This window comes from Pseudophryne corroboree, chromosome 4 (genome assembly GCF_028390025.1).
Source record: "Pseudophryne corroboree isolate aPseCor3 chromosome 4, aPseCor3.hap2, whole genome shotgun sequence".
Lineage (NCBI taxonomy): Eukaryota > Metazoa > Chordata > Amphibia > Anura > Myobatrachidae > Pseudophryne > Pseudophryne corroboree.
The window spans coordinates 192,391,870-192,463,958 of NC_086447.1; the positions used below are offsets into that span (position 1 = coordinate 192,391,870).

At 48.3% G+C, this 72,089-nt stretch overlaps 1 protein-coding gene across 1 annotated transcript; it reads right to left on the reverse strand.

The window, feature by feature from the left end:
- Positions 1–27,694: 27,694 nt before the first annotated feature.
- Positions 27,695–53,004, reverse strand: COPS9 (COP9 signalosome subunit 9). Its single transcript, XM_063919548.1, has 3 exons — positions 52,807–53,004; positions 46,582–46,654; positions 27,695–27,862 (listed from the first exon to the last, which is right to left on the reverse strand). The coding sequence occupies exons 1-3, from the start codon at positions 52,867–52,869 to the stop codon at positions 27,825–27,827; spliced, it is 174 nt and encodes a 57-aa protein (XP_063775618.1). The 5' UTR covers positions 52,870–53,004; the 3' UTR covers positions 27,695–27,824.
- Positions 53,005–72,089: the final 19,085 nt, after the last annotated feature.

Sequence of the window (72,089 nt, forward strand, 5' to 3'; positions counted from 1 at the left end):
AAGTCTGGATAGACGAACGGGCCTTGCTGAAGATTGTCTTGGAGCGGCAGAGGCCAGGGATCCTCCAGAGACATGGTCAGGAGGTCCGAGTACCACGCCCGTCGAGGCCAATTCGTGGCAACTAGAATTGCCTGAAAGATTTCCCTTCTTAGCCTTTTTAGCACCCTTGGGATCAGCAGCAGAGGATGGAACAGGGGAGGCGCGGCTGCAGGCTGATGGTGGAACAGCAAAGTGCAATAAACGAAAATGCAATAAACCGCATTGAAACGTTGTCTGCACTTAGGACTTGACTGCCAGTTTGTTGTAGCCGCTTGGAGTGCCGCACCACCCGCTGTTTGTATGCTATTTCTGTGAGGGCACCCAGCGCATTGATCCCGATTAATGGGAGAGCCGGACCCATCTGCTGTTTTTTTTATATATATATATATATATATATATATATATATATAAAACACAGTGCGGTTCTAGACCGGAGGTATATATCAGAATACTCGTTCAATATATCCTGTAATAGGTACACTTTTTCTTAACTAAAGCAGTATGTATAAAGTAGAGATGAGTGGGTTCGGATCCTCGGGATCCGAACCCCCCCGAACTTCAGCTTTTTTACACGGGTCCGAGGCAGGTTCGAACCTTCCTGCCTTGCTCGGTTAACCCGAGCGCGCCCGAACGTCATCATCCCGCGGTCGGATTCTCGCGAGATTTGTATTCTATATAAGGAGCCGCGCGTCGCCGCCATTTAAACTCGTGCATTGGAAATGTTAGTGAGAGGACGTGGCTGGCGTCCTCTCTGTTTTATTCATGTGGCTGCATATATCTGTGCTTACTGCTTTATTGTGCGGACTGGAGAGCAGCAGTATTATATAGGAGGAGTACAGTGCAGAGTTTTGCTGATCAGTGACCACCAGTATTATACGTTCTCTGCCTGAAAAACGCTCCATATCTGTGCTCAGTGTGCTGCATATATCTGTGCTCACACTGCTTAATTGTGGGGACTGGGGAGCAGCTGTATTATATAGCAGGAGTACAGTGCAGAGTTTTGCTGACAGTGACCACCAGTATACGTTGTCTGCCTGAAAAACACTCCATATCTGTGCTCAGTGTGCTGCTTTATTGTGGGTACTGGGGACCACCAGTATAATATTATATAGGAGGAGTACAGTGCAGAGTTTTGCTGACCAGTGACCACCAGTATATAATATATAGCATTATGGTACAGTAGGCCACTGCTGTACCTACCTCTGTGTCGTCATTAAGTATACTATCCATCTACATTCTATACCTGTGCTGCATTTTAGTTTAGCAGTTTGCTGACACAGTGACCACCAGTATACTATATATAGCAGTACGGAAGGCCACTGCTGTACCTACCTCTGTGTCGTCATTAAGTATACTATCCATCTACATTCTATACCTGTGGTGCATTTTAGTTTTGCAGTTTGCTGACACAGTGACCACCAGTATATATAGCAGTACGGTACGGAAGGCCACTGCTCTACCTACCTCTGTGTCGTCAAGTATACTATCCATCCATACCTGTGGTGCATTTCAGTTGTGCGCAGTATATATAGTAGTAGGCCATTGCTATTGATACTGGCAAATAATTCCACACATTAAAAAATGGAGAACAAAAATGTGGAGGTTAAAATAGGGAAAGATCAAGATCCACTTCCACCTCGTGCTGAAGCTGCTGCCACTAGTCATGGTCGAGACGATGAAATGCCATCAACGTCGTCTGCCAAGGCCGATGCCCAATGTCATAGTAGAGAGCATGTAAAATCCAAAAAACAAAAGTTCAGTAAAATGACCCAAAAATCCAAATTAAAAGCGTCTGAGGAGAAGCGTAAACTTGCCAATATGCCATTTACGACACGGAGTGGCAAGGAACGGCTGAGGCCCTGGCCTATGTTCATGGCTAGTGGTTCAGATTCACATGAGGATGGAAGCACTCATCCTCTCGCTAGAAAAATGAAAAGACTTAAGCTGGCAAAAGCACAGCAAAGAACTGTGCGTTCTTCTAAATCACAAATACCCAAGGAGAGTCCAATTGTGTCGGTTGCGATGCCTGACCTTCCCAACACTGGACGGGAAGAGCTTGCGCCTTCCACCATTTGCACGCCCCCTGCAAGTGCTGGAAGGAGCACCCACAGTCCAGTTCCTGATAGTCAAATTGAAGATGTCACTGTTGAAGTACACCAGGATGAGGATATGGGTGTTGCTGGCGCTGGGGAGGAAATTGACAAGGAGGATTCTGATGGTGAGGTGGTTTGTTTAAGTCAGGCACCCGGGGAGACACCTGTTGTCCGTGGGACGAATATGGCCATTGACATGCCTGGTCAAAATACAAAAAAAAATCAGCTCTTCGGTGTGGAATTATTTCAACACAAATGCGGACAACAGGTGTCAAGCCGTGTGTTGCCTTTGTCAAGCTGTAATAAGTAGGGGTAAGGACGTTAACCACCTCAGAACATCCTCCCTTATACGTCACCTGCAGCGCATTCATCATAAGTCAGTGACAAGTTCAAAAACTTTGGGTGACAGCGGAAGCAGTCCACTGACCACTAAATCCCTTCCTCTTGTAACCAAGCTCCTGCAAACCACACCACCAACTCCCTCAGTGTCAATTTCCTCCTTACCCAGGAAAGCCAATAGTCCTGCAGGCCATGTCACTGGCAAGTCTGACGAGTCCTCTCCTGCCTGGGATTCCTCCGATGCATCCTTGAGTGTAACGCCTACTGTTGCTGGTGCTGCTGTTGTAGCTGCTGGGAGTCGATCGTCATCCCAGAGGGGAAGTCGGAAGACCACTTGTACTACTTCCAGTAAGCAATTGACTGTCCAACAGTCCTTTGCGAGGAAGATGAAATATCACAGCAGTCATACTGCTGCAAAGCAGATAACTCAGGCCTTGGCAGCCTGGGCGGTGAGAAACGTGGTTCCGGTATCCACCGTTAATTCAGAGCCAACTAGAGACTTGATTGAGGTACTGTGTCCCCGGTACCAAATACCATCTAGGTTCCATTTCTCTAGGCAGGCGATACCGAAAATGTACACAGACGTCAGAAAAAGAGTCACCAGTGTCCTAAAAAATGCAGTTGTACCCAATGTCCACTTAACCACGGACATGTGGACAAGTGGAGCAGGGCAGACTCAGGACTATATGACTGTGACAGCCCACTGGGTAGATGTATTGCCTCCCGCAGCAAGAACAGCAGCGGCGGCACCAGTAGCAGCATCTCGCAAACGCCAACTCGTTCCTAGGCAGGCTACGCTTTGTATCACCGCTTTCCATAAGAGGCACACAGCTGACAACCTCTTATGGGAACTGAGGAAGATCATCGCAGAATGGCTTACCCCAATTGGACTCTCCTGGGGATTTGTGACATCGGACAACGCCAGCAATATTGTGCGTGCATTACATCTGGGCAAATTCCAGCACGTCCCATGTTTTGCACATACATTGAATTTGGTGGTGCAGAATTATTTAAAAAACGACAGGGGCGTGCAAGAGATGCTGTCGGTGGCCCGAAGAATTGCGGGCCACTTTCGGCATTCAGCCACCGCGTATAGAAGACTGGAGCACCACCAAACATTCCTGAACCTGCCCTGCCATCATCTGAAGCAAGATGTGGTAACGAGGTGGAATTCAACCCTCTATATGCTTCAGAGGATGGAGGAGCAGCAAAAGGCCATTCAAGCCTATACATCTGCTCACGATATAGGCAAAGGAGGGGGAATGCACCTGACTCAAGCGCAGTGGAGAATGATTTCAACGTTGTGCAAGGTTCTGCAACCCTTTGAACTTGCCACACGTGAAGTCAGTTCAGACACTGCCAGCCTGAGTCAGGTCATTCCCCTCATCAGGCTTTTGCAGAAGAAGCTGGAGAGATTGAAGGAGGAGCTAAAACAGAGCGATTCCGCTAGGCATGTGGGACTTGTGGATGGAGCCCTTAATTCTCTTAACCAGGATTCACGGGTGGTCAATCTGTTGAAATCAGAGCACTACATTTTGGCCACCGTGCTCGATCCTAGATTTAAAACCTACGTTGGATCTCTCTTTCCGGCAGACACAAGTCTGCAAAGGTTCAAAGACCTGCTGGTGAGAAAATTGTCAAGTCAAGCGGAACGTGACCCGTCAACATCTCCTCCTTCACATTCTCCCGCAACTGGGGGTGCGAGGAAAAGGCTAAGAATTCCGAGCCCACCCGCTGGTGGTGATGCAGAGCAGTCTGGAGCGAGTGCTGACATCTGGTCCGGACTGAAGGACCTGCCAACGATTACTGACATGTCGTCTACTGTCACTGCATATGATTCTCTCACCATTGAAAGAATGGTGGAGGATTATATTAGTGACCACATCCAAGTAGGCACGTCAGACAGTCCGTACGTATACTGGCAGGAAAAATAGGCAATTTGGAGGCCCTTGCACAAACTGGCTTTATTCTACCTAAGTTGCCCTCCCTCCAGTGTGTACTCCGAAAGAGTGTTTAGTGCAGCCGCTCACCTTGTCAGCAATCGGCGTATGAGGTTACTTCCAGAAAATGTGGAGAAGATGATGTTCATCAAAATGAATTATAATCAATTCCTCCGTGGAGACATTCACCAGTAGCAATTGCCTCCACAAAGTACACAGGGACCTGAGATGGTGGATTCCAGTGGGGACGAATTAATAATCTGTGAGGAGGGTGATGTACACAGTGAAAGGGGTGAGGAATCGGAGGATGATGATGAGGTGGACATCTTGCCTCTGTAGAGCCAGTTTGTGCAAGGAGAGATTGATTGCTTCTTTTTTTGGTGGGGGCCCAAACCAACCAGTCATTTCAGTCACAGTCGTGTGGCAGACCCTGTCGCTGAAATGATGGGTTCGTTAAAGTGTGCATGTCCTGTTTATATACAACATAAGGGTGGGTGGGAGGGCCCAAGGACAATTCCATCTTGCACCTCTTTTTTCTTTCATTTTTCTTTGCATCATGTGCTGTTTGGGGACAATTTTTTTGAAGTGCCATCCTGCCTGACACTGCAGTGCCACTCCTAGATGGGCCAGGTGTTTGTGTCGGCCACTTGTGTCGCTTAGCTTAGTCACACAGCGACCTTGGTGCGCCTCTTTTTTTATTTGCATCATGTGCTGTTTGGGGACTATTTTTTTGAAGTGCCATCCTGCCTGACACTGCAGTGCCACTCCTAGATGGGCCAGGTGTTTGTGTCGGCCCCTTGTGTCGCTTAGCTTAGTCACACAGCGACCTTGGTGCGCCTCTTTTTTTCTTTGCATCATGTGCTGTTTGGGGACTATTTTTTTGAAGTGCCATCCTGCCTGACAATGCAGTGCCACTCCTAGATGGGCCAGGTGTTTGTGTCGACCACTTGTGTCGCTTAGCTTAGCCATCCAGCGACCTCGGTGCAACTTTTATGACTAAAATAATATTGTGAGGTGTTCAGAATAGACTGGAAATGAGTGGAAATTATGGTTATTGAGGTTAATAAAACTATGGGATCAAAATGACCCCCAAATTCTATGATTTAAGCTGTTTTTTAGGGTTTTTTGTAAAAAAACACCCGAATCCAAAACACACCCGAATCCGACAAAAAAATTTCGGTGAGGTTTTGCCAAAACGCGTCCGAATCCAAAACACGGCCGCGGAACCGAATCCAAAACCAAAACACAAAACCCGAAAAATGTCCGGTGCACATCTCTAATTAGTACATATATAGGTTACATTCATATTTTTCATATTTTTATTATTTTCTATAGTTTGTATGCTGGCCGTAACTGCTTTCACATCTACATATGGCGGTGTACTTGCATTCTCTTTTTTCTTCCTACTTGTTTATTGTTGCTACAAGTTCAAACAGTTCTTATATTTCCATTCTTGTCTTATATGACTTTTGGTTAGACATACCACCTGCAATACCTTAGGATCAAACTCACCAACCCCTCTTGCTGCCACAGGTTTAAACAATTTGTATGTCTGACCCTTTGTTTTCTGGATTTTAATCAGACAAATTCTAATCTTTACGTTCTGCAGTACCTCTGGCTCAAAGCTACCCATCTTTGGGAATGGGGCCCTATCTTCCGCAGTCATACGTACCCATTCAGAACAAAAGGTCTCCGCGTGTGGACCATATTTCCCACACATAATAAACCTCGCTGACCCCTTGGGCCGCGGCTCTTCAGCCTGAACCCTGGCTACCATACGTCCACTTCTTGTGCAATTGGATCCCATTGCGGACTTTTTCCTTTTTACGCAATCCCCAATGCACAACACGAATAGATGGTGAAAGTTCTTAGAGCGCTTTCACCCACTCCCACTAACGTTGGGCAGTACTACGATACACTGTTGATAGCGGATTGCAATGTACCCAACTTAGGGCCCCTAATTGACCTATATTTACTGGAAGTTTTTAGGAGTGACTTACCTTTTCCAGTAAATATCTGTCGTTGGAGATTTTCCCGAGCGAGACCAGCGGAAACTCCCTTTATGCACTTGTACACAAATTACGCTTGCGTATGCTCTATACAGCGATAATGATACCTTGATTTTACGCAAAAGCTCGTAAAGGGGTATCAAGATGCGCTATGTATCGCACCCACAAACGCGCGGTCCAATCGCACAGCGTATAGGTACTTATTACTTATCCGCCCTACGACCACTGGAATCGAATCACAAGCTGCGAAACCTCAGCCGGAGCATATAAAAAAAAAAATATGGGTCCCAATCACAATTCACAATTCCCTACCATGCTCCTGTGTAAGTCTCCTCACGACTTACGTATTCCAAATCCTATACTAACGTGAGTCAGCCGCCTCACGCCGCCAATCCTCCACTCACTTGGTGTACCAAACAACGGGATCCCGAATTCCGGGGTTCAATACGTTCACTCCTACTTTCATTCACTCAAATATGCTTTGTTTTTCTGTACAGAAAATTTCCACTCGTTCTGATCGGCAGCTTTTCCCCCAGAGGCAATACAGTTTAAACAAAAGTTTTCTACTAATCTGCTGTTGAAACCGGATAGTTATGTGCTATTGTAGCATGGCTACTATCCCACCTTTTAATTGAACGAAACTATTGTGTAATTTGTACTTAGCGTCCGCACTCTTACGCACTTTGCATAAACACTCGACCGTGCGTGTCTTTTACGCTGCGTGCGTGGTCCTGTACTTTGTCCGAGCCACGTGTACAAAACCGTGCGTCCGCAATAAAACAAATCCCACAACCTCTATAAATGTGAGCAATGCTAACTTTAATCACTCACAAGCACAACTCACGCTTGTTCTGTGTAACCCTTTGTGACTGGGCCAGACTTGCATGTTGTGCTTTTACACTTACTTCCTTAAATACTGTTATTTCAAATTTAACTATATAGCAACAAATGTATCCTATTTCACACAGATCTATAATGACTGCAATAATCTATAATTTAAATGATATGATTCAGATTGGATAGCTATCTCGCAGAACATACACTGATATAAATATACACATAATTATAATAATATTATATATATGTACCATTCACTGGCCTCCTATGAGACACCTTACCTCTAATTTGCATATCAAAGATATTTGCTTTTCACTGCTAAAAAAAAGTAGTTACACAGGTTAATTTGCATTTCAATGGCTATCCTCCCTAGTAAGCAAGTCTTAGAAGAAAAAGAAAAAAAAAAAAAACCAAACCAAAACTCTTTCTTTCCTTTTTCTATCTGTGTGCAACCCCCCACTTGATGTAAAGTAATTATGCACAGACAAGAAGGAAAACAAAACAAAACACTTATCTCACCATTTACTCTCACTAGGCCCAATTGAAACTATTTGTAATTGACTATGGCATGGGTTAAATAAATGCATTGGTAACTCATAAATGGTGCTATAAATGTGACAAAGGAAACTGATTGTTCTGAGCAGACTGAAAATCAGCAATTTAGAAAGTGACATTCTTAAAATGGCCACTGCTCCTCCCCTTTCCACATCCATGAGGTTTACACAAGATGGTGGACAGGCCATGTGGTTAGGCCAAAATGGAGGACAGACCATGCGGTTTCCTTTGTCACAAAGAAATCACAAATTATACAAGCACCAGAAGTTACTTTAGGCCTGAGTTTAAAAAAAAAAAAAAACTATATCAAGGCTATGCAGCAACTTTTAAATGTACTTTTAAATCTACTTAACAGATAAACAATCCAATCTGAATCAAACACAATATGACTTATTTGAACTTTGTTTTGCAACAATAAAAATATGCTTTAGCATCTTAAATATTATGAGAAACACATTGTCCCTTGAATTTGCATATAATCGGCTTACTGATAACACAACAGAACACACGGATATGATTTCTCAGCATCACAATGCGTCCACCATAAGCTGATCGACCACAGCGTCGCGTTTGTAATGTACAGTGCATAATTAAGACCGTGATATTGCGGATGAGCCCTCATCAGTAAATACCAAATTGCTTTCTAATAAATATTTAAAATGCCCGCTCTAATATATACTGCAGACGCCAGGCGCATCTTATTACCTTATACGATAAAAGTGTGCTGTACATCTCAAAACACTACATCCCTTACACTACATCCCTTAAGAAAAAAGAATACACCCACACATTATCTGAGTTCCAAAGCTCATTGATGTATATATTTGTTATTAAAAGGATATGTATTTAATATATCACAGTGTACAGTATTCATATAGTTACATGGTTACAATTTATACAGTAATTAGTTAATACAAAATACATACAGTTACAGGCCAGCATACCATACTATTCCCTCAATGCATCCTCCCCTTAATATCTCTCTCTCTCTCAGCAAATAAATACAGGAACTGGTCTGGCAACATCTCCACCATCGTCTGGGACAAAACAGCAACTAACTCCTGTGTGTGTCTGATCAGCAATGTGTTATCTAGTTTGGGGGAGTGCACACATCTAGTCTAAGGGAGGGAACTTTCTCATTCATGATGAGTCACTGGTCTATTCGTATGCTAATAAAGTTCAGCCTTGAAGACATCAAAAGGGCTGGCTGAGTTTCCTGTCCACCAACTGCTTGGAAATGTCTATTGTCCTAATAAGAGTGATTTTAGCTTTCATACATTTAATCATAACTACTTGTTGCAATGTCCTACAACTTAATACCAAGTATCACCTTGATATACACATTAATCTGGTTGCTTTAATACCAAATACGACATGTCTATCTTGCTCTGCTCCAATAATACGCATACATGATGTTACTCCATTATATAATTTTAAATCATTATGATGTCTGGCGCTTGATATGTTCTAATTATGTGCTGTATGAAATATGTGTTGAATCTATCTCTGTGGCATGTCCGTGTAAATGCGTATGTTACCATATATTGCTGTGCTCGCTGCACGTATTTGCAAGCATAGCGACTCATAATGTGTGTAGTCTGTATTTTCTCTCTATGTAATATTTTTGACTTCGACACCTGTCTTGACCATATCCCCTGGAACTGGACCCCTTGGGTCACAGCCCCCCAACCACGGGGGGCTGGCATCCATTGTCAGTAGAATCCATGAGTGGATAGTGAAAGTCCTGCCCTCTACCAGGATAGAGAAATTTGGGCTTTTGGAGATAAGGTCACTTCCTGATGCATGTGAAGGTGAGAACCCGACCATTTTTCCAGCAGATCCAGTTGTAATGGTCGGCCATGAAATCTGCCGTATTGGATTGCCTCGTAAACAGCCACCATCTTGCCCAGTAAGCGGATGCAAAGATGTATGGATACCTTGCGAGGACTGAGGACCGGGCGGACCATAGCCTGGATAGCCAAGGCCTTGTCGATTGGAAGAAACACCTTTTGAGAAACTATATCCAGTATCATTCACAGGAACTGAAGATGTTGGGTCGGTTCCAGGTGAGATTTCTGAATGTTCAGCATCCACCCATGAACTGTAAGTAGACGAGTTGTCAGATCGATGCAGTGCAGCAGACGCTCCCTGGACACAGCCTTTCTTAGGAGACTGTCCAAGTAGGGGACTATGTTGACTCCCATCATGTGCAGTTGCAGCATCATCTCCGCCATGACCTTGTGAAGACCCTAGGAGCTGTGGATAATCCAAAGGGTAAGGCATGAAACTGGAAATGGTCGTCCAATATGGCGAACCTGAGGGAAGCTTGATGAGGCCACATGGGAATGTGTAGGTAAGCATCCTTGACATCCAGAGACACCAGCAACTCCCCCTCCTCCATAGCAGACACCACCACCTGCAGAGATTCCATCTTGAACTTGAACACCCACAGATACGGGTTTAGAGACTACAGGTTCAAGATGGGGTGCACCGAACCGTCTGGTTTGAGAACGACAAAAAGACTGGAGTAAAAACCCCTGTTGCATAACGGAGGAGGTACAGGAACCACCACCCCTGTCTGCAAAAGTTTTTGAATAGCCTCTTGCAAGGTAACTTTTGCTGCGGATAAAGCTGGTAAGCCCAAAAATCTGTGAGGAGGGAGTGCTTGAAATTCTAGCTGGTATCCTTGGGAAAAGAGGTCCCTCACCCAAGGATCCTGGCAGGACTCCGCCCACACATTGGTGAAGTGTTGAAGGCAAGCACCTACCTGAAAGTCGCCTTGCTGCTGGGGCCAACAGTCATGCGGAAGACATAGTGGCAGGAGATCCGGTAGTCTGGTCCAGGGAGACAGCAGGAGCAGGTTTACAGGACTTACCACGAGATCTCTGAACCTTGCCACACGAAAGGACTGCAAGGAGGGTCCGGTGTAAGAACATCTGGCAGGTGGAGCAGCCAACAGCAGATAGGTAGACTTACCCGCCGTTGCTTGGGAGATCCATTTGTTTAATTTGTCTCCAAACAAGGCATCACCTGTAATGGGAAGATTTTCTACACCCTTTTTGGAATCAGCATCAGCCGACCACTGATGTAACCACAGACCTCTGCCCCAAAACAGCCATAGCAGTAGTGCGGGCATTTATCTTACACAACTCTGTAATAGCCTCGCTCATAAAATCTGCAGCATCCTGTATGTGTAGTATCAGAGTAATGACCTCATCCCGGGGGCAGAGAGTCTAAACCACCAATAACATTATCAGACCACTTGACTACCACCCTGGAGATCTACCTGCAAACTATTGTGGGGCTTTGTGCTGCACCTACTGCCATATAAATTGCCTTGAGCTTGGTCTCAATTTTACGGTCAGCCGGCTCTTTCAGGGATATAGCCCCTGGTACTGGCAGTACCAATTTCTCAGACAGTCTGGATACAGACGTATCAACTGACGTGGGGTTTTCCCATACCTTCTTGTCCTCAGCTGGGAGGGGAAAAGTAGTTAAAAACCTCTGAGGAATTAAAAAAAATTTCATCAGGGTTTAACCAATCCTCCCTGTCCAGGGAGTTTAATTCTTTAGACACCGGAAAAGTTGCTGAGCTCTTTGGTTTAACATTAAAGTATAACTCCTCATCTGGTTCCGCCTCCTGATCCAGTATGTGGAGAACATCTCTTACAGCAACAATGAGAGCCTCCACCCCAGGGGACAGAGAGCTGTTCTCATCAATATCATCATCATCATCATCATCATCCCCATCAGGCTGATCAGAATCAGACTGGAGCACCTGTGCCAGTGAGCATTTATGTGACACCACTAGAGGGGGCTGAGCAGCCTTATTGGTATCTGCTGCTTTAGTCACACAATCAACAGAGTATTTTAATACCTGTCTCTCTCTTTTAGCTGCAGCTAATTCTGAATTTACATTTTGAATCATGCTTTTAAAGCTATCTAACCAGTCAGGTTCCTGTGAGCTGGGTCCCTGTGGAGATAAGGAACATTGCTCACACATGGATGACCCCGCTGAAAAGGGGGTAAAATTATAAGCAGCACACACAACCATGTCAACAGACATCATACACAGAAGTAATACACCACAGCCCACTGACCAAAACCCCACACAGACCCTAGAGAGCCCCTGGAGTGACACTGAGGAACAGACAACAGCACTCAGAACACAGCAGCACAATGTATTGAATTATGTGAATGACCTGATACTAGTGCAGTGGCGCTACCAGTGGCGTGCTCCCCCCTTTCTATGGCCCCCTGGTACCAGTTTACAATCTGTAGCAGCGTGAGTCCTGGAGGAGCAGCGTGCATGCAGCTTTTAAGATCTGTAGCAGCAGGAAAGGGTGCCTTCCTACCGCTGGTCCCGCTCCGGGAAGCCCTGGCCCTTGCAATGGCGCGCGGTCCCTAATACAGATTATACTGGCCACTTACACAAAACAGTAAACCATGTGTTGTTACAGTACACACAAAGCCTTTAAGACAGTGAGCACTGCGGGGCAACAGCCCTGAACCAGTTTGTCCACGGTGGGCATCGCAGATCCGGGCTCGTGACTGCCGCATGACTTGCCGCCAAAACTGCATCGGGGACCCGCTAACCGGGACCCCGGTGTAACGCTCACCGCACCTTGTAACTTTGGCATCTGTTAAAGGGTGGTGGCAAGCTGCTGACGTGGGCACCCATACTAACGATGTGTGATCAGCGCCTCAGGAGCTCAGAGTCCTGTCAGCTGGGATTACGAACCATTAACCCTCAGGAGGTTGGTCTGGTTGCCAACCAGGGCTACCTGAAAATAATAAACAAAAATAACAATAAAGGAAAAATATCTGGAGCTCCAGAGAAGTGCACCCGGCTCCTTGGGCACATTTATCTAAACTGAGTCTGGTAGGAGGGACATAGAGAGGAGGAGCCAGCACACACATACACACACTAAGAGTTTTTAAAGTGCCAGGCTCCAGTGGACCCGATCTATACCCCCATGGTACTAAAGTACAAGACCCCAGTATCCACAAGGGCGTAAAAGAAATGTAAATACTCTCCTGCTCATGACTTGTATGATACAACACACAATTCGTGTCCGTGTACAGTGATCCGTCCAACTCAGCATCAGCACCTATCTATTGCCATGGAATACATAATATTTAATGGTGGATGGGATGCCGGCTGTCAATATCCCGACAGCATCACCCTGTCAATCAGAAAGCCAGCAGCAGGACGAGCGCTAAGAGTTCCCTTGCAGGCTCGGTGGCTCCTCACAGGATCTATTCCCACTCTATGGGTTGCACCGGGATTCCAGTGTTGGTATCCTCATACCTCCCAACTGTCCCGATTTTCACGGGAAAGTCACGTTTTTTGGGGACTGTCCCGCTGTCCCACCTGCGGGCCGCAGTGTCCCGCGGTGGGGGGGGGGGTCAGTTGGGAGGCTCTATCTCTCGCTGCCCTGCTTAGCAAAGCAGCGGTGAATAGACGCTGTGTGCATGCGCACAGCGTCTATTCACTGGAGTCAGAGGGAGAGGGGGCATGCCAGCGGCTCACAGAGCACTGGGCATGCCCCCTCAGTGCCGAAAACGGGGGCGTGTCCCGCAATCACGGGTCCTCCGCTAAGCCACGCCCCTTTCTTAGGCCACACCCCTTTTTCGGGAGCGCGCTCGCGGCTTCGCCGCGCGTGTGTCCCGCTTCTAACAAGGAAAAAGTTGGGAGGTATGTATCCTGAACACCGAGATCCTGATAGCCAGCATTTTAACTGCAACCCAATGCCATAAGCAATGGATAGTAAATATACTGTAGTTACCATTTTCCATAAAAATGCATATACACAGTAAAACAAGAATGTACAGAATATCTTTGTCTTTAACCTAATACCCCTTTCACACTAGCACCTAAATCCAGAGGTTTTTCTCGTGAACACACATCAACTAGTGATTTTGGTAGGTCTGAACGCAAATTCTCGGCACTAAGTCTGAAAGGGGTATTACTGTATATAACCATGCTACACAGTGCAATGTACACATCATCTCCTGAGTGCAGTGTAAGGAGAACCAACTGGTGACATTCTGGTGTAGCACACAGTGGCAATATTCAATTGTTATATAACACCGATCTTCCTTCTAAAGAGATGAAATCGTGGGGTGATATTGAATTGATCCTTGTTATCACCCGGAAGGGTAACTTTTTGCGCATTTCAGTTCGCCTGCTGAAATTATGTTATTTTGCCCGCCAGCAGAAACAATTGAAAAGCTGCCGGTGGGCACAAAAAGGAGCAGGAGGGGGAAAACCATTTGAAATCCACTGAAAGAGCTTAAAAGCTGCTCTGGAAAGAATCTTTTTGCCAATATTTCGTAACAGAAAGACCATCGAGTAGAAACATACTTTATTTATTCTAATATGCAACCAAAAAACATCTGTCCTCTAAAACAAAACTGTTTATTCTGTTTAATCTGGACAAGAACGGACAAAAAAATAGGATTTTGGTTACCTACCGGTAAATCCTTTTCTCGTAGTCTGTAGAGGATGCTGGGGTCCACATTAGTACCATGGGGTATAGACGGGTCCACCAGGAGCCATTGGCACTTTAAGAGTTTGAGAGTGTGGGCTGGCTCCTTCCTCTATGCCCCTCCTACCAGACTCAGTCTAGAAACTGTGCCCGAGGAGACGGACATCTTCAAGAGAAGGATTTTACACAGATAGTGGCGAGATTCACACCAGCTCACACATACAAGGCACATCAAGCTAACTAGCTTGAAACTCAGCAACCGCTGAAACATTACTTACCAAGTAACAATGCAGTACTCAACTAAAACAAAGTTGTACTGAACCAGATAACGATGGCAGGATAACGAAGCGCTGGGCGAGCGCCCAGCATCCTCTACGGACTACGAGAAAAGGATTTAACGGTAGGTAACCAAAATCCTATTTTCTCTTACGTCCTAGAGGATTCTGGGGTCCACATTAGTACCATGGGGATGTACAAAAGATCCCAGAACGGGAGGGAGAGCACGGAGGCTCCTGCAGAACAGATAGACCAAATTTCAGGTCCTCAGAGGCCAAAGTATCGAACTTGTAGAACTTTGCAAACGTGTTCGACCCAGACCAAGTTGCTGCTTGGCAAAGTTGTAACGCCGAAACACCCCGGGCACCCGCCCAGGTAGAACCCACCTTGCGAGTAGAGTGGTTCTTAACAGACGTAGGACACGGCAATCCCGCCGTAGAATATGCATGCTGGATAGTGAACCTGATCCAGCGAGAGATCGTCTGCTTAGAAGCAGGACACCCCATTTTCTTGGGATCATACAGTACAAACGGCGAGTCCGATTTCCTGTGAGGAGCAGTCTTCCTCACAAAGATTTTTAGAGCCCTTACAACATCTAAGGACTTTGATGAAATTGAGGAGTCAGTCGCAACTGGCACCACAATAGGTTGGTTGATATGAAATGCTGACACAACCTTCGGAAGAAACTGCTGACGTGTCCGAAGCTCATCCCTATCTTCATGGAAGATCAAGTATGGGCTTCCACATGACAAAGCTCCCAACTCCGACACATGTCTTGCAGCAGCTAAGGCCAACAAAGTAATAGCCTTCCACGTGAGAAACTTGACCTCAACCTCCTGTAGAGGCTCAAACCAGTCCGTCTGGAGGAACTGCAACACCACGTTAAGATCCCAGGGCGCTGTAGGCAGCACAAAGGGAGGTTGGATGTGCAGAGCTCCCTTCAAAAAAGTCTGAACCTCAGGGAGGGCAGCCAACTGTTTCTGGAAGAAAATGGATAGGGTCGACATTTGGACCTTTATCGATCCCAACCTCAGGCCCATAGCCACACCTGCTTGCAGGAAGAGGAGAAAATGTCCCAGTTGAAACTCCACCGTAGGAAACTTCTTGGACTCACACCAAGATACATATTTTTTTCCAAATACGATGGTAATGTTTAGACGTAACTCCTTTCCTAGCCTGTATCAGGGTAGGAATAACCTTGTTCGGAATGCCCTTCCGAGCTAGTATCTGGCGTTCAACCTCCATGCCGTCAAACGCAGCCACGGTAAGTCTTGATAGGCGAACGGCCGCCGCTGCAGCAGATCCTCCCGAAGAGGAAGAGGCCTCGGCTCTTCTAGCAGTAGATCCAGAAGATCCGCGTACCAAGACCTTCTTTGCCAGTCTGGAGCAATGAGGATCGCTTGAACCCTTGTTCTCCATATGAGCTTTAGCACTCTTGGAATGAGTGGGAGTGGTGGAAACATGTACACCAACTGGAAAACCCACGGAGTCACTAGGGCGTCCACTGCCACTGCTTGCGGGTCCCTCGACCTGGAACAATATCGCCGAAGCTTCTTGTTGAGATGAGAGGCCATCATGTCGATTTGAGGTACACCCCAAAGATCTGTTCCCTCCGTGAACACCTCCAGATGGAGTCCTCACTCTCCTGGATGGAGATCGTTTCTGCTGAGAAAGTCCGCTTCCCAGTTGTCTACTCCCAGAACGAAGATTGCTGACAGCGCCAACACGTGTTTTTCTGCCCACAGGATGATTCTTGTTACCTCTGACATTGCAGCTCTGCTCTTCGTTCTGCCCCCTGGTTTATGTAAGCCACTGTCGTTACATTGTTCGACTGCACTTGAATGGCCCGATATTTCAGAAGATGGGCCGCTTGGAGAAGACCGTTAGTTCTAGAATGTTTATCGGCAGGCCGGCTTCCAGACTTGACCACCTTCCTTGGAAGGTCTCCTCTTGAGTGACTGCGCCCCAGCCCTGGAGACTTGCATCCGTGGTTAGAAGGATCCAGTCCTGAATCCTGAACCTGCGGTCCTCCAGAAGGTGAGGCAGTTGCAACCTCCAGAGGAGTGAAATCCTGGCATTTGGTGACAGACGTATCCTCTGGTGCATATGTAGATGGGATCCAGTTGGAAGGACCGAGCATGAAACCTCCCATACTGTAGAGCCTCGTAAGAGGCCACCATCGTTCCCAGAAGGCGAGTGCACTGATGAACCAACACCTGGGTTGGCTTCAGGACCTCCCGGACCATTGTTTGTATCACCAACGCTTTTAACTCTGGAGGAAACACCCTTTGCACTTCCATGTCGAGGATCATTCCCAGAAAGGACAACCTCCTGGTTGGTTTGGAAGATTCAGGATCCAACCATGTTCCCTGAGCAGGTGGGTCGTGAGAAGAATGAACTGTAACAACTTCTCCTTGGATGATGCCTTTATCAGCAGATCGTCCAGATATGGAATTATGTTCACCCCCTGTCTGCGGAGGAGAACCATCATTTCCGCCATCACCTTGGTGAACACCCTCGGTTCTGTGGAGAGGCCAAATGTCAGAGCCTGGAACTGATAGTGACAGTTCAACAGTGCGAATCGGAGATAAGCCTGATGCGGCAGCCAAATCGTAATGTGGAGGTACGCATCCTTGATATCCAGGGATACCAAGAATTCCCCCTCTTCCAGACCTGATATCACCGCCCTTAGAGACTCCCTTTTGAACTTGAACTCCTTCAGAAAGGGATTTAGCGATTTTAGGTTCAGAATAGGCCTGACTGAACCATCCGGTTTTGGTACCACGAAAAGGTTCAAATAGTAACCTTTGTTTTGCATATTAGGAGGGACCGATACAATAACCTGTGCCTCCACCAACTTCCGGACGGCAGCCTGCAGGACAGCCCTGTCTGCCAGCAAAGCTGGCAAGCCTGATTTGAAGAATCGGTGAGGAGGGAGATCTTGAAATTTTAGCCTGTACCCCTGGGACAAAATATATTGCACCCAGGTATCCAGGCCGGACGACACCCAGATGTAACAGAAATGTCTGAGTCTCGCTCCCACCGGCCCCACCACCAGGGTATGCAGTCCACCGTCATGCGGAGGACTTCGGCGTACCTGAAGCAGGTTTCTGTTCCTGGGAACCCGCAGCAGCAGGTTTCTTAGTTTTCGGCCGACCTCCCCTAAAGAAGGTGTTGGACGGTCTGGCAGCCCGAAAGGGCTGTGATGCAGTTGAAGAAAAAGGTTTCTTCGTAGCAGGTGCAGCTGAGGGAAGAAAAGGTGACTTACCCGCTTTAGCCGTGGAGATCCTCGCATCCAATGCTTCCCCAAAGAGAGCCTGACCTGTGTAGGGTAGGGTCTCCACACTTCTCCTGGATTCCGCGATGGCAGACCACTGTCGCAGCCACAGTCCTCGAGGAGCTGAGACAGACTGGCTGCAGGAAGAAATTCCTGCAGCCATAGAACCCAGGTCTTTCATGGATTCTACCAGAAATCCTGCCCAATCCCGAATGTTACGCAAAAACAATTCAACATCAGATTTATCCATAGTATCCAAATCTTCAAGTAATGTGTCTGACCACTTTACTATAGCTTTGGCAATCCAAGCACTGGAAATAGTGGGACGTAATATAGCCCCTGAAGCCGTGTACATGGATTTGAGCGTATTATCAATTTTACGATCAGCCGGCTCTTTCAAGGCGGTGGATCCTGGAACAGGTAAAACCACCTTTTTTGAGAGTCTGGCTACAAACGCGTCAACAATGGGCGGGTTTTCCCATTTTTTTTTCTATTCTCCACAGGGAAAAGAAACACCACCAGGACCCTTTTAGGGATCTGGCATTTTTTCTCAGGGTTTTCCCAAACTTTAAAAAAATTATTTTGACGCAGGGAAGGTTAGTGAGGCTTTCTTATTTTCAGTGAAGCCTCCTCAACCTGCACAGGTGTTGTATCAGTAAAATTCAACACATCCCTAATAGCCCCTATCATCAACTGCACCCCTTTTGCAAGAGATGCTGCCCCCTTCAACACATCCCCATCACCGCCCTTAGTGTCAGAATCGGTATCCGTGTCATCTTGCATAATCTGTGCAAGAGCACGTTTTTGGGAATATACAGCGGGGGGCCCTGAGGTAACAGAACTGGGCCAGACTGCTGTAGAGTTCTGTAAAGCCTGAGTTGCAGTCTCATTCTGTGCAACCCTAGTAGAAATCTGAGAAATCATAGATTTGATAGAGGATAACCACTCAGGCTCCCTTGCTGGTATCTGTGCTAAAACAGTGCAATTCTGATTACATGGAATGGGATCATCCTGAGGACATATCCTCTGCAGCATATTACACAGAGTCCCTGGACATAGCTTAATGGAGACTGGAGACCACAGACCACACACACACACACACACACACACACACACACACACACACACACACACACACACACACACACACACACACACACACACACACACACACACACACACACACACAGTTTCACCCCCAAGAATGGCAAGAGAGACACAGAGATTGGAGCCAACTCACACACAGTGCTTTTTAGGTAAAGGGAGACCCCCAACCAGCGCTGACTGTGCACCTTAATAGGTTACACAGCCTGTATACAGCGTCCTCCCCCCCCCCCCCCCCCTTCTACAACCCCCTGGTACCATGAGAGATAGCTGGAGCTGTTCTGGAGGGACTTTCCCTTCACTGACAGCGTTGTGCGGGCAGGAAAATGGCACTGAACGCTGCTGGGTCCGCTTTGAGGAGAAACTCCGCCCCCAAAATGGCGCTGTCTTTCCACTCTTCATAGGATTATACTGGCCTGAGGAATTATGCTGGCAGAGATCCCAGGACCGCGACAGACTGTGTGACCAGTGTAGGGTGTAGGCGCTGGCTCAGGGCACCCCTCACAGCGCCGCACTATGTACCGCTGAGCCCCAGAGTGCAGTTAGTACTGCGCTCCATACCCTGTTGCTGCCAACTTCACACCGGCCCCCCGCTTGCTAGGGGTGTCGCTGACTCACTCACCACCAATCTTCTGGCTCTGTAAGGGGGTAGCGGCATGCTGCTGGGGTGAGCGATCCCCTGTGGCGGGGAACGCTCGATCCCCTCAGGAGCTCAGTTTCCTGTCAGCGGAGATAGTGGCTCAGACCCCGCAGGGCGGACACTACTCCCCCCTTAGTCCCACGAAGCAGGGAGGCTGTTGCCAGCAGGCTCCCTGTAAAATAATAAACTCTAAAAAAACTTTTTCTAAAGAAGCTCTGTAGAGCTCCCCTAGCTGTGACCGGCTCCTCCAGGCACATTTTCTAAACTGAGTCTGGTAGGAGGGGCATAGAGGGAGGAGCCAGCCCACACTCTCAAACTCTTAAAGTGCCAATGGTTCCTGGTGATCCCGTCTATACCCCATGGTACTAATGTGGAGCCCAGCATCCTCTAGGACGTAAGAGAAAATGTTGAATTACACATTGACATTGTCACTAACTTGTTATTAGTATATAGAAGAGCTGGATTTTAAATAATGTTTGCTTGGTTGATGTGTTATTCATTATGTTCATGGAGTCAGAGGAACAAAAAAAGTGCTGGTGCAGAGCTGGATGCGAGTCATCTTTACGGATGGATCCTGCGTGTTATGGTACTGCGCATGCTCAGGCGCCAAGTGTGCGCAGCTCAGTGGCATCTTCCTTTGTGGCTGAGGGGGCATAACGGGGGCAATGGAGCATTCACATATACTGTATGCCAAGTTTAGCAAGGGAGCGTGGACATGTATGTGTAAATACAACTGTTTTCAGACAGATCTCTAGCACCACGGCTGATGCAAGAGTGCACTGATACCAGGGACGGCCATGAAACCATGCATATGTACATTGGTAGTGGGGTCACATCATTGCTTACAATGCAGCATATGACCAATATCCACATTGATCTGTGCATGCAAAGCAGGTGTAATCACTGATGACATGCATTCAACTCTGCAAACGCCACAAAGTATTTACAGTTACAAAAGCCAACTTTTTGAGACTAGAAATATCACATCCCATTCTTCCGAAGAGCCAATATAGTGAGCATAGCTGGAGCAGAAGCTACCACACCTGTTTATAGTCACTAGGTGACCACTACAACTGCTGGACCAACTGATACTCCTTTTTACACCAAAGTCCCAGGTCTGACTTGGAATTTGGGAAACGGTTCCAAACTGGGTCACACCACGGCGTCCTATTCCAGGTTGGCACCATTCACACTGTACCCGTGGGAGCCTGGGCATCCACAGTGCACATAATCATGGACATGTACATGCATACTTGATCTTCTGTGGTGAAGTTGACAAACAGCTATAGTGGGCAAACATTTGAGTAAGTGCTGTCCTACATGGGTTTATGTGAATATTGTGCATTTTGCTATTAGTGTCAGTGGGTGTGGGAAGTATTTTCTCCAAGTATGTTTTGTTGTCCAATCTCTTCATTATCCTGTTCATTGATCTGAAGCTCGATATCTGCTATACACGTTGTTGGGGAGTACCTGACGTGGTATGCCCTAGGGTGTGCTTCCCAGATAGTCTCCACGCTGCTGCTGAACACGTTCTGAGCTCAGTCTGTGCTGCTGCAATCAGCATGCCTGCCGCTGCCCTTCCTTCTCAGGATGGCAATCTGTGGGAACATATTTGACGAAGTCTCCTCACCTCCTCCATACTGCGGGCTGCCAGCTCATATGGCGCCAGTGTTCCTGCCATGGAGGTCACTATCTTGCAGTGACTGAATGGCTACTTGAAGCTCCATTCTAGGCCATCAGTTAGAATACTCATTAATGGCAGTGGGGGTTCTCACAGGACGCACGCGCCACCATCCAACTCCCACAGCGCATGTCAGGGACACACACTTTAGCAGTATATGTAGGAGGTGTTTCCATGTTTCAGCTTTCTCTTCTTATGGCCCGTACACACTGGTCGATGTATCGGCCATTCTCTTGAACGGCCGATACATCGCGGGACCGTCGGCCAGTGTGTACGGGCAATACGTCTGTGAACTCCGTCGTTCACAGACGTATCGCGTCGGCCGCGCAGCACAGCACATAACGATATATTGGCGCGTCGCTGTGTGTGTACGGGGCGGTCGTCCGACCGCCCGTACACATGCTGCGGCGGCCGGCGGTGATTGACAGGTGAACTGGGCAGGCGCCATGACGTCAGTCCCCCGACGGATCGGGCTGTGTGTATGCACAGCACACTGCCCGATCCGTACATAGATATATCTGTAGATCAATTGATCTGCAGATATATCTAATAGTGTGTACCCACCTTTACACTACAGCAGATGTAGTACACTGCAAAAGCTCAAGTAGTATCGATTCTACAGTGATCACGTTAGGAGTAACACAGAACATTCTGATGTATTAGAATTGCAGTAAATAAATCACATGTAACTTATTCATAGAGTACCAGAGTCAGAGTCTGGTGGACAGATCTCTCACACACAACTTTGTACAACTATGAGTGATTCAGAGTTTTCTTCTCAGCTACATCTCCACTCTGGGCTGGGTGTAACTGGGATATATGTTTGTAAGTATGTATATACAATTGTAGGATATTAAGAGATTTTCAGATCTGATTTCACACGGCTCTCCTGTACCAAGTGTAAGGCTGGGACAAATGCGGGCTGACAGCTACAGTCACAATTGGACGTACAAGGGAGGTGGGACCATATACAGTTTATGCAGACAACCCTGAATAGAAACAGAGGGGGTAATTCCAAGTTGATCGCAGCAGGAAATTATTTAGCAATTGGGCAATACCATGTGCACTGCAGGGGAGGCAGATATAACATGTGCAGAGAGAGTTAGATTTGGGTGGGTTATTTTGTTTCTGTGCAGGGTAAATACTGGCTGCTTTATTTTTACACTGCAAATTAGATTGCAGATTGAACACACCACACCCAAATCTAACTCTCTCTGCACATGTTAAATCTGCCTCCCCTGCAGTGCACATGGGCCCTCATTCCGAGTTGATCGGTCGCAAGGCGAATTTAGCAGAGTTACACACGCTAAGCCGCCGCCTACTGGGAGTGAATCTTAGCTTCTTAAAATTGCGACCGATGTATTCGCAATATTGCGATTACTAACTACTTAGCAGTTTCTGAGTAGCTCCAGACTTACTCTGCCTGTGCGATCAGTTCAGTGCTTGTCGTTCCTGGTTGACGTCACAAACACACCCAGCGTTCGCCCAGGCACTCCCACCGTTTCTCCGGCCACTCCTGCGTTTTTTCCGGAAACGGTAGCGTTTTCAGCCACACGCCCCTGAAACGCCGTGTTTCCGCCCAGTAACACCCATTTCCTGTCAATCACATTACGATCGCCGGAGCGAAGAAAAAGCCGTGAGTAAAAATACTTTCTTCATAGTAAAGTTACTTGGCGCAGTCGCAGTGCGAACTTTGCGCATGCGTACTAAGCGGATTTTCACTGCGATGCGATGAAAAAGAACGAGCGAACAACTCGGAATGAGGGCCATGGTTTTGCCCAACTGCTAACAAAATTCCTGCTGCAATCAAATTGGAATTACCCCCTTAGTGTCCCCTCATTGGAGAGGAACACCTGACAGGTGCCCAGGTGGAGCAGCGCAAGCTGCTGCCAAGAATCTCCTATAAAATAGCCTTGTGACTCTGTGCCTGGCCCTCTAACGCTGGGCTGAGTCACAGATCTGGCCAATTATATAGGAGAAGGATCACTTTCTCTGCTGTCCCAGAATGGCTGCAGCCAAGGGACACAGAGGCACAGCGCTCTTCCTGTCCGGTGGTCTGCCTCGGGGCACAGCTTCTAGGCGCAGCCCCTCTCTGCACCATGATGCCAGGGGGACTGCTCAGCTGTGTGCCCCATGGGATCAAGGCCGGCGGTGGCGGGGAGCAGAGCAGGCTGCAACTATATGACCCGGGGATCAAGGCCAGCGGTGGCGGGGGAGCAGAGCACGCTGCGGCTGTGTGCCCCGGGGATCAGGGTCGGCGGTGGAGCAGAGCACGCTGCGGCTGGCAGGGGATGGCGGTCCACTGTCCACCTGACGGAGACGCCGGGCAGCGGAGAAGGCAGGGTCGGCGGCGGAGCTGAACGTGCTGCTGCTGTGGGAGATATACTGCAGCTGTGTGGGGGAAGGGCCGGGCCATGGGAATGCCAGAGCCCAGCACAGACACAGGTGGTGAGTGCGGACAAGAGTGCAGTCGCTGTGTCTGTACAGACCAGTATGTGTGTGCATATGTGCAATATCCCACCCCTCACCAGAGGCAACTGCCCCTCCACCACCCATGGCACCTCCTGACCCCCTCCCCCATCCGCCACACCACCGTTCCTGACCCTCTCCCACCCGCACCACCCATGCTCCTTCCCCCCACACGGCACTTCCCTACCCCACCTGCAGCACCCCTACCCTGGGCATCCACGCACCCCCACACCTGCCCCTCCACCACCCCCACACCCCCCTTCCTATCAACCCCCCTCCACCCAAAGCATTTACAAACACCCTCCCCCATCCTGCCCCTCTCCCCCCCACACACGGCACCTCCCTACCCCCCCCCCCCCCCGCAGCGCCCCCCCTCCCCAACCCGTGGAATGCGCGCACCCCTGCACCTTCCCCACCCGCAGAACCTCCAGGCCCCCTTCCCCATCCACCCCCGCAACCAGCCCCTTCTCTACTCGCGTCTTCGAAACCCCTTCAACAGCCCTGCACCTGCCCCTCCCCTCCACTATTTGCACTGCCTCCGGAACCCCTCCCCCAGCACCTCCCGAGCCCCTCCCCCATCCGCGCTCCCCCTCCCCCTGTATCATCTAGAGACCCTCCCCCACTCCGCAGCAACCCCCACACCCGTACCTTCCCCACCCGCACCACCCACCCCTCCCCCACAACCGCCCCTCCCCTACTGCCCTTGGACCCCGTCCCCCACCCGCGGCAACCAAGCAACTGCCCCTCCAGCACAAGCGGCACCTCCTTTCCCATCCGGCACACCACCGCACCTGCCCCTCTCCCACCCGCACCACCCATGCATCTCCCCCCACACGGCACCTCCCAACCCCATACCCCACCTGCAGCATCCCCCTCCCCCACCCGTGGCATGTACGCACCCCTGCCCCTCCACCACCCGCAGCACCTCCGGGCCCCATCTACCGCAACCAGCCCCATCTCCACCCGCAGCACCTACAAAGCCCCTCCCCATCCCCAACAGCCCTGCACCTGCCCCTCCCCCACCCGCCACACCCCCTCCCCTCCACTGTTCGCACCGCCTCCAGACCCACTCCCCCATTCACGGCCACCCCCAGCACCCCTCCCAAATAAACTTCCCTCCACCCGTAGCATCTACAGGCACCCTCTCCCACACCGCAACCCCTGCACCTGTCCCTTCCCCACCCGCGCCACCCAACCCTTCGGCACCCTCCCAACCACCCCTCCCCTACCGCCCTCGGCAACCCCCGCAACCACCCCTCCACCACCTGCGGCGCCTACGGACCCCATCCGCAACTGCCCCTCTCCCACCCATGGCACCCATTCTCCTCCCCCACACACGGTACCGTCCAACTCTCTCCACCACCCACAGCACCTCCGGGTCCCCTCACCCATCCACCCCTCACAACCAGGCCCTTCCCTACCCGAAGCCTTCGGAACCCCTCCCCCCATTCCCAATAGCCATGCTCCTGTCCCACCCCCACCACCTCTGGACCCCCTCCCCCATCCACTGCCCCCACGCCCCCTCACCCATCCGTGCCCCCCCATCCACACCCTCCACCAGTAGCATCTACAGACACCCTTCCCCATCTGCAGCAACCCCGCAACTCCCCAACCGCACCCCCTCCACCCGCAGCTTCTACACACACCCTCCCCCAATCCAGGGGGCCCCCCCGCACCCGCCCCTCCCCCACCCGTGGCACCCCCACAGGAAACCACACCTGCCCTTCCCCCACCCACAGTACCTCTGCACCCCACTCCCCCACCCACGCCACCACCGCCCTCCACCCACCCATAGTACCTCGGCACCCCACTCCCCCGCCCATCCCCACCCACAGCACCTCCCAACCCCCTCCCCCATCAGCCCCTCCACCTGCAGCATTTACAGACACCCTCCCCCATCCACGGTCCTTCCCACACACCCGCTACATTCTCTACATCGTGCCCTGCAGCCGCTGTTCACGCCGTAGCAAGAGGCGACGCCCCCTTCACCATCGGCTGCCCTTACATTGCGCAATATTTTACCACTAACAACAGTAGGAATGCAGGTAATTCTCCATATAATACATATATTTAACCACACAAAGGCGTGCAGGGCTTAAGAGGGCGTATCCCCTTACGACGGTGTGAAGAGCGCCCGTAGGGCACGATGAAGCACCTAGTGCATATATACTCTCACAACACTACCTCCCCCCACTTCCACTAACTGTTGGTGTTCCCCAAGGTTCTGTTCTTGGTCCTCTCCTTTTCTCTCTCTGTACATCCTCTTTAGGAAAAATCATTAGTTCTTTTAACTTCCAATATCACCTCTATGCTGATGACACTCAAATCTACCTTTCCTCTCCCCACTCGTATCTCCAACTGTCTCTCTGCTATCTCTTCCTGGATGTCCCAGCACTTTCTAAAACTCAACATGTCCAAGACTGAGCTGATCATTTTTCCCACCCTCCCGCACCTCACACAATCTGGGTGTAGTAGGGTATGCCGGCGGCCGGGCTCCCGGCAACCAGCACACCGGTGCCGGAATCCCGACCGCCAGCATAGCGACAGCTGGGTGAGCGCAAATGAGCCCCTTGCGGGCTCGCCACACTGCGGGCATGGTGACTATTCCCCCTCCAGGGGAGTCGTGGACCGCCAAGAGGGAGAAAAAAATTTCAGTATGCCGGCGGTCGGGAGCCCGGCCGCCGGCAAACAGAAGACCACCCCCACAATCTCATTATCCATTGATAGCGTGACTATCTCCTCTAGCTCCCAAGTACGCTGTCTTTGCGTACTCCATGACTCCTCCCTCTCCTTCAAACCACACATTCAGCACCTCTCACAAACTTGTCATTTTCATCTCAAAAACATTTCTAGGATCAGACCCTTTCTCACCTAGGATGCCACCAGGACCATTATCCACTCACTGATTATTTCCAGACTGGATTACTATAATCTCCTCCTAACTGGCCTCCCTGACAATTACCTCTCTCCACTCTAATCTTTCCTCAATGCTGCAACCCGGTTCATCTTCCTCACCAAACTCGGCCACCTTGATACTTATCTACTGATGTAGTTATGCTTAGTTACCCTATACTTGTCCAATATTGTCTTCAACTGTAAGTCAGTTTTCCTGTTTTGATTATGTGCATATGTACTCTGCAATTGGGCGCTGCAGAACCCTTGTGGCGCCATATAAATAAAGGATAATAATTTATCCACATAAAATTTTGGTGTTCATCATCATTAAATGTATTTCATGTATCTGGGAACACTGATGACCTTGCAGTGTAAAGGGCACTATGACTGAAGTAGGCACTTCTCTACACACCACTGCTGCGGTATCCTCCCACCCTACAGCCTCCACCATCTTAGCCTCATTTTATAACTAAAGCTAGCCATAAAGCTTATCTGTTCAACCATTCAACGAGTTAGATGGTTGGAACAAAATTCAGGTAACGGATGGGAGCAAATAACAATCAACCACATGCTCCCAAACTGCCAGTTAATGAAAAAAAAAAAACAGTTGTTCAGATAAATCGGTTAAATCAAAACAGATTTAACCAATTTGTCTGAATGACTAACAACAGGGGGGGGGGCAGACCTGGTCACCTTACAGTGAATGATGCCTTGGAGGTCCGCTGTCCTGTTTGGTTACCTCTGTCCACTGAGAGCCTGGAGAACTGGGGATTGGAGTGGTGGAAAGAACACTCATGGGTCCCCCAACCCTCCCACAATAATATACTTTTTTAAATGTAAGAAAACTAAAAAGGAAGAGGAGAAAAGCAAGAAAAAACGCGCCATACTCCATGGGCACTTAGAAAAAAAAAAGTGTAGAGACATCAGGAAACAAGTGAGATATCGGAAGTGCCTACTCCAGTCACTGCACCTTCTACACCTCAAAGTTACCAGTGTCACCCAAATAGGATGCTAGAGAAAATGGAGTTCCCAACATATTCACACATACATTGGGTAGGGTACTTTTATTTAACAAATATATATAAATAAATCACAAGGTCTTCTGTCCAGGAAATAAAATGAGGATATATGTTCTCCATCTGGCACCAATTATACATGTTGAGAATACTAAGTGGAAAATTACAGGATGTCATCATCATCAAACAGGTCTCCAAAATCTGCAACAGAGGATATCAGAGTTAGTGCAAAGATAACGTGAGTCAGAAAATCCTGGCCGCTGAGGTCACAGCCTATGCCCTTGGTAAGCAACTTGTGGTACACCAGTAATTACAAAACTACCAAGCTGTTAGCCAGAGGCTGAGAAGGAATGCTGGGGCCTAAAGTACCACATCAGATATAAAGCCACAGGCTGCTTAAGCTATTGCTATGCGTATATATTTTTTAGGTACATAATTTACCATGAATTGCCCTAAACAGTATGTGAATTTTGTGGAATATTAAATTGTCTGTTCTGAATTTTTCAACAGTCTCTTACGGATTTGTCCTGGTCCATGTATATTTACACTTTTATGGTATAAAAGAACACTTCTAAGTGCAGACCAAACTATTGTTTTTAGTTCACAATTTTTTTATTTATTTTTTTGGAGGGATGGGGCATCATTTCCCTCTTTTTGGACTAGATGCTGTAAACACCACATCAATAATATTATCTTCATTGTAAAAGCCTTTCGAGAGAGAGAGAGATCGAGAGAGAGAGAGAGATCGAGAGAGAGAGAGAGAGAGAGAGAGAGATCGAGAGAGAGAGAGAGAGATCGAGAGAGAGATCGAGAGAGAGAGAGAGAGATCGAGAGAGAGAGAGAGAGATCGAGAGAGAGAGATCGAGAGATCGAGAGATCGAGAGAGAGAGATCGAGAGAGAGAGAGAGAGAGAGATCGAGAGAGAGAGAGAGAGAGATCGAGAGAGAGAGAGATCGAGAGAGAGAGAGATCGAGAGAGAGAGAGATCGAGAGAGAGAGAGAGATCGAGAGAGAGAGAGAGAGATCGAGAGAGAGAGAGAGAGAGAGAGAGATCGAGAGAGAGATCGAGAGAGAGAGAGAGAGAGAGAGATAGAGAGAGAGAGAGAGATCGAGAGAGAGTATTTTTAGCACCTGCATCAAAATTAAGTGCCCTTTAAAAAAATAGGATTTTAATACCTACCGGTAAATCCTTTTCTCTTAGTCCGTACAGGAAGCTGGGGATGCTTCAAGAACCATGGAGTATAGACGGGATCCGCAGGAGACATGGGCACTTTAAGACTTTCAAAGGGTTGTGAACTGGCTCCTCCCTCTATGTCCCCCCCTCCAGACTCCAGTTATAGGAACTGTGCCCAGGGAGACGGACATTTTGAGGAAAAGGATTTATTGTTAAACTAAGGTGAGATACATACCAGCTCACACCTCAAGCACGCCGTACAACATGGCATTTAACAGAACGCAAAGTGACGGCATGAACAACGTCAGCAACAGGCTGACTAAACGTAACGCAACTTGTGTTAAAAACGTAACAAAAAACTGCAGATACAGTACGCACTGGGACGGGCGCCCAGCATCCTCTATAGACTAAGAGAAAAGGATTTACCGGTAGGTATTAAAATCCTATTTTCTCATACGTCCTAGAGGATGCTGGGGTCACATCAAGAACCATGGGGTTTATACCAAAGCTCTAAAACAGATGGGAGAGTGCGGATGACTCTGCAGCACCGACTGACCAAACATGAGGTCCTCATCAGCCAGGGTATCAAACTTTTAGAACTCCGCAAACTTGTAGAACTCGGCAAAGTTGTAACGCCGAGACCCCCAGGGCAGCCGCCCAGGACTAGCCCACCTTTCTGGTAGAATGGGCCTTCACCGATTTTGGTAACGGCAATCCAGCCGTAGAATGAGCATGCTGAATCGTATTACAGATCCAGCGCACAATAGCCTGCTTGGAAGCAGGCGCCCCAATTTTGTTGTGAGCATACAGGACAAACAGAGCCTCCATTTTCCTAAACTGAGCCGTTATGGCGACAAATCTTTAAAGCTCTGACTACATCGAGAAACTTCGATTCCAGCAAGGTGTCAGTAGCCACTGTCACCACAATAGGTTGGTTCAAGTGGAACGATGAAACCACTTTCGGCGGAAACTGCTGACGAGTCCTCTACTCTGCTCTACTTTCAAGGAATATCAAATAAGGGCTCTTGTGAGACAAGGCCGCCAATTCAGACACCCGCCTTGCGGATGCCAAGGCCAACAGCATGACCACTTTCCAGGTGAGGAACTTCAACTCTACCTTCTGTAAAGGTTCAAACCAATGAGATTGAAGGAATTGCAACACCACGTTAAAATCCCACGGTGCCACAGGGGGCACAAAGGGAGGTTGGATGTGCAACACGCCTTTCACAAAAGTCTGAACTTCTGGAAGGGAGGCCAATTGTTTTCGGAAGAAAACCGATAAAGCTGAAATTTGCACTTTAATTGAGCCCAACTTTAGGCCCGCATCCACACCGGCTTGTAGAAAATGGAGAAAACGTCCTAACTGAAATTCTTCCGTAGGAGCCTTCTTGGATTCACACCAAGACACGTAATTCCTCCAAATACGGTGGTAATGTTTAGACGTTACCCCTTTTCTGGCCTGAATAAGAGTGGGGATGACTTCCTTGGGAACACCCTTTCGGGCTAGGATCCGGCATTCAACCTCCAAGCCGTTAAACGAAGTCGCGGTAAGTCTTGGAACACGTACGGCCCCTGCTGTAACAGATCCCGCCTCAAGAAGAGGCCAGGGATCTCCTATGAGTAATTCCTGAAGATCTGGATACCAAGCTCTCCTTGGCCAGTCTGGAACAGTGAGGATTGCTTGAACCTTTGTTCTTCTTATGATCTTTATCACTTTTGGAATGAGTGGAAGCGGAGGAAAGACGTACACCGACTGAAACAACCACTGTGTCACTAGGGCGTCCACTGCTATTGCTTGAGAGTCTCTGGACCTGGAACAATATCTCTGAAGTTTCTTATTGAGGTGAGACACCATCATGTCTATTTGAGGAATTCCCCAAAGACTCGTCACTTCTGCAAAGACCTCTTGATGAAGACACCACTCTCCTGGATGTCTCTCCTCGTGTCTGCTGAAGAAGTCTGCTTCCCAGTTGTCCACTCCTGGAATGAAGATCGCCGACAGAGCGCTTGTATGCCTTTCCGCCCAACGGAGAACCTTTGTGGCCTCTGCCATTGCCGCTCTACTCTTTGTTCCGCCCTGGCGGTTTATGTACGCTACTGCTGTTATGTTGTCCGACTGAATCAAGACGGGCCGATTGCGAAGATGATTTTCCTCTTGCAGAAGGCCGTTGTGAATGGCCCTTAATTCCGGAACGTTTATGTGTAGACACATTTCCTGGCATGACCATCTTCCCTGGAAGCTTTCCCCCTGTGTGACTGCTCCCCAGCCTCGGAGACTCGCATCCGTGGTCACTAAGATCCAGTCCTGGATCCCGAACCTGCGTCCCTCTAGGTGAGAGCTGTGCAGCCACCACAGGAGTGAGATTCTGGTTTGGAAGACAGGGTTATCCTGCGGTGCATGTGTAGATGGGACCCGGACCACTTGTTCAACAGGTCCCACTGAAACACTCTGGCATGGAATCTGCCAAACTGAATGGCCTCGTAGGCCACCACCATCTTCCCCAGCAACCAAGTGCATTGATGGATCGATACTCTTGCTGGTTTCAGAATTTGTTTGACCAGGGTCTGAACTTCCAGAGCCTTTTCCACAGGAAGAAAAACTCTCTGTAATTCTGTGTCCAGAATCATTCCCAAAAACGACAGCCGTCTCGTCGGAACCAACTGTGATTTTGGCAAGTTTAGGAGCCAACCATGTTGCAGCAGAATTGTCGGGGAGAGCGTAATGTTCTGCAGTAATTGGTCCCTGGATCTCGCCTTTATCAGGAGATCGTCCAAGTACGGGATAATTGTGACTCCTTGTTTGCGCAGGAGAACCATCATTTCGGCCATTACTTTGGTGAAAACCCTCGGAGCCATGAACAGACCAAACGGCAACGTCTGAAATTGGTAATGACAATCCTGAACTGCAAACCTCAGGTAAGCCTGATGTGGAGGATAAATGGGAACATGTAAGTAGGCATCCTTTATGTCTACCGACACCATAAAATCCCCCTCCCCCAGACTGGAGATCACTGTCCGGAGAGATTCCACCTAGAATTTGAATTTTCTCAAGTAGAAATTGAGGGATTTGAGGTTCAGGATTGGTCTGACTGAGCCGTCTGGCTTCGAGACCACGAATAGGCTCGAATAAAATCCTTCTCCCTGTTGCGACGGGGGAACCCTGACAATGAGTTGATTGTGACACAATTTTTGTATTGCGGCGCATACCACCTCCCTGTCCGGAAGAGAAGCTGGTAAGGCTGATTTGAAAAACCGGTGAGGGGGAACGTCTTGAAACTCCAGTTTGTACCCCTGGGACACTATTTCTAAAACCCATGGGTCCAGGCCCGAACGAGCCCAGAATTGACTGAAGAGTTTGAGACGTGCCCCCACCGGTGCGGACCCCCGCAGAGGAGCCCCAGCGTCATGCGGTGGACTTGGCAGAAACCGGGGAGGACTTCTGCTCCTGGGAACCGGCCACGGCCGGTGATAGTTTACCTCTTCCCCTTCCTCAAGTAGCAAGAAAGGAAGATCCCCGGCCCTTTCTGTATTTATTTGGCCGAAAGGACTGCATTTGATAGTGGTGTGCTTTCTTTTGTGGTGCAGGCACATAAGGTAAAAATTACGACTTACCCGCGGTAGCCGTAGATACCAAATCAGCGAGGTTGTCACCAAACAATACACCCCCCTTATACGGTAGAGACTCCATAGCTTTCTTAGAGTCAGCACCAGCATTCCATTGATGAATCCACAATGCTCTCCTAGCTGAGACTGCCATGGCATTGGCCTGTGACCCCAAGAGGCCAATATCCCTCGCAGCTTCCTTTAGGTAGATTGCAGCGTCCCTGATATAACCCAGTGTCAAAAGAATACTATCCCTATCCATGGTATCTATTTCAGATTACAAGTAATCTGCCCATTTTTCGATAGCACTACTCACCACCGCAGATGCAATGGCTGGTCTGAGTAGCGTACCCGTGGTGACATAAATGGATTTTAATGTATTTTCCTGCCTACGATCCGCAGGATCCTTTAGGGCTGCCGTGTCAGGGGACCGAAGAGCTACCTTTTAGGACAGCCGTGATAGAGCTTTGTCCACAATGTGGGATGACTCCCATTTTTCCCTATCCCCAGAGGGAAACGGATACGCCACTGGAATCCTTTTGGGAATCAAACTTTTTGTCAGGATTTTCCCAAACTTTTTCACAAAGTGTGTTCAGTTCATTAGAGGGAGGAAATGTTACCTCAGGTTTCTTTCCTTTAAACATACAGACCCTAGTATCGGGAACAGTAGGGTCCTCAGTGATATGCAATACGTCTTTTATTGCCACAATAATGTACTGAATGCTCTTTGCCAGTTTGGGATCTAATCTGGCATCACTATAGTCGACACTTGAGTCAGTGTCCGTGTCGGTATCCGTGTCTGCCAGCTGGGCAAATGAATGTTTTTGTGACCCCCAGGGGGTCTGGACTTGTAACAACACATCCTCTACGGATTTCTTCCATGCCTGGTTCTGAGACTCAGATTTATCCAATCTCTTATTTATCAGAGCTACATTAGCATTCAGAGCATTTAAAACATTCACCCAGTCAGGTGTCAGCGGTGCTGACAGGGTCACTCCCATAGCCGTTTGTGTCCCTGACATAGTCTCCTCCTGGGAAGAGCCCTTCGCCTCAGACATGTTGACACACGTGTACCCAACACACGCAGACACACTGGCCTAAAGGGGACAGACCCACAGTAAAGCCTGTCAGAGGGACACAGAGGGAGTTATTGCCAGCTCACACCCCAGCGCCCAATCCGGTCTGTAACACCACAAAAATGCCCCAGACCTGCAGCGCTTTTATAATTTATCAATAATGCACCAAAATAGCTCCCCCCCCCCCCCCCGCCGTTTTTCACTCTGATACTTATGCAGCAGTGTGAGGAAGGACCAGCGTCTCTGCAGCCTTGCGAAGAGAAAATGACGCCAGGCTGTGTGCTGTGAGGGCTAAGCTCCGCTCCCGTAATGGCGCGCTTCAGACCCGCTCTTTTTTTAAAAAAAATAAGATTTTACTTACCGGTAAATCTTTTTCTCGTAGTCCATAGTGGATGCAGGGGACTCCGTAAGGACCAAGGAGATAGACGGGCTCCGCAGGAGACATAGGAACTTTAAGAAAGAATTTAGATTCTGGTGTGCACTGGCTCCTCCCTCTATGCCCCTCCTTCAGACCTCAGTTAGAGAAACTGTGCCCAGAAGAGCTGACAGTACAAGGAAAGGATTTTGGTAATCCAGGGCAAGATTCATACCAGCCACACCAATCACACCATATAACATGTGATAACAACCAGTTAACAGTATGACAAATAACAGAGCATATAATATAATAACTATATACAAGTATTGCAGAAGAAGTCCGCACTTGGGACGGGCGCCCAGCATCCACTACGGACTACGAGAAATAGATTTACCGGTAAGTAAAATCTTATTTTCTCTAACGTCCTAGTGGATGCTGGGGACTCCGTAAGGACCATGGGGATTATACCAAAGCTCCCAAACGGGCGGGAGAGTGCGGATGACTCTGCAGCACCGATTGAGCAAACACAAGGTCCTCCTCAGCCAGGGTATCAAACTTGTAGAACTTTGCAAAAGTGTTTGAACCTGACCAAGTAGCCGCTCGGCAAAGCTGTAATGCCGAGACCCCTCGGGCAGCCGCCCAAGAAGAGCCCACCTTCCTAGTGGAATGGGCCTTAACCGATTTTGGCAGCGGCAATCTAGCCGCAGAATGAGCCTGCTGAATCGTGTTACAGATCCAGCGAGCAATAGTTTGCTTTGAAGCAGGAGCACCAAGCTTGTTGGAAGCATACAGGATAAACAAAGACTCTGTTTTCCTGACCCTAGCCGTTCTGGCTACATAAACCTTCAAAGCCCTGACCACATCAAGTAACTCGGAATACTCCAAGTCAGTAGTAGCCACAGGCACCACAATAGGTTGGTTTATATGAAAGGATGAAACCACTTTCGGCAGAAATTGTGTACGGGTCCGCAATTCTGCTCTATCCGCATGGAAAACCAGATAGGGGCTTTTATGTGACAAAGCCGCCAACTCTGACATACGCCTAGCCGAAGCCAAGGCTAATAGCATGACCACCTTCCACGTGAGATATTTCAACTCCACAGTTTTGAGTGGTTCAAACCAGTGGGATTTCAGGAAACTCAACACCACGTTAAGATCCCAAGGTGCCACTGGAGGCACAAAAGGGGGCTGAATATGCAGCACTCCCTTTACAAACGTTTGAACTTCAGGTAGAGAAGCCAACTCCTTTTGAAAGAAAATGGATAGGGCCGAAATCTGGACCTTAATGGAACCCAATTTTAGGCCCAAATTCACTCCGGACTGTAGGAAGTGAAGGAAACGGCCCAGCTGGAATTCCTCCGTAGGAGCATTCCTGGCCTCACACCAAGCAACATATTTTCGCCATATACGGTGATAATGTTGAGCTGTCACGTCCTTCCTAGCCTTTATGACCTCATCCGGAATGCCTTTCTCTGCTAGGATCCGGCGTTCAACCGCCATGCCGTCAAACGCAGCCGCGGTAAGTCTTGGAACAGACAGGGCCCCTGTTGCAACAAGTCCTGTCTTGGAGGAAGAGGCCACGGGTACTCTGAGCATTTCTTGCAGATCTGCACACCAAGTCCTTCGTGGCCAATCTGGAACAATGAGTATTGTGCTCACTCTTTTTCTTATTATCCTCAGCACCTTGGGTATGAGAGGAAGAGTAGGAAATACATAGACCGACTGGAACATCCACGGTGTCACCAGGGCGTCTACAGCTATCGCCTGAGGGTCTCTTGACCTGGCGCAATACCTCTGTAGCTTTTTGTTGAGGCGGGATGCCATCATGTCACCTGTGGCAGTTCCCACCGACTTGTAATCTGTGCGAAGACTTCCTGATGAAGTCCCCACTCTCCCGGGTGGAGGTCGTGTCTGCTGAGGAAGTCTGCTTCCCAGTTGTCCACTCCCGGGATGAACACTGCTGACAGTGCGCTTACGTGATTCTCCGCCCAGCAAAGAATTCTGGTGGCTTCCGCCATCGCCACTCTGCTCCTTGTGCCGCCTTGGCAGTTTACATGAGCCACTGCGGTGATGTTGTCTGACTGAATCAGAACCGGTTGGTCGCGAAGCAGGGTCTCCGCTTGACGTAGGGCGTTGTATATGGCCCTTAGTTCCAGGATGTTGATGTGAAGGCAAGTCTCTTGACTTGACCACAGACCTTGGAAATTTCTTCCCTGTGTGACTGCACCCCAACCTCGGAGGCTTGCGTCCGTGGTCACCAGGACCCAGTCCTGAATGCCGAATCTGCGGCCCTCGAGAAGGTGAGCGCTCTGCAGCCACCACAGGAGTGACACCCTGGCCCCGGGGGATAGGGTAATTAACCGATGCATCTGAAGATGTGATCCGGACCACTTGTCCAGTAAGTCCCATTGAAAAGTCCTCGCATGGAACCTGCCGAAGGGCATGGCCTCGTATGATGCCACCATCTTTTCCCACTGACACCTGTTTTGGTTTTAATAGGTTCCTGACCAGTGTCATGAGTTCCTGAGCTTTCTCCATCGGGAGATAAACCCTTTTCTGGTCTGTGTATAGAATCATGCCCAGGAAAGGCAGACGAGTCGTAGGAACCAACTGCGACTTTGGAATATTTAGAATTCAGCCGTGTTGCCGTAACACTTCCAGAGAAAGTGCTACGCTGATCAGCAACTGCTCTCTTGATCTCGCTTTTATGAGGAGATCGTCCAAGTATGGGATAATTGTGACTACTTGCTTCCGCAGGAGTACCATCATTTCCGCCATTACCTTGATAAATATTCTCGGTGCCGTGGAGAGACCAAACGGCAACGTCTGAAATTGGTAATGACAATCCTGTACCACAAATCTGAGGTACGCCTGATGAGGTGGATAAATGGGGACATGAAGGTATGCATCCAGAGACACCATAAAATCCCCCCCTTTCAGGCTTGCGATGACCGCTCTCAGCGATTCCATCTTGAACTTGAACCTTTTCAGGTATATGTTCAGGGATTTTAAATTCAATATGGGTCTGACCGAACCGTCCGGTTTCGGGACTACAAACATGGTCGAATAATAACCCCTACTTTGTTGAAGGAGGGGAACCTTGACCACCACCTGTTAAAGATACAATTTGTGAATTGTAGTTAACACTATTTCCCTCTCGTGGGGGGAAGCTGGCAGGGCTGATTTGAGGTATCGGTGAGGGGGCATCTCCTCGAATTCCAGTTGTATCCCTGAGACACAATATCTATCGCCCAGGGATCCAACTGGGCGTGAACCCACTTGTGGCTGAAATTTCGAAGACGTGCCCCCACCGGGCCTAGCTCCGCCTGTGGAGCCCCAGCGGCATGCGGTGGATTTTGTAGAGGCCGGGGAGGACTTCTGTTCCTGGGAACTAGCTGTGTTGTGCAGCTTCTTTCCTCTGCCCCTGCCTCTGGCAAGAAAGGACGCACTTCGGACTTTCTTGTTTTTCTGTGATCGAAAGGACTGCATTTGATAATACGGTGCTCTCTTAGGCTGTGAGGAAACATATGGCAAAAAAATTGACTTTCCAGCAGTAGCTGTGGAGACCAGGTCCGAGAGACCCTCCCCAAACAATTCCTCACTCTTGTAAGGTAAAACCTCCATATGCCTTTTTGAGTCGGCATCACCTGTCCATTGCCGAGTCCACAGGACCCTTCTGGCAGAAATTGACATAGTATTTATTCTAGAACCCAGTAGACTAATGTCTCTTTGAGCATCTCTCATATATAGGATAGCATCTTTAATATGCCCCAAGGTCAACAATATAGTATCCTTGTCTAAGGTATCAATTTCCTCAGACACGGTATCCGTCCATGCTGCTACAGCACTACACAAACAGGCCGACGCGATCGCCGGCCTCAGTAAGGTACCTGAATGTGTATAAATGGACTTCAGGGTAACCTCCTGTTTGCGATCCGCAGCATCTTTGAGGGTAGCCGTATCCTGTGACGGCAGGGCTACCTTCTTGGATAAGCGTGTTAAAGCTTTGTCCACTTTAGGGGAGGATTCCCAGCGTAACCTGTCCGTTGACGGGAAAGGATACGCCATAAGAATCCTTTTGGAAATCTGCAGTTTTTTATCTGGAGATTCCCAAGCCTTTTCACATAACTCATTTAGCTCGTGTGAGGGGGGAAAGGTTACCTCCGGCTTCTTTTCCCCATACATATGTACCCTCTTGTCAGGGACTGGGATTTCCTCTGTGATGTGCAACACATCCTTAATTGCTATAATCATATAACGAACGGATTTAGCCAATTTTGGCTGTAACTTTGCATCATCGTAATCGACACTGGAGTCAGAATCCATGTCGGTATCTGTGTCAACAATTTGGGATAGTGGGCGCTTCTGAGACCCTGACGGCCTCTGCGACATAGGATCAGGCACGGGTTGGGACCCCGACTGTCCTGAGGCTTCAGCTTTTTCTAACCTTTTATGCAAGGAATTAACATTATCATTTAAAACCTTCCACATATCCATTCAATCAGGTGTCGGCGCCGTCGGCGGAGACACCACATTCATTTGCTCCCGCTCTGCTTCCACATAGCCTTGCTCATCAGACATGTCGACACAAGCGTACCGACACACCACACACACAGGGAATGCCCTTTTTGAAGACCGTTCCCCCACAAGGCCCTTAGGAGAGACAGAGAGAGAGTATGCCAGCACACACCCCAGCGCTATAAACCCAGGAATAACACAGTAACTTAAGGTTAACCCAGTAGCTGCTGTTTATATATTGTTTTTTGCGCCTAATTATGTGCCTCCCCTCTCTTTTTACCCTCTTCTACCATGTATCTGCAGGGGAGAGCCTGGGGAGCTTCCTCTCAGTGGAGCTGTGGAGAAAAAAAATGGCGCTGGTGAGTGCTGAGGAAGAAGCTCCGCCCCCTCGGCGGCGGGCTTCTGTCCCGCTTAAATATGCAATTTTTGGCGGGGGCTCATACATATATACAGTGCCCAGCTGTATATATGTTTAACTTTTGCCAAAAGAGGTCCCAAATGCTGCCCAGGGTGCCCGCCCCTGCGCCCTGCACCCTGCACCCTTACAGTGACCGGAGTATGTGAGGTGTGTGGGAGTAATGGTGCACAGCTGCAGTGCTGTGAGTTACCTCAGTGAAGAACGGAGTCTTCTGCCGCCTGTGAAGTCTTCTTTGCTTCTCATACTCACCCGGCTTCTGTCTTCCGGCTCTGCGAGGGGGACGGCGGCGCGGCTCTGGGATCAGACGGCGAGGGTGAGATCCTGCGTACGATCCCTCTGGAGCTAATGGTGTCCAGTAGCCTAAGAAGCAGGACCTAGCTTCAGAGAGTAGGGCTGCTTCTCTCCCCTCAGTCCCACGATGCAGGGAGTCTGTTGCCAGCAGAGCTCCCTGAAAATAAAAAACCTAACAAAATACTTTCTCTCAGCAAACTCAGGAGAGCTCACTGAAAAGCACCCAGCTCGTCTGGGCACAGTATCAAACTGAGGTCTGGAGGAGGGGCATAGAGGGAGGAGCCAGTGCATACCAGAACCTAAATTCTTTCTTAAAGTGCCCATGTCTCCTGCGGAGCCCGTCTATCCCCTTGGTCCTTACGGAGTCCCCAGCATCCACTAGGACGTTAGAGAAATAATTTTATACTGGCGGGGGTCCTGACAGTACCCTGGCACTATGTGCACTCTTGCCAGTCCGTTATGGAGGTTAGATATGCTGTCCAGGGCGCCCCCCCCCCGCCCTGCACCCTGTAGTGCCGCTGTGTGTGGGAGCGGTACCTAAAAGCCGTCACTGAACTCTTCTTTTCTTCTCTACTCACCCGTCTTCTGACTCTGCAAGGGGGGTCACGGCCGGCTCTGGGAATGAGCCCCTAGGCGTACCTAGTGATCAAACCCTCAGGAGATAATGGTGTCCTGTAGCCAAAGAAGCAGAGCCTTGAAACTCGCAGAAGTAGGTCTGACTTCTCTCCCCTAAGTCCCACAAAGCAGGGAGACTGTTGCCAGCAGTACTCCCTGAAAATAAAAAAACCTAACAAAGTCTTTTCAGAGAAACTCAGTAGAGCTCCTCAGTGTGCATCCAGTCTGCCTGGGCACAGATTCTAAACTGGAGTCTGGAGGAGGGGCATAGAGGGAGGAGCCAGTTCACACCCCTTTGAAAATCTTAAAGTGCCCATGTCTCCTGCGGATCCCGTCTATACCCCATGGTTCTTGATGTGACCCCAGCATCCTCTAGGACGTATGAGAAATATAATTATTTTTATCATTTCTTTTTTAAAAGGTGCCACAAAATGTATACAGCACCATACAAAGAACATACAAAGTAACCGTTTAACGTGACATATTATACATACAATTCAGTATACATTCACATATTCAGGAACAGACTAGGGGGGTCATTCCGTGTTGATCGCACGCTGCAAGTTTTTGAAGCCCGTGCAATCAGATAGTCACCGCCTATGGGGTGTGTGTTTTAGCTGTGCAAGTGTGCGAACGCTTGTGCAGGGGAGCTGTACAAAAACATTTTGTGAAGTTTCTGAGTAGCTCTGAACTTACTCAGCCACTGCGATCACTTCAGCCGGTCAGGTCCCGGAATTGACGTCAGACACCCGCCCTGCAAACGCCTGGACAAGATTGCGTTTTCCTCTCCACTCCCAGAAAATGGTCAGTTGCCACCCTGGAATGCTTTCCTGCTGACAGTCACCTTGCGATCGCTGCTGCGATCGAAAATAAGAATTTACTTACCGATAATTCTATTTCTCGGAGTCCGTAGTGGATGCTGGGGTTCCTGAAAGGACCATGGGGAATAGCGGCTCCGCAGGAGACAGGGCACAAAAAAGTAAAGCTTTTACCAGATCAGGTGGTGTGCACTGGCTCCTCCCCCTATGACCCTCCTCCAGACTCCAGTTAGGTACTGTGCCCGGACGAGCGTACACAATAAGGGAGGCAATCTGAATCCCGGGTAAGACTCATACCAGCCACACCAATCACACCGTACAACTTGTGATCTAAACCCAGTTAACAGTATGATAATAGAAAGAGCCTCTTAAAGATGGCTCCTTAACAATATAACCCGAATTTGTTAACAATAACTATGTACAGTATTGCAGATAATCCGCACTTGGGATGGGCGCCCAGCATCCACTACGGACTCCGAGAAATAGAATTATCGGTAAGTAAATTCTTATTTTCTCTATCGTCCTAAGTGGATGCTGGGGTTCCTGAAAGGACCATGGGGATTATACCAAAGCTCCCAAACGGGCGGGAGAGTGCGGATGACTCTGCAGCACCGAATGAGAGAATTCCAAGTCCTCTTTTGCCAGGGTATCAAATTTGTAGAATTTTACAAACGTGTTTTCCCCCGACCACGTAGCTGCTCGGCAGAATTGTAATGCCGAGACCCCTCGGGCAGCCGCCCAAGATGAGCCCACCTTCCTTGTGGAATGGGCCTTAACAGATTTAGGCTGTGGCAGGCCTGCCACAGAATGAGCAAGTTGAATTGTGTTACAAATCCAACGAGCAATCGTCTGCTTAGAAGCAGGGGCACCCAACTTGTTGGGTGCATATAGTATGTATATTTTTAAGGCTCTGACAACGTCCAACAACTTGGAGTCCTCCAAGTCGCCAGTGGCCGCAGGCACCACAATAGGTTGGTTCAGGTGAAACGCTGATACCACCTTAGGGAGAAAATGCGGACGAGTCCTCAGTTCTGCCCTATCCGAATGGAAGATTAGATAAGGGCTTTTATAAGATAAAGCCGCCAATTCAGATACTCTCCTGGCGGAAGCCAGGGCCAGTAACATAGTCACTTTCCATGTGAGATATTTAAAATCCACCTTTTTCAATGGTTCAAACCAATGGGATTTGAGGAAATCTAAAACTACATTTAGATCCCACGGTGCCACCGGAGGCACCACAGGAGGCTGTATATGCAGTACTCCTTTAACAAAAGTCTGTACCTCAGGAACTGAGGCCAATTCTTTTTGGAAGAATATTGACAGGGCCGAAATTTGAACCTTAATAGATCTCAATTTGAGACCCATAGACAATCCTGATTGTAGGAAATGTAGGAAACGACCCAGTTGAAATTCCTCCGTCGGAACACTCCGATCCTCGCACCACGCGACATTTTCGCCAAATGCGGTGATAATGTTTCGCGGTGACTTCCTTCCTTGCCTTAATCAAGGTAGGAATGACTTCTTCTGGAATGCCTTTCCCTTTTAGGATCTGGCGTTCAACCGCCATGCCGTCAAACGCAGCCGCGGTAAGTCTTGAAAGAGACAGGGACCCTGTTGTAGCAGGTCCCTTCTCAGAAGTAGAGGGCACGGGTCGTCCGTGACCAACTCTTGAAGTTCCGGGTACCAAGTCCTTCTTGGCCAATCCGGAGCCACTAGTATTGTTCTTACTCCTCCTCACCGTATAATCTTCAATACCTTTGGTATGAGAGGCAGAGGAGGAAACACATATACTGATTTGTACACCCAAGGTGTTACCAGTGCGTCCACAGCTATTGCCTGTGGATCTCTTGACCTGGCGCAATACTTGACCAGTTTCTTGTTGAGGCGAGACGCCATCATGTCTACCATTGGTCTTTCCCAACAGTTTATTAGCATGTGGAAGACTTCTGGATGAAGACCCCCCTCTCCCGGGTGAATATCGTGTCTGCTGAGGAAGTCTGCTTCCCAGTTGTCCACGCCCGGGAAGAACACTGCTGACAGTGCTATTACGTGATTCTCCGCCCAGCGAAGAATCTTGGCAGCTTCTGCCATTGCACTCCTGCTTCTTGTGCCGCCCTGTCTGTTTACATGGGCGACCGCCGTGATGTTGTCCGACTGAATCAACACCGGTTTTCCTTGCAGGAGTGGTTCCGCCTGGCTTAGAGCATTTTAGATTGCTCTTAGTACCAGAATGTTTATGTGAAGAGACTTTTCCAGGTTCGTCCATACCCCCTGGAAGTTTCTTCCTTGTGTGACTGCTCCCCAACCTCTCAGGCTGGCGTCCGTGGTCACCAGGATCAAATCCTGTATGCCGAATCTGCGGCCCTCCAATAGATGAGCCTTTTGCAACCACCACAGAAGATATACCCTTGTCCTTGGCGACAGGGTTATTCGCAGGTGCATCTGAGGATGCGACCCTGACCATTTGTCCAACAGATCCCTTTGGAAAATTCTTGCATGGAATCTGCCGAATGGAATTGCTTCGTAAAAAGCCACCATTTTTCCCAGGACTCTTGTGCATTGATGTACAGACACCTTTCCTGGTTTTAGGAGGTTCCTGACAGGTCGGATAACTCCTTGGCTTTTTCCTCGGGAAGAAAAACCTTTTTCTGAACCGTGTCCAGAATCATCCCTAGGAACAGCAGACGTATCGTCGGAAAACAGCTGCGATTCTTGGAATATTTAGAATCCAGTCGTGCCGTCGAAGAACTACTTTAGATAGTGCTCTTCCGACCTCCAACTGTTCTCTGGAACTTGCCCTTTTTAGGTCGTGCAAGTAAGGGATAATTTAAATGCCTTTTTTCTTTGAAGAAACATCTTTTCGGCCATTACCTTGGTAAAAAGGCCCGGGGTGCCGTGGATAATTCAAACGGCATCGTCTGAAACTGATATTGACAGTTCTGTACCACGAACCAGAGGTACCCTTGATGAGAAGGACAAAATTTGGACATGGAGGTAATCCTTGATGTCCAGGGACACCATATAGTCCCCTTTTTTCCGGTTCGCTATCACTGCTCTGAGTGACTTTATCTCGATTTGAACCTTTTATGTAAGTGTTCAAAACATTTTAGATTTAGACTATGTGTCACCAAGCCGTCTGGCTTCAGTACCACAATATAGTGTGGAAAAATAATACCCTTTTCCTTGTCGTAGGAGGGGTACTTTGATTATCACCTGCTGGATATACAGCTTGTGAATTGTTTCCAATGCTGCCTCCCTGTCGGAGGGAGCCGTTGGTAAAGCAGACTTCAGGAACCTGCGAGGAGAAGATGTCTCGACTCTCCAATCTTTACCCCTGGGATAATACTCGTACGATCTAGGGGTCAACTTGCGAGTGATCCCACTGCGCCCTGAGACTCTTGAGACTACCCCCCCACCTTGAGTCCGCTTGCACGGCCCCAGCGTCATGCTGAGGACTTGGCAGACGCGGTGGAGGGCTTCTTTTCCTGGGAAAGGGCTGCCTGCTGCAGTCTACTTCCCTTACCTCTATGTCTGGGCAGATATGACTGGCCTTTTGCCTGCATGCCCTCATGGGAAAGGAAAGATTGAGGCTGAAAAGACGGTGTCTTTTTTAGCTGAGATGTAACTTGGGGTAAAAAAGGTTGGATTTCCCAGCTGTTGCTGTGGTCCCCAGGTCCGATGGACCGACCCCCAAATAACTCCTTCCCTTTATACAGCAATACTTCCATCTGCCGTATGGGATCTGTATCACCTGACCACTGTCGTGTCCCTGACATCTTCTGGGAGATATGGACAACGCACTTATCTTGATGCCAGAGAGCAAATATCCCTCTGTGCATCTCACATACATATATATAGAATGCATCCTATTAAATGCTCTACATGAATAAAATATTTTCAGTCAGGGAATCCGACCAAGCCAACCCAGCACTGCATCTCCAGGCTGATGGCGATCGCTGGTCGCAGTATAACCACCGTATGTGTGTATATACTTTTTAGGATATTTTTCCAGCTTCCTATCAGCTGGCTCCTTGAGGGCGGCCGTATCTGGAGACGGTAACGCCACTTGATAAGCGTGTGGGCGCCTTATCACCCTAAGGGGTGTTTCCCAACGTACCCTAATTTCTGGCGGGAAAGGGTATAACGCCAATATTTGCTATCGGGGTAACCCTACGCATCATCACACACTTCATTTTATTTTATCTGATTCAGGAAAAACTACAGGTAGTTTTTTCACTCCCACATAATACCCTTTCTTGTGGTACTTGTAGTATCAGAAACACGTAACACCTCCTTCATTGCCCTTAACGTGTGGCCCTAATGAGAAATACGTTTGTTTATTCACCGTCGACACTGTATTCAGTGTCCGTGTCTGTGTCTACCGACTGAGGTAAATGGGCGTTTTTAAAACCCCTGACGGTGTTTCTGAGACGCCTGGACCGGTCCTAATAGATTGTCGGCCGTCTCATGTCGTCAACCGACCTTGCAGCGTGTTGACATTCTCACGTAATTCTCTAAATAAGCCATCCATTCCGGTGTCGACTCCCTAGAGAGTGACATCACCATTACAGGCAATTTCTCCGCCTCCTCACCAACATCGTCCTCATACATGTCGACACACACGTACCGACACACAGCACACACACCGGGAATGCTCTGACAGAGGACAGGACCCACTAAGAGGGAGAGTCTGCCAGCACACACCAAAAACGCTATAATTATATAGGGACAACCTTATATAAGTGTTTCTCCCTTATAGCATCTTTTATATATATACAATATCGCCAAAATCAGTGCCCCCCCTCTCTGTTTTAACCCTGTTTCTGTAGTGCAGTGCAGGGGAGAGCCTGGGAGCCTTCTCTCCAGCTTTTCTGTGAGAGAAAATGGCGCTGTGTGCTGAGGAGATAGGCCCCGCCCCTTTTTCGGCGGGCTCGTCTCCCGCTATTTTTGAAGTTAGGCAGGGGTTAAATATCTCCATATAGCCTCTGTGGGCTATATGTGAGGTATTTTTTGCCTCTAATAAGGTTTTTATTTGCCTCTCAGAGCGCCCCCCCCAGCGCTCTGCACCCTCAGTGACTGTTGTGTGAAGTGTGCTGAGAGGAAAATGGCGCACAGCTGCAGTGCTGTGCGCTACCTTTATGAAGACTCAGGAGTCTTCAGCCGCCGATTTTGGACCTCTTCTCTCTTCAGCGTCTGCAAGGGGGCCGGCGGCGCGGCTCCGGTGACCATCCAGGCTGTACCTGTGATCGTCCCTCTGGAGCTAGTGTCCAGTAGCCAAGCAGCAAATCCACTCTGCACGCAGGTGAGTTCACTACTTCTCCCCTAAGTCCCTCGTTGCAGTGATCCTGTTGCCAGCAGGACTCACTGTAAAGTAAAAAACCTAAGCTAAACTTTCTCTAAGCAGCTCTTTAGGAGAGCCACCTAGATTGCACCCTTCTCGTTCGGGCACAAAATCTAACTGGAGTCTGGAGGAGGGTCATAGGGGGAGGAGCCAGTGCACACCACCTGATCTGGTAAAAGCTTTACTTTTTTGTGCCCTGTCTCCTGCGGAGCCGCTATTCCCCATGGTCCTTTCAGGAACCCCAGCATCCACTTAGGACGATAGAGAAATGTTCGTTAGAACATTCACTGCCTGGCATCACCGGGCAGCGACGCGCCTGCACATTCGGCCACAGCACATGCGCATTCCGGACCCGATCGCACGGTTGCGAAAAATTGCAGCGTGCGATCGGGTCGTAATGACCCCCTAGGTAGGACAATCAAATGTGGATGTTGGGTGATGGTAGGGCAGGTAATGGTAAGTAATAGGGTGGGGAGGCAGTTTGGCACTCGATGAGCCTGCACAAAAAAGGAAAGGGGTGTACAGTACCAGAGTCGTTGAATGGACTTGGGTAAGGGGGGGGGGGATAAGAAGCACAGGTGGAAGGGATAGTGCTGGTAAGAGCTCAGAGGGCAGAGGGCCCTGCCTGTGAGAGCTTACAAGGAGAGGGGTGAACAGCTGAAAGGTGAACTGGAAAGAAGATCAAAGGGTATTAATGGTAATCACCTACCATTGAAGTAGTCTAGATGCACGGCCTTCTCATTTGCTGCCAGATCCATCAGTAGCCCGGAGCTTCCCCCAGCCTGCAGTTATAACAAATTAGAGAACATTTATTTTATTAACAGTTTCTTATACAGGGCAGCATATTACATTGTACTTTACAATTTTAATAATGGGCTCGATTCAATTCAGCGCAAATTGAACAGCGTCGGGAAGGAGCTCACGGAGCTATTCAGTTTAGCGCGCTATTACTTTAGAGAATGCAGATTCTCGTGCCTTAAACATATTGTTTAGTCGAAAAAAACAGCATTCTCCGACTTGAAGAATGCCTAGTGCAATGCTGTTTCTGTCGCGCTAAGGGCAGAAAACAGCATTGCGCCAGTAGTTTTGTCCGATTTCTGCTCGCACCCCAGAAGAGGCGCGAGTAGAGATCCTCAATGCCGGCATAACATCACGCTGAACTGAATAGCTCCGCGACCTCCTTCCTGGCACTGTTCAATTCGCACTGAGTTGAATCGAGCCCAATGATAGAACAAACAGGGTAATGACAGAAAGACAGAGGTAGGAATGCCCTGCTCGCAAAGATTACAATCGATAGGGAGACTAGGCATTAATACACAAGGACAGGTGCTATATAGTGCAAAATGATCCAGCCAGTTTGCAATGGGTATGATATAGTCAGACAGCAATTTTGGCCAGGGGTCAGGAGGATATGAAGTGAATAAAGACAAAATATGTAAGGTTATGTGTGGACAGTATAGAGGAGATTTTCTTGAGTAAGATAGCTTATGGAGACTATGTGGGCAGCCCCAGAATTTGATAATCTTGCCTGAAGAGATGAGTTTTCAGGGAACGCTTGAAGGTTTGGAGACTAGAGGAGAGTCTAGTTGTGCGTGAGAGGGCACTCCACAGAGTTTGTGCAGCTCAAAGAAAGTCCTGCCATCGTGAATGGGAGCAATAAGTGTAGATAAGAGACGCAAATTTTGTACAGAGGGGAGAGGTCAGGTTGGGAAATATTTTGAGATAAAAGATGTATGATGGTGTAGTTTGGTTAATGGCCTTGTGTGTCATGACTAAAAGTATTTTAAATTGAATACGGTAGAAAACAGGTAACCAGTGGAGGGACTAACAGAGCGGATCAGCAGATGATGAACATTTAGCGAGGAAGATTGGCCTAGCAGGTGCATTCAGAATGGATTGTAGTGGTTAGTCTGTTTTTGGTAAGACCAGTAAGGAGACAATTGCAATAATCAATGCGGGAAATAAGAGAGCATGGATTAGAGTTTTTGCAGCATTTTGTGTAAGGTATGGTTGTATTTTGGACATATTTTTTCACAGGATGACACATAGGCAGCAAGCTTTTGGGTAGGGTTGATTGTCGAGTTATCAAGTGATAGAGATATCAGGTTGGTAACTACTATTAACCGGTGGAAATATAGATCCCGGCCACAGGTATACCGGCAGCAGGTCGAGTGCAAGTCGTGGACACCCATAGAGGGAGGAAGGCCTGTGCCGCCGGGATTACAGCATCGGCATTGTGATGTACGGGATCCAGACTAGCAGTATGGTGAAAAATCAGGGGAAGATAGGTAGATTTGGGTATTATCTGCATACATACGAGGGTTGTCCAAAAAAAAAAAAAAAAAAATGCCTAAATGCTCATAACTCAAAATTTATTATAGATACAGATTTGAAAATTTGCAGCAAAATACTTTGAAGTCTTAGTAACAGAATGACTATACTCAAAAAAATCACCATCTGCCCTAAAACATTTTCTCCACCTCTCAACCCAAGCTGTGAAGCCACTTTGGAAAAATTCCAGGGGTTGGTGTTTGACCCAGGAACTTATGGTGTTTTTAACAACCTCTATATCATCAAAATGTTGACCCCGGAGACAGTTTTTGAGAGGGCCAAACAGATGAAAGTCAGAACGGGCCAAATCAGGACTGTATGGTGGATGTGGCATTATTGCCCGCCCCATTTTGGCAATGGCCACAAATGTTGCCATTGAAGTGTGAGGTCTGGCATTGTCGTGGTGTAAGATGACATTTGACAGTGGAATTGTTGACCTTTTTTTACGGATGGCTTATTTTAGCTTCTCAAGTGTAATAATGTATCGATGACTATTGATTGATTGGTTTGGTTCCAAGTAATCGATGAGAATAACACCTAGGCAATCACAGAAGAATGTGGCCATGACTTTGTTTACAGATCGCTGCAATTGAAACTTTTTTGGCCTAGGTGAACTTGGGTGTTTCCATTGCTTTAATTAGGCCGTTGTTTCTGGGTCATAAAGGAATACCCAGGTCTCATCTCCTGTAATGACATTTTCCAAAAACGTCTTAGGGTTGGCTTCAAAGTTGGTCGAAAGGTCATTGCACACTTCCACCCACTGAGCCTTATGATCCCTGGTTAATTGCCTTGGAACCCATTTAGCACACACGTTATGATATCCCAAATCATTGATTAGTGTTTCTACAGTGCTATGGCTATATTCAAGTTCATCATTGTTCAAGTTCATCATTGATATCTCTGATGGTCACGCGACGGTCTTTCTGAATCATGGCTTCGACTTTGTGTAGGTTCTCTGCTGTCACTGCAGTTGATGGGTCTGCCACCACGAGGTTTTTGGCACACAGACGATTCTCCCGACTGATCTACTGACATTGCTATAGTCAATTGTACGCTCACCGTACACTTTTCTCAGTCTTCTGTAGATTTCTGTATCACTGCAGCCTTCTTTTTCCAGAAATTCAATGACAGCTCTTGGTTTCATCTTGGATTCCATGGTATTTTTTGTATTGTGACCGCCGTTCTCAAACCGCCCCCTACATCCCGCCTGCTCGAAATCCCAACAGTCAGCATCCCGACTAACAGGGACTATAACTACATCCCATTGGAAAGGCATGATAAGATGGTGGAATGCAAACTGAGATATTGAAATCACCCATGATGATGGTGAGGCTATCTGAGGATAGGAATTGAGGGAGCCAGGAAGAGCAGTCTCGGAAAAAGGTAATATTCTCTGGTTCCAATTAGAAATCAATAAATTAACACATACATTTCCATGAGGCACATATGTCCTTGGAATGAGTAATTATTCACAAAAATAATTTTTTTTTTGCACAAATTAAGAAATGGTCAATTATCCCCTTAAATATTTATTGTAAAGTGAATCTTATGTAATGAATTAATTAAGTGCAATGCTAAGGCATAGTTACAGTGCAGAAATGAAGCCTACATTTTTGCTCTTGATGCCACCTAAGGACACAAGTAACTGCACAAGATCACAATGAGTGGACGCTCGGATTTAACTTTTGTCTCACCAACTGACACGGTCACTCAGTAGAGGCATTTCATGCCGGGGTTACAATCTGCACCGACGGTTCCTAACCCGTGGTACGCGTACCCCCGGGAAGTACTTAAAAACAAAGCCGGTAATGGCAAAAGTCTACGGTTGCGGTACAGGCGCATGCGCTGACGCACTTGGAGGGCGCCGGGTCACACAGCCGCGGATAGATGGATGGATGAAGGGGCCCCTGGCGCATGCACTGTCGTGCTTGGAGGACGCCGGGTCACACCGCCGTGGCTTGATGAAGGACCCCCGGCGAATGCGCTGTCGCGCTTGGAGGACACCGGGGACATGCAGCCAGCATTAGAAGGAAGGAGCCGACCTGCGGATAAAATTAAACCAGGTGCAGGTGCTGATTGTGTTTAACTTTAGACTTTTTTTACTGTATGTATGCATTGCATTGGAGTTTGACATTGAGGGCTGTAACACACACTCCGGTTTTTCCCGATTGGCAAAAAGCCGGACAAACTTTGTCCGGCTTTTTGCCATCCGGGAGAAACCGGCAGAGTCTGTCACACAGGACGGCTTTGAGCCGTGTGTGATGCTGTACGCATGCGCAGCATTAGACACGGCTTGGGAAAAAAACGTTGTGTGTGAAAGCTCCCCTTTACACACACGGTTTACTGGCTGCAAAGACGGCCAGGCGCCCGCCTGGCAGCCGGACCTTCCAGTGGTGAGAGGCGGCTGCAGCCCGGCAGCCGGGCCGGGACCGTGCCGTGTGTAAGGACACATTGCCTTGCATGCGTCTTTACATCACGGCAGCGGTTTAAAGCCGGCCGGGTGTTTGCCGGGCAGTTCCAGCCGCCTCATGTGTTTCGGCCCTTACACTTCCTGGGTCTAACAACAGCAGCTGTCCCTGGGAGTATCTTATTCCATGTCTCTTACTCCACAAGATGATCCTGGTGCTACGGTCCCATTACTGCTATCATTTCAAGCTCTCCTGTATAAACCTCAGTCTGGCTAATGTGGGTCAGTACGGACAATATAATGGTTAGCATTACTGGCTCACAGCACTGAGGTCATGGATTCAATTCCCACCATGGCCCAAACTGTGTGGAGTTTGTATACTCTCCCTGTGCTTTCATGAGTTTACTCCGGGTACTCTGGTTTCCTCTCACAATTCAAAAATATCCTGGTATGTAAATTGTAAAACCAAAAGCCTATAAATACCATTAAAGAGTTGTTTGATTATTTAGCTACCCTAAGGACATTACTACCTAACAAAAACAAACTTTTCTGGCGAGGATGGATAGGTAGGAGGATTTAGGAGATGAGTGGGTACACAAATGAAAAGCCTAATCAAGGGGTACGGGAGAAAAAAAACGTTGGGGACCGCTAACCTAGATGCACTAATTGCAATATGCATGGAATGTTTCATCTATGCAGATCCGTATTCACATATGGGCTGTACTATGATTGGCATCTGAATGCTTAGGAGCAGGGCCTTTTGTGTGGTACTCAGGGGTATGCAGTACCAGCAGATGTTTTTTGGTTTAATTTTTAATTCTTAAAACTATTTCCAGAAAAAAGACTAGGGGGCCCATTTATCAAAAAGTATTTGCGGCTATGTCCCCGAAAACACCTGTTTTCGGGGGCTAACCGCAAATATAAGGTATCCCCCGTATGTATGAAGGAGGGATCACAGCAGGTATCGGAGATACCTGCTGCGATCCCTCCATTTCAGCCCACGTGCCTGCCCAATGTATCAATATCGGGAATGCAAAGCATTCCCGATATTGACCCCCGCAGCTACCATAATCTCCTGATTGAGCTAGCCCATTGTAGCTTATGGGCTACATATCGCGGGATGTAGTTTCGGCAAAATTCCACAGGAACCCTCAACCGGAAACGGCCCCTGTCCACGGCTGTCACTATGACTGCGCAGGGGCACGGACACCCTGTCGGCACATCGCAGGGACGGGCTCCTTTCCGAGCCCTTGTCCCTGCATAAGCAGGATGAAACCTGCTGCTGACAGGATCGCATATTGCAATGCGATCCTGGGAGGTTAGATGCCGCACAGATCGTATGCAATATGTGATCCTTGATAAATGGGCCCCTAAGGGGCCTATTCATGAAGCAGTGAAAAGAGTGGAGAAGTGAGCCTGTGGATAAATTGCCCATGGCAACCAATCAGCTGCTCCGTACAATTATATAGTACACAAATTATAAATGTTACTTCAATGCTGATTGGTTGCCATGGGCAACTTCTCCACACTTTTCACTGCTTCATAAATAGACCAGTAAATCAGTAAAATAATTTCAGAAGAGAATAAAAATAAGTATTTGCACTCTTATCCAGAGTGTGGGAGCTAGTATACATATTCTAACAACTGGTAACATCACCTTGTCATGGACTATGGGGGTAATTCTGACTTGATCGCAGCAGGAATTTTGTTAGCAGTTGGGCAAAACCATGTGCACTGCAGGGGAGGCAGATATAACATTTGCAGAGAGAGTTAGATTTGGGTGGGTTATTTTGTTTCTGTGCAGGGTAAATACTGACTGCTTTATTTTTACACTGCAATTTAGATTACAGATTGAACACACCCCACCCAAATCTAACTCTCCCTGCACATATCTGCCTCCCCTGCAGTGCACATGGTTTTGCCCAACTGCTAACAAAAATCCTGCTGCGATCAACTTGGAATTACCCCCTATATGTGAACTTGGTCCGTGTCCCATTTCCCTATGGCACAACAGGTCTAACATTATATGTAAATGGCCACATATTCCACATAAGGTAGGCTCTCATAATGTATACCCGTCACCTAACCATGGCAACGTTGGGTACCCATCTGCAACTTTTGTGGAACTACAAGTTCCAGGATAGCAGCACAGCTGGCAGAACACAATTGTGCACGTGCGTTACAGACAGTCCTCACCTCATCCAGATCCACATAAGGACCAGCGCCCTCCGGGAACATTTCATCCACCGCCGGCTTCATGTTACCTCAGAGATGTCTCAGGTCACTTTCCAATCATCTACCGGGGCAAAGCTAAACGTAAACAAGAACAACGGAGGTACGTCAAGTGTAGCCTGGTGGGAATGCGTCACTTCCGGGAGACTTGTGGGTGGGACTGAAGCGCAGAATCCCCACTTCCGGTTTCATTAAACGTCCGGCGTGCCTGGTGGTGCTATTAAGCGATATGCATGATTGTAACCTCTCCATAATTGTTTATTTATTTATTTTTATTGTCTTTTAATTTTGTTTACAACACTGCTACAACAGGGGCCTCTGACCATCCACTTTTTGATGCTTTAACGATGAGCTATGTATGTTTGCCAAATATCGTGCAGACCTTTAAATATATGAAATATATATTTTGTATTATTGGTGGTTCATGTATCTTTGCTGTTAGTGTATTTAGCCACTTACCTGGTTATTTTCTGTTACTGAGTTGAACAAGTTCACTTATGATTCAACCAACTTTGCGATTTGAGTGATGACACAATCTTGAGAACATCAGATGTCTGGTGTTCTGAATCAATGTGCCCTGTGCTTCACCTGGCCCCGGATGGTACCGTCATAACTAATTGCCCCTGGGGGCTTGCGGGTGGATACATGTGGCTACACACTGCAGGATATGAACGAGAACGTTCATATCGTGCATGTTATCTGCCAGTGTGCTGTGTAGGTCCCTTAAGATTATCTGTTCAATCTGGCTGGTTGGAATGAAAATATGGTGAGATCCAGGGAGCAAATGACAACCATTTGCTCCCAACATCTGGAAAGTGGACAAAAACGGTTGTTCAGATAAATTGGTTAAATCAAACGAATTAAACCAGTTTGAATGAGAATTTTTTATCTGTTTTACGGTGTTTGGGAGCAAATGGTCAATTGTCATTTGCTCCCATGCATTACCAGATTTTCATAACAACCATAAAGATTGGACAGCTAATCTTATAATGTGTATCCAGCTTTACTGATGCTCCAAGCAGCAGCACAGCTCCCACAACACAAGGAGAGAAGACATTAGCATCTTTTCCACGTAGTGCATGAGCCGGAGGAGGGGGCGGGCTGCAGCCGAGGGCAGGTAATGCTGGTACTGCCCCCAGACTGTCCCGCCCTGTGCAGCTGCACACCCAAATCAAACAATTATCTGGAGATGGTCGCAGAGGTGATGGTTATTTAGGAACTGTGGGCAGAAGTGTTGGACAGGTGATCGGAAATTCATAGACACTGCAAAATGTGCACAATATCAGCTCATCAGCTGTGTTCATTTGTAGAAATGAACACAAAAGGTGGGTATCTGTAACTGCGCACACTAGGGGCTGCAAACAATAACTGTATATATGTTCACCCAACATATAAGTTCAAGAAATGCAGAAAATAGATGACACAGTCAATAAATTCGCGCTCACTAAAAACACATAAAAAACACATATATAATAGAGTAAAAAGTCCTTGTAAGATACACTCCGGACATTTATGTGGGGCTTTCAATTTTCCTTCAAGGAAGTCAACAGTCCATGGATATCCCCGAAGATGATTTCCTCAATGACATGTAAGTAGTAGAAACAAAACAACCGTATATAGTGTATGTTCCAACACAAATGATGATGTGGGGGCTTTTCCTCCACCCAAAATAGGAATCTCTAGATCAGGCATGTCAAACTCGTGGCCCTCCAGCTATTGTGAAACTACAAGTCCCAGCATGCTTTGCCAGCATACCTTGCATAATGACAACGTGAACGATTTTTGTAAATGTATTATAAATAAAATATGAAGAAATCACATGTACATAAGTATTCACCGCCTTTGATCAATACTTTGTTGATGCACCTTTGGCAGCAAATCTTTTTGAATAAAGTATTTTCGAATATGATGCCACAAGCTTGGCACACCCATCTTTGGGCAGTTTCGCCCATTTCTCTTTGCAGCACCTGTCAAGCTCCATCAGGTTGGATGGGAAGTGTCGGTGCACAGCCATTTTCAGAACTCTCCAGAGATGTTCAATCGGATTCAAGTCTGGGTTCTGGCTGGGCCACTCAAGGACATTCACAGAGTTGTCCTGAAGCCACTCCTTTGATATCTTGGCTATGTGCTTAGGGTTGTTGTCCTGTTGAAAGATGAACCGTCACCCCAGTCTGAGGTCAAGAGAGCTCTGGAGCAGGTTTTCATCCAGGGTGTCTCTGTACATTGCTGCATTCATCTTTCCCTCTATCCTAATTAGTCTCCCTGTTCCTGCTGCTTAAAAACATCCCCATGATGCTGCCACCACCATGCTCCACTGTAGGGATGGTATTGGCCTGGTGATGAGTGGTGCCTGGTTTCCTCCAAACATGACGGCTGGCATTCACGCCAAAGAGTTCAATCTTTGTCTCATCAGACCAGAGAATTTTGTTTCTCATGGTCTGAGAGTCCTTCAGGTGCATTTTGTCAAACTCCAGGTAGGCTGCCATATGCTTTTTCCTAAGGAGTGGCTTCCGTCTGGCCACTCTACCATACAGGCCTGATTGGTGGATTGCTGCAGAGATGGTTGTCCTTTAGGAATGTTCTCCTCTCTCCACAGAGGAATGCTGTAGCTCTGACAGAGTGACCATTGGGTTCTTGGTCACCTCCCTGACTAGGGCCCTTGTCCCCCGATCGCTCAGTTTAGACGGACGGCCAGCTCTAGTAAGAGTCCTGGTGGTTCCGAACTTTTTCCATTTACGGATGATGGAGGCCACTGTGCTCACTGGGACCTTCAAAGCAGCAGATATTTCTCTAACGTCCTAAGTGGATGCTGGGGACTCCGTAAGGACCATGGGGATTAGCGGCTCCGCAGGAGACTGGGCACATCTAAAGAAAGCTTTAGGACTATCTGGTGTGCACTGGCTCCTCCCCCTATGACCCTCCTCCAAGCCTCAGTTAGATTTCTGTGCCCGAACGAGAAGGGTGCACACTAGGGGCTCTCCTGAGCTTCTTAGTGAAAGTTTTAGTTTAGGTTTTTTATTTTCAGTGAGACCTGCTGGCAACAGGCTCACTGCATCGAGGGACTAAGGGGAGAAGAAGCGAACTCACCTGCGTGCAGAGTGGATTGGGCTTCTTAGGCTACTGGACATTAGCTCCAGAGGGACGATCACAGGCCCAGCCTGGATGGGTCCCAGAGCCGCGCCGCCGGCCCCCTTACAGAGCCAGAAGGCAGAAGAGGTCCGGAAAATCGGCGGCAGAAGACGTCCTGTCTTCAACAAGGTAGCGCACAGCACTGCAGCTGTGCGCCATTGCTCTCAGCACACTTCACACTCCGGTCACTGAGGGTGCAGGGCGCTGGGGGGGAGCGCCCTGAGACGCAATAATAAACACCTTGGATGGCAAAAAAATGCATCACATATAGCTCCTGGGCTATATGGATGCATTTAACCCCTGCCAAAATACATAGAAAAACGGGAGATAAGGCCGCCGATAAGGGGGCGGAGCCTATCTCCTAAGCACACTGGCGCCATTTTCCCTCACAGCTCCGTTGGAGGGAATCTCCCTGTCTCTCCCCTGCAGTCACTACACTACAGAAAGGGTTATAAAAGAGAGGGGGGGCACTAATTACGCGCAGTATTAAATATACAGCAGCTATAAGGGGAAAAACACTTATATAAGGTTATCCCTGTATATATATAGCGCTCTGGTGTGTGCTGGCAAACTCTCCCTCTGTCTCCCCAAAGGGCTAGTGGGGTCCTGTCCTCTATCAGAGCATTCCCTGTGTGTGTGCTGTATGTCGGTACATTTGTGTCGACATGTATGAGGAGAAAAATGATGTGGAGACGGAGCAGATTGCCTGTAATAGTGATGTCACCCCCTAGGGGGTCGACACCTGAGTGGATGAACTGTTGGAAGGAATTACATGACAGTGTCAGCTCTGTATAAAAGACAGTGGTTGACATGAGACAGCCGGCTACTCAGCTTGTGCCTGTTCAGACGTCTCATAGGCCGTCAGGGGCTCTAAAGCGCCCGTTACCTCAGATGGCAGATATAGACGCCGACACGGATACTGACTCCAGTGTCGACGGTGAAGAGACAAATGTGACTTCCAGTAGGGCCACACGTTACATGATTGAGGCAATGAAAAATGTTTTTACACATTTCTGATAATACGAGTACCACCAAAAAGGGGTATTATGTTCGGTGAGGAAAAACTACCTGTAGTTTTCCTGAATCTGAGAAATTAAATGAGGTGTGTGATGATGCGTGGTTTTCCCCCGATAACAACTGATAATTTCTAAAATGTTATTGGCATTATATCCTTTCCCGTCAGAGGTTAGGGTGCGTTGGGAAACACCCCCTAGGGTGGATAAAGCGCTCACACGCTTGTAAGGGCTCTACCCTCTCCTGAGATGGCCGCCCTTAAGGATCCTGCTGATAGAAAGCAGGAGGGTATCCTAAAATGTATTTACACACATACTGGTGTTATACTGCGACCAGCAATCGCCTCAGCCTGGATGTGCAGTGCTGGGTTGGCGTGGTCGGATTCCCTGACTGAAAATATTGATACCCTAGATAGGGACAGTATATTTTTGCCTATAGAGCATTTAAAAGATGCTTTTCTATATATGCGTGATGCACAGCGGAATATTTGCCGACTGGCATCAAGTCTAAGTGCGTTGTCCATTTCTACCAGTAGAGGGTTATGGACACGTCAGTGGTCAGGTGATGCGTATTCCAAACGGCATTTGGAAGTATTGCCTTATTAAAGGGAGGAGTTATTTGGGGTCGGTCTTTCAGACCTGGTGGCCACGGCAACAGCTGGGAAATCCACGTTTGTACCCCAGGTCGCCTCTCAACATAAGAAGACGCCGTATTATCAGGCGCAGTCTTTTCGTGGACAAGCGGGCAAAAGATTCCTCATTTCTGCCCCGTGACAGAGGGAGAGGAAAAAGGCTGCAGATATCAGCCAGTTCCCAGGAACAGAAACCCTCTCCCGCCTCTGCCAAGCCCTCAGTATGACGCTGGGGCTTTACAAGCAGAATCAGGCACGGTGGGGGGCCCGTCTCAATGAATTTCAGCGCGCAGTGGGCTCACTCGCAAGTAGACCCCTGGATCCTTCAGGTGATATCTCAGGGGTACAAATTAGAATTCGAGACGTCTCCCCCTCGCCGTTTCCTAAAGTCGGCTTTACCGATGTCTCCTTCTGACAGGAAGACTGTTTTGGAAGCCATTCACAAGCTGTATTCCCAGCAGGTGATAACAAGGTACCCCTCCTGCAACAGGGAACGGGGTGTTATTCCACACCGTTGTGGTACCGAAGCCGGACGGCTCGGTGAGACCGATTCTAAATCTAAAATCTTTGAACACTTACATACAGAGGTTCAAATTCAAGATTGAGTCACTCAGAGCAGTGATTGCGAACCTGGAAGAAGGGGACTACATGATGTCTCGGGACATCAAGGATGCTTACCTTCATGTCAAAATTTACCCTTCTCCATCAAGGGTACCTCAGGTTTATGGTACAGAACTGTCACTATCAGTTCAGACGCTGCCGTATGGATGGTCCACGGCACCCCGGGTCTTTACCAAGGTAATGGCCGAAATTATGATATTCCTTCGAGGGAAGGGAATTTTAGTTATCCTTTACTTGGACGATTCCCTGATAAGGGTAAGATCCAGGGAACAGTTGGAGGTCGGTGTAGCACTATTTCAGGTAGTGTTGTGGCAGCACGATTGGATTCTCAATATTCCAAAATCGCAGCTGGTTCCGACGACTTGTCTTCTGTTCCTAGGGATGATCCTGGACACAGTCCAGAAAAAGGCTTTTCTCCCGGAGGAGAAAGCCAGGGAGTTATCCGAGGTAGTCAGGAACCTCCTAAAACCGAGCCAAGTCTCAGTGCATCAATGCACAAGGGTTCTGGGTAAAATGGTGGCTTCCTACGAAGCAATCCCATTCGGCAGATTCCACGCAAGAACTTTCCAGTGGGACCTGCTGGACAAATGGTCCGGGTCGCATCTTCAGATGCATCAGCGGATAACCCTGTCACCAAGGACAAGGGTGTCCCTCCTGTGGTGGTTGCAGAGTGCTCATCTTCTAGAGGGCCGCAGATTCGGCATTCAGGACTGGGTCCTGGTGACCACGGATGCCAGCCTGCGAGGCTGGGGAGCAGTCACACAGGGAAGGTATATCCAGGGCTTATGGTCAAGTCTGGAGACATCACTTCACATAAATATCCTGAAGCTAAGGGCCATTTACAATGCTCTAAGCTTAGCAAGACCTCTGCTTCAAGGTCAGCCGGTGTTGATCCAGTCGGACAACATCACGGCAGTCACCCACGTAAACAGACAGGGTGGCACAAGAAGCAGGAGGGCAATGGCAGAAGCTGCAAGGATTCTTCGCTGGGCGGAAAATCATGTGATAGCACTGTCAGCAGTATATATTCCGGGAGTGGACAACTGGGAAGCAGACTTCCTCAGCACGACCTCCACCCGGGAGAGTGGGGACTTCACCCAGAAGTCTTCCACATGATTATAAACCGTTGGGAAAAACTCGACAGGTATTGCGCCAGGTCAGGGGACCCTCAGGCAATAGCTGTAGACGTTCTGGTAACACCGTGGGTGTACCAGTCAGTGTATGTGTTCCCTCCTCTGCCTCTCATACCCAAGGTACTGAGATTGATAAGATGGAGAGGAGTAAGCACTATATTTGTGGCTCCGGATTGGCCAAGAAGGACTTGGTAACCGGAACTTCAAGAGATGCTCACGGAGGATCCGTGGCCTCTACCTCTAAGAAGGGACCTGCTCCAGCAAGGACCCTGTCTGTTCCAAGACTTACCGCGGCTGCGTTTGACGGCATGGCGATTGAATGCCGGATCCTGAAAAGGCATTCCGGATGAAGTCATCCCTATCCTGATAAAACCCAAGAAGGATGTAACCGCAAAACATTATCACCGCATTTGGCGAAAATATGTTGCGTGGTGCGAGGCCAGTAAGGCCCGACGGAGGAAATTCAACTGGGTCGTTTCCTACATTTCCTGCAAACAGGAGTGTCTATGGGCCTGAAATTGGGGTCCATTAAGGTTCAAATTTCGGCCCTGTCAATTTTCTTCCAAAAAGAACTAGCTTCAGTCCCTGAAGTTCAGACGTTTGTAAAAGGGGTACTGCATATACAGCCTCCTTTTGTGCCTTCAGTGGCACTTTGGGATCTCAATGTAGTTTTTGGGTTCCAAAAGTCACATTGGTTTGAACCACTTAAATCTGTGGAGTTAAAATATCTCACATGGAAAGTGGTCATGCTGTTGGCCCTGGCCTGGGCCAGGCGTGTGTCAGAATTGGCGGCTTTATCCTGTAAAAGCCCTTATCTGATTTTCCATTCGGACAGAGCGGAATTGAGGACTCGTCCTCAGTTTCTCCCTAAGGTGGTTTCAGCGTTTCACCTGAACCAACCTATTGTGGTGCCTGCGGCTACTAGGGACTTGGAGGACTCCAAGTTGCTAGACGTTGTCAGGGCCCTGAAAATATATGTTTCCAGGACGGCTGGAGTCAGGAAAACTGACTCGCTGTTTATCCTGTATGCACCCAACATGCTGGGTGCTCCTGCTTCTAAGCAGACTATTGCTAGTTGGATTTGTAGTACAATTCAGCTTGCACATTCGGTGGCAGGCCTGCCACAGCCAAAAATCTGTAAATGCCTACTCCACAAGGAAGGTGGGCTCATCTTGGGCGGCTGCCCGAGGGGTCTCGGCTTTACAACTTTGCCGAGCAGCTACTTGGTCAGGAGCAAATACGTTTGTAAAATTCTACAAAATTGATACCCTGGCTGAGGAGGACCTGGAGTTCTCTCATTTGGTGCTGCAGAGTCATCCGCACTCTCCCGCCCGTTTGGGAGCTTTGGTATAATCCCCATGGTCCTTACGGAGTCCCCAGCATCCACTTAGGACGTTAGAGAAAATAAGAATTTACTTACCGATAATTCTATTTCTCGTAGTCCGTAGTGGATGCTGGGCGCCCATCCCAAGTGCGGATTGTCTGCAATACTGGTACATAGTTATTGTTACCAAAAAATCGGGTTATTGCTGTAGTGAGCCATCTTTTCTAGAGGCTCCTCTGTTATCATGCTGTTAACTGGGTTCAGATCACAAGTTGTACGGTGTGATTGGTGTGGCTGGTATGAGTCTTACCCGGGATTCAAGATCCTTCCTTATTGTGTACGCTCGTCCGGGCACAGTATCCTAACTGAGGCTTGGAGGAGGGTCATAGGGGGAGGAGCCAGTGCACACCAGATAGTCCTAAAGCTTTCTTTAGATGTGCCCAGTCTCCTGCGGAGCCGCTAATCCCCATGGTCCTTACGGAGTCCCCAGCATCCACTACGGACTACGAGAAATAGAATTATCGGTAAGTAAATTCTTATTTTTTCTGTACCCTTTCCCAGATATGTGCCTCAAGACAATCCTGTCTCGGGGTTCTACAGACAATTCCTTTGACTTCATGCTTGGTTTGTGCCCAGACATGCACTGTCAAGTGTGGGACCTTATATAGACAGGTGTGTGCCTTTCCAAATCATGTCCAATCAACTGAATTTACCACAGGTGGACTCCAACTAAGGCGTAGGAACATTTCAAGGATGATCAGTGGAAACAGGATGCACCTGAGCGCAATTTTGAGCTTCATGGCAAAGGCTATGAATACTTATGTATATGTGGGGGATCATTCCGAGTTGATCGCTCGCTAGCTAGTTTTCTCTAACGTCCTAGTGGATGCTGGGGACTCCGTAAGGACCATGGGGAATAGACGGGCTCCGCAGGAGACTGGGCACTCTAAAGAAAGATTCAGTACTATCTGGTGTGCACTGGCTCCTCCCTCTATGCCCCTCCTCCAGACCTCAGTTAGAATCTGTGCCCGGGCAGAGCTGGGTGCTCCTAGTGGGCTCTCCTGAGCTTGCTAGAAAAGAAAGTATTTTGTCAGGTTTTTTATTTTCAGAGAGCTTCTGCTGGCAACAGACTCTCTGCTACGTGGGACTGAGGGGAGAGAAGCAAACCTACTCACTGCAGCTAAGTTGCGCTTCTTAGGCTACTGGACACCATTAGCTCCAGAGGGATCGAACACAGGTACCTAACCTTGATCGTCCGTTCCCGGAGCCGCGCCGCCGTCCCCCTCGTAGAGCCAGAAGTACAGAAGCAGCAGAAGCAAGAAGACATCGAAATCGGCGGCAGAAGACTCCTGTCTTCACTTAAGGTAGCGCACAGCACTGCAGCTGTGCGCCATTGCTCCCGCAGCACACCCACACACTCCGGTCACTGTAGGGTGCAGGGCGCAGGGGGGCGCGCCCTGGGCAGCAATTAAGATACCTGATGGCAAAAGTATATATATATATACAGTCAGGCACTGTATATATGTGCGAGCCCCCGCCATTTTTACACATAAGAAGCGGGATAGAAGCCCGCCGCTGAGGGGGCGGGGCCTTCTTCAGCACACCAGCGCCATTTTCTCTTCACAGCTCCGCTGGAAGGACGCTCCCCAGGCTCTCCCCTGCAGTATACAGGTGCAATAGAGGGTAAAAAAGAGAGGGGGGGCACATAAATTTAGGCGCAGAGATATATTTATATATAAAACAGCAGCTACTGGGTAAACACTAAGGTACAGTGTAATCCCTGGGTTATATAGCGCTGGGGTGTGTGCTGGCATACTCTCTCTCTGTCTCCCCAAAAGCCTTTGTGGGGTCCTGTCCTCAGTCAGAGCGTTCCCTGTATGTGTGCGGTGTGTCGGTACGCCTGTGTCGACATGTTTGATGAGGAAGCATACGTGGAGGCAGAACAAGTGCAAATAGATGTGGCGTCGCCCCCGACGGGGCCGACACCTGATTGGATGGATATGTGGAAGGTGTTAAATTATAATGTAAGCTCCTTACATAACAGATTGGATAAAGCTGTAGCCTTGGGACAGTCGGGGTCTCAACCCATGCCTGCTCCCACAGTGCAGAGGCCGTCAGGGTCTCAAAAGCGCCCAATATCCCAGTTAGTTGACACAGATGTCGACACGGAATCTGATTCCAGTGTCGATGACGATGATGCAAAGTTGCAGCCTAAAAAAGCCATCCGCTACATGATTGTGGCAATGAAGGATGTGTTACACATTTCTGAGAAAAATCCTGTCCCTGACAAGAGGATTTATATGTATGGGGAGAAAAAGCAAGAAGTGGCTTTTCCCCCGTCACATAAATTGAATGAATTATGTGAAAAAGCATGGGATTCCCCTGATAGGAAGGTAGTAATTTCCAAGAGATTGCTGATGGCGTATCCTTTCCCGCCAACGGACAGGTTACGCTGGGAATCCTCCCCCAGGGTAGACAAGGCGTTGACACGCTTGTCTAAGAAGGTGGCCCTGCCGTCTCAGGATACGGCCGCCCTAAAGGATCATGCGGATAGAAAGCAGGAAGCTATCCTGAAGTCTGTTTACACACATTCTGGTACGCTGCTGAGGCCGGCAATTGCTTCGGCCTGGATGTGTAGTGCGGTGGCACCATGGACTGATACTCTGTCTGAGGAGTTAGATACCCTGGACAGGGACTCTGTTCTAATGACCCTGGCACATATCAAGGACGCGGTCCTATATATGCGGGATGCCCAGAGGGACATTTGCCTACTGGGCTCTAGAGTAAACGCAATGTCCATTTCTGCCAGAAGGGTCTTATGGACTCGGCAATGGACAGGGGATACCGACTCTAAAAAACACATGGAGGTTTTACCTTATAAGGGTGAGGAATTGTTTGGTGACGGTCTCTCAGACCTAGTTTCCACAGCTACGGCTGGGAAGTCAAATTTCTTGCCTTATGTCCCTCCACAGCATAAGAAAGCACCGTATTACCAAATGCAGTCCTTTCATTCGCAAAAGAACAAGAAAGTCAGAGGTGCATCTTTTCTTGCCAGAGGCAGGGGTAGAGGAAAGAGGCTGCACCACGCAGCTAGTTCCCAGGAACAAAAGTCCTCCCCGGCTTCCACTAAATCCACCGCATGACGCTGGGGCTCCACAGGCGGAGCCGCGGGGGCGCGTCTCCGACATTTCAGCCACCACTGGGTTCGCTCACGGGTGGATCCTTGGGCTATACAAGTTGTGTCTCAGGGATACAAACTGGAATTCGAGGTGACGCCCCCTCACCGTTTCCTAAAATCGGCCTTGCCAGCTTCCCCCATGGAAAGGGAGGTAGTGCTGGCAGCAATTCACAAGTTATACCTCCAGCAGGTGGTTGTAAAGGTTCCTCTCCTTCAACAGGGAAGGGGTTACTATTCCACTATGTTTGTAGTACCGAAACCGGACGGTTTGGTCATACCCATCTTGAATTTAAAATCCCTGAACATTTATCTGAAGAAATTCAAGTTCAAAATGGAATCGCTCAGAGCGGTCATTGCAAGCCTGGAGGAGGGGGATTTTATGGTGTCTCTGGACATCAAGGATGCTTACTTGCATGTCCCCATTTATCCACCTCATCAGGAGTACCTCAGATTTGTGGTACAGGACTGTCATTACCAATTCCAGACGTTGCCGTTTGGGCTCTCCACGGCACCGAGAATATTTACCAAGGTAATGGCGGAAATGATGGTGCTCCTGAGAAAGCAAGGAGTCACAATTATCCCATACTTGGACGATCTCCTCATAAAGGCGAGGTCCAGAGAGCAGTTGTTGATCAGCGTAGCACACTCTCAGGAAGTGTTGCAACAGCACGGCTGGATTCTGAATATCCCAAAATCACAGCTGATAACTACGACGCGTCTGCCCTTTCTGGGCATGATTCTGGACACAGACCAGAAGAAGGTGTTTCTCCCGGCGGAGAAGGCTCAAGAGCTCGTGACTCTAGTCAGAGGCCTCTTAAAACTGAAACAGGTGTCGGTGCATCACTGCACGCGAGTCCTGGGAAAGATGGTGGCATCATACGAAGCCATTTCCTTCGGCAGGTTCCATGCGAGGATCTTTCAGTGGGATCTGTTGGACAAGTGGTCCGGATCGCATCTTCAGATGCATCGGCTGATCACCCTGTCCCCCAGGGCCAGGGTGTCTCTCCTGTGGTGGCTGCAGAGTGCTCACCTTCTCGAGGGCCGCAAGTTCGGCCTACAGGACTGGGTCCTGGTGACCACGGATGCGAGCCTCCGAGGATGGGGTGCAGTCACTCAGGGAAGAAACTTCCAAGGGTTGTGGTCAAGTCAGGAGGATTGTCTGCACATAAATATCCTGGAACTAAGGGCCATATACAACGCCCTGAGTCAAGCGGAGCCTCTGCTTCGCAACCAACCGGTGCTGATTCAGTCAGACAACATCACCGCAGTGGCTCATGTAAACCGCCAGGGCGGCACAAGAAGCAGAGTGGCGATGGCGGAAGCCACCTGGATTCTTCGTTGGGCGGAGAATCACGTGCAAGCACTGTCAGCAGTGTTCATTCCGGGAGTGGACAACTGGGAAGCAGACTTCCTCAGCAGACACGATCTCCACCCGGGAGAGTGGGGACTTCATCAAGAGGTCTTCATGCAGATTGCACAGCGGTGTGAACTGCCACAGGTGGACATGATGGCGTCCCGCCTCAACAAAAAGCTAAAAAGGTATTGCGCCAGGTCAAGGGACCCTCAGGCGATAGCTGTGGACGCACTGGTAACACCGTGGGTGTTCCAGTCGGTCTATGTGTTTCCTCCTCTTCCTCATACCCAAGGTACTGAGAATCGTAAGAAAAAAAAGAGTGAAAACAATACTAATTGTTCCGGACTGGCCAAGAAGGACTTGGTACCCGGAACTGCAAGAAATGCTCACAGAGGAACCATGGCCTCTGCCTCTCAGACAGGACCTGTTGCAACAAGGGGCCCTGTCTGTTCCAAGACTTACCGCGGCTGCGTTTGACGGCATGGCGGTTGAACGCCGGATCCTAGCAGAAAAGGGCATTCCGGATGAAGTTATTCCTACGCTGATAAAGGCTAGGAAGGACGTGACAGCAAAGCATTATCACCGTATATGGTGTAAATATGTTGCTTGGTGTGAGACCAGGAAGGCCCCTAGGAATTCCAGCTGGGTCGATTCCTGCACTTCCTACAGTCAGGTGTGACTATGGGCCTAAAATTAGGGTCCATAAAGGTCCAGATTTCGGCCCTATCCATCTTCTTTCAAAAAGAACTGGCTTCACTGCCTGAGGTTCAGACGTTTGTTAAGGGAGTGCTGCATATTCAGCCCCCTTTTGTGCCACCAGTGGCACCTTGGGATCTTAACGTGGTGTTGGATTTCCTGAAATCCCACTGGTTTGAGCCACTTAAAACCGTGGAACTAAAGTATCTCACGTGGAAAGTGGTCATGCTGTTGGCTTTAGCTTCAGCTAGGCGTGTGTCAGAATTGGCGGCTTTGTCATGTAAAAGCCCCTATCTGGTTTTCCATATGGACAGGGCAGAATTGCGGACTCGTCCGCAGTTTCTGCTAAAGGTGGTGTCATCTTTTCATTTGAACCAACCTATTGTGGTGCCTGCGGCTTCTTGTGACTTGGAGGACTCCAAGTTGCTGGACGTAGTCCGGGCTTTGAAGATTTATGTAACCAGAACGGCTGGAGTCAGGAAGACTGACTCGCTGTTTATCCTGTATGCATCCAACAAGCTGGGTGCTCCTGCTTCAAAGCAAACTATTGCTCGCTGGATCTGTAACACGATTCAGCAGGCTCATTCTGCGGCGGGATTGCCGCAGCCGAAATCAGTGAAAGCCCATTCCACAAGGAAAGTGGGCTCTTCTTGGGCGGCTGCCCGAGGGGTCTCGGCATTACAGCTTTGCCGAGCTGCTACTTGGTCGGGTTCAAACACTTTTGCAAAATTCTAGAGGTTTGATACCCTGGCTGAGGAGGACCTTGTGTTTGCCCATTCGGTGCTGCAGAGTCATCCGCACTCTCCCGCCCGTTTGGGAGCTTTGGTATAATCCCCATGGTCCTTAAGGAGGCCCCAGCATCCACTAGGACGTTAGAGAAAATAAGAATTTACTCACCGGTAATTCTATTTCTCGTAGTCCGTAGTGGATGCTGGGCGCCCATCCCAAGTGCGGACTTTCTGCAATACGTGTATATAGTTATTGCTTAACAAAGGGTTATGGTTATGTAGCATCGGTTGAATGATGCTCAGTTGTTGTTCATACTGTTAACTGGGTAAGTTTATCACAAGTTGTACAGTGTGATTGGTGTGGCTGGTATGAGTCTTACCCTGGATTCCAAAATCCTTTCCTTGTAATGTCAGCTCTTCCGGGCACAGTTTCCTTAACTGAGGTCTGGAGGAGGGGCATAGAGGGAGGAGCCAGTGCACACCAGATAGTACTGAATCTTTCTTTAGAGTGCCCAGTCTCCTGCGGAGCCCGTTATTCCCCATGGTCCTTACGGAGTCCCCAGCATCCACTACGGACTACGAGAAATAGAATTACCGGTGAGTAAATTCTTATTTTGGTATACGTGCAAACGCTGTGCCGCCACCCACTGGGAGTGTATTTTAGCTTAGCAGAAGTGCGAACGGTTGTATTGCAGAGCGGCTTCAAAAAATTTTTGTGTAGTTTCAGAGTAGCTCAAAACCTACTCAGCGCTTGCGATCACTTCAGACTATTCAGTTCTGGATTTGACGTCACACACCCACCCTGCGTTCGCCCAGCCACGCCTGCGTTTTTCCTGGCACGCCTGCGTTTTTCTGCACACTCCCTGAAAACGGTCAGTTGCCACCCAGAAACGCCCACTTCATGTCAATCTCTCTGCAGTAAGCAGTGCGACTGAAATGCATCGCTAGACTCTGTGCAAAACTACATGGTTCGTTGTGCTCATACGTCACGCGTGCGCATTGCGCCGCATATGCATGTGCAGAACTGCTGATTTTTAGCCTGATCGCTGCGCTGCGAACAATTCAGCTAGCGATCAACTCAGAATGATCCCCCGTGATTTCTTAGTTTTTTATTTTTAATAAATTTGCAAAAATCACAAAAAAAAAACTTTTTCACTTTGTCATTATGGGGTATTATGTGTAGAGTTTTGAGGGGTAAAATGAATTTATTCCAATTTGGAGTAAGGCTGTAACATAAAATGTGGAAAAAGTGATGCGCTGTGAATACTTTCCGGATGCACTGTACATGTCATTGAGGAGATCATCTTCAGGGATATCCGTGGACTGTTGGCTGCCATAGAGGAAAATGACAAGCCCCACATAAATTTTCGGAGTGTATCTTACAAGGACTCTTTACTATGGGGGTAATTCCAAGTTGATCGCGGCAGGAAATTTTTTAGCAGTTGGGCAAAACCATGTGCACTGCAGGGGGGGCAGATATAACACTTGCAGAGAGAGTTAGATTTGGGTGGGTTATTTTGTTTCTGTGCTTTATTTTTACACTACAATTTAGATTGCAGATTGAACACACCACACCCAAATCTAACTCTCTCTGCACATGTTATATCTGCCTCTCCTGCAGTGCACATGATTTTGCCCAACTGCTAACAAAAATCCTGCTGTGATCAACTCAGAATTACCCCCTATATTATATATCTGTTTTTTATGTGTTTTTTAGTGAGCATGAATTTACTGACTGTGTCATGTATTTTCTGCATATCTTGTAGAAATGGCCTGCAGGAGGTGATATAGGGGGTCATTCCGAGTTGATCACTCGCTAGCAGTTTTTAGAAACAACAACAGTGGCTGCGCTGTGTGTCAGCAGTCATATAAATAGAGAGCACAACGTGTAAATTGTAAATATATGTTATTTAATATTACAATATAAAACAATAACAATTAAAATAAACAGCACACCTATATCTGTCTCAGGTGATTAGCAAAGTCTAGCCGTATGATCAATAATGACTATAAAGGATAACTCATATTCCACAATGTAAGAGGGAATGAGAAGATTCAGTAAGTGCAATTCCAGATAATTATCTCTAACAGTCACCGGGTAGATAGTTTTAAGCATAAGATACCTCTCCAAGTGGGCTGGTAACGATTAGCCAAGCGTCCCCGGCTAAAGGTCATACCTTTGATAAAGTCACGTGATCATGACGAAACGCGTCAGGACCCCGCCTTCAGGCACACCTGGTCCAGGTGATTTACCTCTGTGCAATCCATACCGATCTCACCATTACCATCATTGATCGGCTCACCGCTACAAGAAGCCGTCTTCCACTTACCATTGCGGCAGGTAACAGCCGTCGGTCTGCCTCTACTGCCATAGGAGGCTGCCATCTATTTTCTCCGCTGCGGCGGGCGCCAAATACCGGGATCATCCGCATCTCCTCTCCGCTGCACAGCACATTGGGCAACGCAGGACTCTTTAGCCGGGGACGCTCGGCTAATCGTTACCAGCCCACTTGGAGAGGTATCTTATGCTTAAAACTATCTACCCGGTGACTGTTAGAGATAATTATCTGGAATTGCACTTACTGAATCTTCTCATTCCCTCTTACATTGTGGAATGTGAGTTATCCTTTATAGCCATTATTGATCATACGGCTGGACTTTGCTAATCACCTGAGACAGATATAGGTGTGCTGTTTATTTTAATTGTTATTGTTTTATATTGTAATATTAAATAACATATATTTACAATTTACACGTTGTGCTCTCTATTTATATGACTGCTGACACACAGCGCAGCCACTGTTGTTGTTTCTAGTTTGTTCATCCATTTCTTCAGATAGTGGTCATGGCAAGCGCAGTGTCTCAGGAGTTTAATTTTTGATTTTTTTCACTCATTTATCAATTAATCCATATTACGTGAGGCGCTGTATAAGTAGTTCCCTTTCGTTTTAATTCAGCTAGCATTTTTTAGCAGCCGTGCAAACGCTATGCCGCCGCCCACTGGTAGTGTATTTTAGCTTAGCAGAAGTGCGAACGAAAGGATCGCAGAGCGGCTACAAAGTTTTTTTGTGCAGTTTCAGAGTAGCTCAATACCTACTCAGCGCTTGCAATTACTTCAGACTATTCAGTTCCTGTTTTGACGTCACAAACACGCCCTGCGTTCGCCCAGCCACACCTGCGTTTTTCCTGCCACGCCTGCGTTTTTACGATCACTCCCTAAAAACGGTCAGTTGCCACCCAGAAACGCCCACTTCATGTCAATCACTCTGCGGCAAACAGTGCGACTGAAATGCATCGCTAGACCCTGTGCAAAACGACATCGTTCGTTGTGCCCATACGTCGCGCGTGCGCATTGCGCCGCATGCGCAGAGCTGCCGATTTTTAGCCTGATCGCTGCGCTGCGAACAAATTCAGCTAGCGATCAACTCGGAATGATCCCCAGTGATTGCTTAGTTTTTTATTTTTAGGAAATTTGCAAAAATCACACACCAAAAACCAATGTCAATCACTCTGCGGTCAGCAGTGCGACTGAAAAGCTTCGCTAGACCCTATGTGAAACTACATCGGCCGTTGTAATAGTACGACGCGCGTGCGCATTGCGCTGCATGTGCAGAAGTGGCTTTTTTTGCCTCATCGCTGCACAGCGAACGAATGCAGCTAGCGATCAACTCGGAATGACCCCCGTGATCCGATTGCTTTTGGAAGAATAATAGACCCAGGTGCTGCGTACACATTCCAGTTGTCAAACCAAGCAGCCAGAAATCATCTGATCAGCCCAATTATTGCATGTATTATGCAGGATGTAGCTCTGGGTATTAATTTAAGTTGTAATATAGTACACAATCACTGCCGCTGAGGGGGGGGGGGGGGGGGTATTAATTATTTGGGCCTGCTGGAGGGGCTCAGGTCTACCCCTTGTTAGTAGCAGCTGCTTCTTTGCACAGGGAGCACACACTGCTGTGTGCTGGCTGCAGTGTGGCCAGGGAGGCTGCTGGCGCTTAGCAGCAACAGTCTCCTCTGCCTGTGCGGAGGGGTAGGGGTGGAGCAATAACACAGATTGTGCCTTCCCTCTGGATTTGCCCCTGGCTGAGATGCACAGTGGTGCCCACCTGTTTTGCACAATAACTGTTTTTTTTTGTTTTGTTTTTTAAGGGGGCATAATTAGACCGCACCCCAAAAGGTACCTAGTTCCGGCCCACCTCCTGCAGTTTCCTGTTCTATGGTTTCCAGAAATGTTCTCAAATAGTTTTTCAAGGAAGTGATATGTATGCGTGTTACTGTTCTTTTTGGGTTAGATTTCAGTTGATGTCAGAAGCACAGAAATATACAGAGCCCCTTAGACCACAGTCAGTCCCTGGTGACAGGAAGCGGCTTTTGAATAATTTTTATGCTTTCTGAATCTATTTATTTTTTTAATTCATGTATTTTTACTGAGTAAAAGTTTGGAAATTATATACAGCACATATACAGACACAATAACACCGAACACACACATATTGTGCTTAAAACATAACAAATCTACAAACACCTCAATTGGGGCACCAAAACAGGAGGCACTGTCCAAGAGTATGACTCGAGAATTTTTATTAGTGTTGAAAACATAATCAATATACTGTACATGAAATATTATATGGATACTACAATCAGTGGTGGATTTACTACTAGGCATATGCCTAGGGGAGCCACTTGGTGAAAGTAGTATAGCAGGACTCCCTACATCAGAACCCTTGGAGACCGTTAGCCTACCTGGGGCACCCAGAGGCCGGATAATTACTTTTTCTCTGACGTCCTAGTGGATGCTGGGAACTCCGTAAGGACCATGGGGAATAGACGGGCTCCGCAGGAGACTGGGCACTCTAAAAGAAAGATTAGGTACTATCTGGTGTGCACTGGCTCCTCCCTCTATGCCCCTCCTCCAGACCTCAGTTAGATTTCTGTGCCCGGCCGAGCTGGATGCACACTAGGGGCTCTCCTGAGCTCCTAGAAAGAAAGTATATGTTAGGTTTTTTATTTTACAGTGAGACCTGCTGGCAACAGGCTCACTGCAACGAGGGACTAAGGGGAGAAGAAGCGAACCTACCTGCTTGCAGCTAGCTTGGGCTTCTTAGGCTACTGGACACCATTAGCTCCAGAGGGATCGACCGCAGGACCCGTCCTTGGTGTTCGTTCCCGGAGCCGCGCCGCCGTCCCCCTTACAGAGCCAGAAGCATGAAGATATCCGGAAAATCGGCGGCAGAAGACTTCAGTCTTCACCAAGGTAGCGCACAGCACTGCAGCTGTGCACCATTGCTCCTCATACACACTTCACACTCCGGTCACTGAAGGTGCAGGGCGCTGGGGGTGGGGGGGGGGGGGGGGGGGCGCCCTGAGCAGCAATAAAAACACCTTGGCTGGCAAAATAATCACAATATATAGCCCCAGAGGCTATATATGTGATAA

What these genes read in the sequence shown, in the direction of transcription:
- COPS9 (XM_063919548.1), bottom strand. Translation starts at nt 52,869, where the DNA reads ATGAAGCCGGCGGTGGATGAAATGTTCCCGGAGGGCGCTGGTCCTTAT. An exon ending in CTTATGTGGATCTGGATGAG is followed by an intron (nt 46,655 to 52,806) that starts GTGAGGACTGTC and finishes TTATAACTGCAG; the next exon opens with GCTGGGGGAAGCTCCGGGCT. An exon ending in GCATCTAGACTACTTCAATG is followed by an intron (nt 27,863 to 46,581) that starts GTAGGTGATTAC and finishes CCTCTGTTGCAG; the next exon opens with ATTTTGGAGACCTGTTTGAT.